The sequence below is a fragment of the Cupressus sempervirens genome, chromosome 9, assembly GCF_028749045.1.
Source record: "Cupressus sempervirens isolate cs-2001-9-10 chromosome 9, ASM2874904v1, whole genome shotgun sequence".
Taxonomy (NCBI): Eukaryota; Viridiplantae; Streptophyta; class Pinopsida; order Cupressales; family Cupressaceae; genus Cupressus; species Cupressus sempervirens.
The window spans coordinates 551,631,159-551,703,247 of NC_143126.1; the positions used below are offsets into that span (position 1 = coordinate 551,631,159).

A 72,089-nucleotide genomic window follows, 5' to 3' on the forward strand; every position below is an offset into this window, starting at 1 on the left:
TCTTCTCCAATGATTGACTAGATTTATTTGAATGTATCAAATAATAAAACCCTAATTTGTCTCTTGTTTTCCTCTCTACTTTATAGTTCCATTTAATAAAGAATAGTATCTAGGGACTCTACTTGAGAGAGGGTTGAGTAACCTCCTCTTATGGAAAATATTATAATACTTTTATGGTGCACTTTACACCCTTATTTGGTGAGCCACTATAATGTGACTCATGATTAAAGTGTAGAACTACGAAGTCTCTAAGCGTGAACATAGGCAAGGCCATCAATGATGAGCCCAGGTCTAGTCCCTTAGGGTCCATTTGGTTGTGGAATAAGAATATGGGAATAGGAATACATATTATGGAACTATTATTCTAGAATAGAAAATAAGAATATTTATCTATTCTTGTTTGGTTCAGTTGGAATTTGATGGGGAATTTATGGACCCAAAAATTTACATTTTCTAAAATAAATAAAACTGGAATAGGAATATGTATTCCAATTCCACCTATTTAAGTTGAATTCCAAATGCTCATTTTTGGGCCAAAATTGGAATACATATTCCTATTCACAATTCTAATTTGGTGCACCCAAACATAGAATTTGAAATTTTTAGAATTTACATATGTCTATTCCACTCATATTCCTACTGCTAAACGGACCCTTAGGCTTGTCCTTTTTTTTTTAATGTATTGTTCTTATACCTTCTCAAATATGAATCATACAACTAAGATATGAATAAAGTGTTAATTTATATTAATTCATATCTAATATTTCCATCTAGTTGTTAAGACTTGTTATAAATGTTGGATGTAGTGGTTAAAATGTAACGAAAGTGATACTCAAGTATGGAATAATTATTATTTGTTGGGTATAATTGCTTACTCTTTCATCTTCTATGATATAAAGCAAATGTAATATTAAGGTGTTGATTCTGATTTTGACTATTAGAAGTTCTTTAGAATAACTGAGAGGGGGGGGTGTGAATCAGTTATTCAAGATCCAAATGTCCAATTAAAACTTTTCCATCAAGTAAAGTGAGCCTATTAAATTGTTCATTCATCCAAGCTTAAACTTTCCTACTTTGCAAATTACTGTAAATCAACATGCAAGCATAACACATGAAAGATCAAAACATAACACAGTGATTTATGTGGAAACCCAATTTGGGAAAAAACACCAATAACATGCTACTCAATTGTCACTCTTCTGAAGCAATGCCCTATGAAAGGCCTACCCTATTAAAGGCTACAACACAATATTAAATGTGACCTGGTTAAAGGATTTATCCACCCTGTTAGAAGTGGGCTTGGTTAGAGGACTTTAGAACATTCACTTGGAATGCCACCCTATTAAAGGATTTACAAATGGTTGTTAAACCAACCTAAGTCCATAGGATTTTTACCCTAATTGATACAATTGCTAGAGAGTAATAATAAGGGCTTTTGATCTGATACAACTCACAACTTAACTTGTAGATTTCATATCACAATTCAACTCTTCACATTGTCTAGCTTTCAGTCTGTACAACTCTGACAACTTGTCCTCCTTTCAAGATTTCTCTCCTTGAGTCTTCATGCTCGATGTACCACTGCAATCTTCTTTCTAACCACTTATTGAAGTAAATTTTATGTGCTCTATTCTTCCTTCTCCTCTTGATGTCTTCTCCTTGACACCTTTCAACCACTTCACAATTTAGCACCCCAGCTACTCTTACTTCTTGGCCTGTGATTCCTTAAATAGAAGTTTGGAATTTCTTTTCTCACTTGATTCTTCCCTCCTTTAATTTCAATTCAAATGGGTTAGGTAGGATTCATTGAATCTAACCCACATCTTGTTCCTTCTAGAAACATCATGAAGAATCCTCTTGAATTCACTCAAAAATAGTTTACTTAAAATTTTGTGCCACCAACTCATCATCCTTATCCTCCATCTGGTTCACAAAATTCAAGGTAACAAACTTGTTAGCTCAAATTTGGCAAATCTTTGAGTTTTCAAATAATGTAGCAGCTCAGCACTATTAAAATTCTAGTGCTCAGCACATACTGTGTTACTCAGCATCAACTACGTTTTACTGATGCTCGGCACCTACTATGGATTTACTCAGCATCTACTAAGTTTTTCTGATGCTCAGCACCTATTACTTTTCTTGGAACCTGAACATGCTCGGCTCCTTCTATATCACTCGGCACACACTAGATTTTACTTTTTCTCGACACTAACTAAAAGTATGCTTGGCTCGAACTAGCTTATTCGGCACTCACTAATGAACTTAGTTAAGCTTTGCATTCAACCTTGTTTCAACTTATCCCTCCATTGTTTCTAAGTGTGACTAGCGTCTATGTCTTCAAGTATGTTATCAATACATCATTTAACCATTGTCTTAATTGATCCTTGCACTTCATTACAAAACTATAACTCAACCTTTCCCTTAGGTTCTTTTGTTACACCTTGTTGATTAAATCCTCTTCATCAATGAACTAAGTGATAGTACTTAGATCTTATAAGCATTTTTCATTCTAGCAAATAGCAGGTTTGACATCAATGACAAAACAATGATTGAAAACATTCTTCATCAACCATCTTCCTTCTTTGCAACAATCTCCCTCTTTGGCATTGATGTCAAACCAAACTGATCAACCAAGTTATCAAAATGCTAACTAGGTTAAAACAGTAAATAAAATGCCAAAAAGAAAACTTTATTCAAAACTATTCATTCTATTAGCAACATAAACTAGCTTATGACTCCCTCTAAATTCTTTGCTGATAAATTGTCTTCCTCTAATTGATTCTTGTATGTATTGATTTCTTCCTCTTAGTTGCTATTTCCTTTTACATATCTTTGCTTTCTGCAGCTCTTGTCTCCCTCTTACATTATTTCTTCCTTATGCATTGATCATGTTCTGGTATTCTGATATCAGCTACTTCTCCTTTTGTCCATTTGATCCTATAGATTTGATCAGTTCTTGCTACTTCTTCCTTTATCTAATTGAATTTTGTTTATCAGTTTCTTGCTACTTCTCCCTCTTTGACAACAATGCCAAGGACATACTATTTTAGCATCTTAACATGCAAGTGTAGCATTTGCAGGTACTTCCAATTTCTCTCTTTTTCACCTTGCTTTGTGACTAATTTGGAACTTTGGTACTTTGATTACTTTAGGCATGATCCCAAAGTAAATATCCTCTACATCAATTTGTAATATGCCAATAATCAATTCATTTGATGCAAGTCAGTCTTGCTTAATCTCAAGTAGCCCTGGGTAGGGGTATCAACCCTAGCTTACCTCTAAGATACTCAAAAGCATCTTTAGGTAGTGCTTTTGTAAAGATGTCAGCAATCTATTCCTTTGAACTGACATATTCCATGCTTGTCTTCCACCAATTCTCTTACATAATGATATTTGATTGCATATGCTTTGTTTTGGCATGCGTTATAGGATTCTTTGATATGTTGATGGCACCTGTATTATCACAATAGAGTATACAGGTTTAGTTACCTCTTCCTTCATACCTTGCAATAGATGTTTGATCCATACAATATTAGTGGAGGTGATAGAAGAAGAAACATATTTAGCTTCTATTGTGGACTATGAGGTACAGCTTTGCTTTTTGTTGGTCCAAGTAATCAATCTTTTACCTAAAAAAATGCTCCTCCACTAGTGCTCTTTTTGTCATCAATATTACCTCTCCAATCTGCATCAGTGTAGGCTTTCAACTCAAACTTTTCACTCCTCTTGTAGTACAAACCAAAGTAATCAATTCCTTTTAGGTACCTCAATATTCTCTTCACTTCTGGATAAAATGATTTTTCTCTTAGATTAGCAGAAAATCTTGCCACTATTCCAACAGCTAATGCAATGTCCGATCTTCTATGTACAACATACTGCAACTTTCCAATCATTGATCTATACATTGTTTGATTTACTTTAGCTACTCATCATTCTTGGATAGCTTATGTCCTATTATCATTGGTGTACTGACTGGTTTTGAGTCTTCTAATCCAAATGTCTTGAGTATCTCCTTGATATATTTTGATTGGGTCACAAATATGCCATGCTTCAGTTGATGTACTTGGAATCCAACAAAGAATTTGATTTCTCCAAACATTGACATCTCAAACTCATGTTTCATTTGATCAACAAAATCTTTGCATAGAGCATCTTTTCCTCCAAATATTATATCATCAACAAAGATTTCAGATATCAAAATGTCTTTAACTTTTTCTATCTTAATGTACAGGTTGTTGTTGTAATCTATTCTCTCAAATCCTATCTTCACAAGGTATTTATGCAGTCTCTCATACCATGCTCTAGGTGCTTGCTTTAGACCATAGAGTGCTTTATGTAGTTTGCAAACCATATCCTTATTGTTTTCATTAACAAATCCCTCTGGTTGCTCTATGTAGACTTCCTCTTCCAATATACCATTCAAAAAAGTAGACTTTACATCCATTTGGTAGACTTTGAAACCTTTATAAGTAGCATATGCAAGTAGTGTTCTTACTCCTTCCATTCTTGCAATAGCGAAAAATGTTTCCCCATAGTCCAGTCCTTCTTCTTGTGCATAACCTTAGCAAACTAGTCTGGCCTTGTTTCTTGTTATCTCACCATTCTCATCAAGTCTGTTTCCAAAGACTCATTTGGTACCAATTACATTTTTATCAACTAGTCTTGGAACTAGGTTCCAGGTTTTGTTCTTCTCAATATGATCTATCTCCTCTTTCATAGCTTTATGCCAATTGTCATCTTGTAGTGCATCTTTCACTATTTTGGGCTCAATTATGCTTAGTAGACATGATTCATTCCTTAGTTTGTTCCTTGCCATTGGTCTTGCATCCTTGTCACCAATGATTTGTTATGCAGGATGATGTCTTCTCACATACTTGGCTAGTCTTGGTAATGTCCTTCTTTCCATGTTTGGTCCTTCAGCTTCAAAGTCACTTTGCACATCACTATCTAGTATTTCATTATCTCTTTCATGAGTATTGATTTCAAAGTTAGAATGTGCATTGTCTTCATTCTGTAACTCGGCTTTTGAATGCAACTTGGCATTCACTAGCTATGACTCAGCTCATATTAAGATTTGTTGTTGATTCTCAACTTGGTTGGCAGCTTCATCTTCAGTTGGCATTCCTTCATAAAAGTATAGAAAAGATCTATAATCTTCTGATTTCTTGGATTCATCAACTTGGACTTCTGCATGCTCATCAAAATTTACATTTTCACTCTCCACAATCTTGTTAGTGTTAGTATTCAAACACTTATATGCCTTACTTCTAGTGGAGTATCCAAGGAATATGCTTTCATCACTCTTTGCATCAAACTTTCCATTTCTAGCATCTTTAAGAATATAGCATTTGCAACAAATACTTTGAAATGTTTTACATTAGGTGAGTGACCATACCATAGTTCAAAAGGTGTTGCATTTGTTTCTTCTTGACTTGTACTCGAATCAAGGTGTAAACAGCAATACTTACAGCTTCTCTCCAGTACTTTAGAGAAACATTTTTCTCCATCATCAATGTTTTGGCATAGTCTATTATTGATGTATTCCTTCTCTCTACAATCCCATTCTGTGGTGGAGTTCTTAGTGTTGATGTTTGTCTCTTGATTCTTTTTTCATTGCTGAATGTCTCAAATTCTTTTGATGTAAACTCTCCTCCTTTGTCTGATCTTAGGTACTTCAGACTCTTACCTATTCCTTCTCAACCCTAGCCAAATACCACTTAAACATTTGAAATGCATCATATTTTTTCTTTAAGAACATGGCAGTCATCATCCTAGAGTAGTCATCCACAAATAGCATTATATATATGTCTCCTTAGTAGCTTTGTACTTCTATTGGGACACATAAGACAATATGCACTAACTCTAGTACTTCTTTGGAAGCGTAGGTTTTGCTTTTGAAGCTTGACTTGGTCATTTTCCCTAGTTGACATTGTTTGCACATTGTATTTTCAGGCTTCTTTAGCTTAGGCAAACCTCTGACTTTCTTCCTTTTGCTAATGTTGATCAGATTGTCAAAATTAACATCACACTGTCTTTTATGCCATAACCACACATCATCAAGTCTAACAATGAGACAGGTTGCATCTTTCACATCTAGGTAAAATAGATTACTCCTAGTTTGTTCACCTTTTCCTATCAAATTTCCATCAGTGTCCTAGATTTTGGCAGTTTTGTTTCCAAATTCTACTTTGCAACCTACATTTTCTAACTATGATACACTCAGTAAATTGTAGTTCAATCCTTCAACATAGTATGCATTGTCACATGAAATTTTCTCTGTAAGTTTAATAGAACCTTTTCCTTTGATTTGACATGGAGCATCATTACCAGATCTAACACTATTTCCATCATACTTGGTAAAGGTAATAAACTTACTTTTGTCTCGTGTCATGTGATGTGAGCATCTACTGTTTATGATCCACTTGTCATTCTTGTTCACACAAGTCACCAATGATGTTGCTTTAGCTTCATCTCATTCATCCTTCATGGCTACATAAACTACTTCATCATCATTCTCATCAGAATCTTCTTCAACAATGTAGCATCTTTTGCCTTTGTCCTTGTAATCTTTGCTATCATCCTCTCTTTTGTTTTTGTACTTGTTTCCTTCTTTTTAGTTCTTCTTCTATGTACACTTTTCAGCAATATGTCCTACTTCATTGCAATTAAAAAAAATGATAGGTAGCTTACCTTTGAATTTACCTTTTCCTCTATGGAATCTTCTAGCCAGTAGTGCTTCCAATTGTTCCACATCTTCCTCATCTATGTTGTTGTCACTAGATGCATGTTTTCCTTTTCTACTCTTCTTCTTTGGTTTCACTTCCTCAGTGTCTTTCAATGATAGCTTAGCCTTAAAAGAAAATTCAAAGTTCTCAGGTCTGTAGTTATCATAATTGGACAATTCAAATGTAGTAAGTCTTCCTACTATTCCTTCAAAAGTTAGCTGATTTCCTGGGACACACCTTAGCTCTTGGATGGCTGAAACTCTAATAGCATAGATGGGAAGCAAAGTTCTTAAGTATTTGATATTGACAGTGTCATCTTCTAAATGACCACCCAAACTTCTATTTTCACTTACCACTTCTTTAATTCTAGAGGCATATTGAGTAGCATTCTCACCTTCCTCTATTTTCATGTCATCAAACTTCCCTCTGAGGCTTTCTCTTTTTTCCCTTTGAACATTTTGATCTCCTCCATAGATATCTGGCAGGGCTTTCCACATCTTGAATGCAAAATCACATCCTTTGATGTCATCAAATGCAGCATAGCTCAATGAAAGGGCAATCTCTAGCATTGCCTAATTATGCTACTTCCTTTTGTTCAAATCATCTACAAAGAGGGGTTCAGCTGGATCTACATGTTCCACTCCAATTGAGGTTTTTGCATAATCACCTATTGATCCAAGGTGTAGTTTCATTAGACTTTTCCATGTAGTGAAGTTATCTTTTTTGAGCTTGGGAACTTCTCTCTTAGACATCTTGATCTTCCTACTTCTAGTACATTTAAACTAAATCAGCAGATGGCTCTGATACCAATTGGTAGAAGTTCTTTAGAATAACTGAGAGTGGGGGGGGGAGGGTGAATCAGTTATTCAAGGTCCAAATGTCCAATTAAAACTTTTTCATCAAGTAAAGTGAGCCTATTAAATTGTTCATTCATCCAAGCTTAAACTTTCCTATGTAGCAAGTTACTGTAAATCAACATGCCAGAGTAACACATGAAAGATCAACACATAACACAGTGATTTACGTGGAAACCTGATTTGGGAAAAACCACCAATAACATGCTAGTCAATTCTCACTCTTTTGAAGTGATGCCCTATGAAAGGCCTACCCTATTAAAGGCGACAACACATTGTTAAGTGTGACCTGGTTAAAGGATTTATCCACCCTATTAGAAGTGGGCCTAGTTAGAGGACTTTAAAACATTCACTTGGAATACCACCCTGCTGAAGGATTTACAAATGGTTGTTAAACCAACCTGAGTCCATAGGATTTTTACCCTAACTGATACAATTGCTAAAGAGTAACAATAAGGGCTTTTCATCTGATACAACTCACAACTTAACTTGCAAATTTCAAATCACAATTCAGCTCTTCACATTGCTTGGCTTTTCGTCTCTATAACTCTGACAACTTGTCCTCCTTTCAAGATTTCTCTCCTTGAGTCTCCACACTCGATGCACTAGTGCAATCTTCTTTTTGACCACTTATCAAGGCACAGTCTCTATGCTTTGTTCTTCCTTCTCCTCTTGATGTCTTCTCCTTGACACCTTTCAACCACTTCGCAATTTAGCACCACAACTACTCTTACTTCTTGGCCTATGACTCCTTAAATAGAAGTTTGGAATTGCTTTTTCCACTTGATTCTTCCCTCCTTTAATTTTAGTTCGAATGGGTTAGGTAGGATTCATTGAATCTAACCCACATCTTTTTCCTTCTAGAAACATCATGAAGAATCTTCTTGAATTCGCTCAAAAATGGTTTACTTAAAATTTTGTGCCACCAGCTCATCATCCTTATCCTCCATCTGGTTCACAAAATTCAAGGTAACAAACTTGTCAGCTCAAATTTAGATCTTTGACTTTTCAAATAATGCAGCAGCTCGACACTATTAAAATTTTGGTGCTTGGCACATATTATGTTACTTGGCATCAACTACGTTTTACTGATGCTCAGCACCTACTATGGATTTACTTGGCATCCACTAAGTTTTTCTGATGCTCAGCACCTATTAATTTTCTCGATACCTGAACACACTTGGCTCCTTCTGTACCACTCGGCACACACTAGATTTTGCTTTTTCTCGGCACTAACTGAAAATCTGCTCGGCTCAAACTAGCTTGTTTGGCACTCACTAATGAACTTAGTTAAGATTTGCAATCAACCTTGTTTCAACTTATCCCTTCAGTGTTTCTAAGTGTGGCCAGCCTCTGTGTCTTCAAGTATGCTATCAATATATCATTTAACCATTGTCTTAACTGATCCTTGCACTTCATTACAAAACCATAACTCAACCTTTCTCTTAGGTGTTTTTGTTACATCTTGTTAATTAAATCCTCTTCATCAATCAACTAAATGATAGTACTTGGATCTTTTAAGCATTTGTCATTCTAGCAAATAGAAATTTTGACATCAATGACAAAACAATGGTTGAAAACATTCTTCATCAACCATCTTCCTTCTTTGCAACAATCTCCCTCTTTGATAGTATCTTTTTCAATCAGATTTCGAACATTGACAACTATATAGTGTAATTATAGTTCTTTAATTAACTTTGTCTTGGGAACCTTTGAGAATGTTAGACAGATTGTATTAATTTAATCATGATTTAATAAAAGTATAATTTATCTTGCTTTTGCATTCGTATTATATGGTATAGGTCTAATGTAAAAATAAAAAAGATGTATTGACATTATGCCTAGCTAGTTTATTTTTGCATGGGTTCGCGAGTGGGGCATTACACAAGGTCTTCCTAAGAGTAATTTATAATTCAAAGGACTAGCCATAACATGCATAGGATTTTCTAAGATGATAGGACTAAACATGACAGGAAGCGATATAATTCCCAAAGTATATTTAGCAATTTTATCAAATTCACAAATAGACATGTAATCAGGTTGAGTAGTTGAAAGATTGGATTCTATTGCTTTTAACATGTCTATGCCACAAACATTCAAGCCCGATCCTATTATCAATTAAGGTTTGACATATAGTGTTTTGATTAGTAGACACAACAACCATAAGAGAATCATATATGTTATGAATTTCTACAAGAGGAAGATCATCTTCAGTGAGGACAATAGAAGGATGAGATGGCATTGTATACATACAAACCAAGAAAGAAGTAATAGTATCTAGATTAGGTGATGGAACTGGAAGATTAAATAAATCCTTTTGAAGAAACTTTAGCAAGCATAGCATGTAATTGCTCTACCAAGTCATAGTCTTTGAAAGAAGATGTTGGTAACCGAGTTTCTTGAGGAAGAATGGGTTGAGAAGGTGATAATGAAGTAGGAACAGTAGGTTGAGGATTGTTCTGGGTGCAGTAAGTGTGAGCCACATAATCTTGATTAATGAATTAGTTCAAAGGATTTGTGGGTTTACCCTTAATAGTAAGTTTAGGACAACCCTTAAGAGTCATGAAAGGCTTCTCATAGCGTACAAAAGGTTTATCAATAGAACAAATAGTTATAGAAAAAGTCAACCATACATGTAACTTATCATAAAAAGTTGTAGAACAAGGTTTAGAAGGGTGTAAAGATAGATCATGTGATTGCACAATTTTCCTTACCAAATGTCTCATTTATTAAACTATCATTAAAGTAATCATGAAACAAGTCAAACATTTTGAATGAAAATTATATGCAATCCAAGAATATTTTTTTTGTATTTTTGAAATAAAGATATGCAAAAGAACATGCAATATGAAATCTAACACCAATATCACAAGTGGAAATGTCACATCAAATTCAACAAAATTGTGTCGGGGAAAATGTGAATCAAGGAAAGTAAGCCTAAGTTCATTGAACAACCACACACACCTCAAAAGGATGGAGTCAAAGGAAAGATATTCTTTCAAGCCAACCCTCAAAGGTGATAAATCTTAGAAGTTAATTCAAGCCAAGAGATAAAGGAGCATCAAGTCAAGAAAATATATAATGATTATAAAGGAAGCAAAAGGTTTGATGAGAATCTTCATTCCAATCAACTAAAGCCAAAGATGAAGAAGCTCATATTGACTAACACAATAATGGTAATTATGAAAGGTTGTGTACACCTGTGTAAAAGATGCAAATTTGCAAAAAAAATCTCTAATATCTTTTTTCAAATTATGAATGAAACATGTTTGACAATTGAAATAAAGTAATTTACTTATCCTAAATACATTTGTCTAAAATATGCTCAAACGTGTCAATTTGGAGCTATATTTCATGTATTGTTAATTTATATTATTGATTTATTTCTAATTCATTTTATTTTATTTAAGGTGCCTTATTTAATTATTTATTTAGAACTTGTTTTCTTTTTCTTTGGAACTATTTAATAGCTACATATTTAAAGACATTACTTTTATATACTAATATTGAAGTAAGTTGTTTTAAAAAAAATTAACTCTCTCTCATAAGCTTTCATTGTAGAATGCTTCTTGATATTAAAGATTTAATCTAACAAACAACTTATTTATAATTATACATTCCAAACTAAATGCAAATATAAATGCTTTAGACTTTCATATATGTAATTTCCCATTGGAATTGTTACATATCAAAAAATTTGCACTCAAAGACAACCATTACCACTCCTACATTGCCTCTACACAACTCCAATTTTTGGTTACTTCATTTAATCTTTATCTGTCACCTCCTCAAATGCCCATTCACACCAGTAGAACTCACTACCTTAGCTCAATCAAAATGGAAACAATCAAATCATTTTTCTAGTTAACCATCTAAAACAATATCATTCAAGGATGTCTACATTTTGAGTGATTTGAATTCAAATCCCCCTCACACCAGGTACCTAAATGTTGCACTACTACTAATGGATGTCAATGTTGAAGGTCCAACATTCATCTTTTCATCATTAAAAGAGGGTGTTGATATGACCATTGATATAAGAAAAGAAAAAGATTACAAAAGCATATTTACTATTTAGTTACAAATTATATACATTTTGACTTGATACAACAATATCATCAAGAGATGAAGAGTCAATAAATGTACAATGAATATTCTCGGCCTATAACTTTATATTATATATAATTATATTTTTATATTTTTATTTATAATAGATAAATATTAATAATCTTAGATTTCAAAAGGAAAGAAAAAATAAATTACAGAACCTTCTTAAAAATTGCACATCAATCAATTGTAAAGTTGTTATCTAACAAGTCATATGTCAACACCATATTAGTGAATATGGATGTATCTTGCTCCTAGCCTTTTATCAAATACTTTTGATTGTATTCAACACCCTTTTACATATACATACATACATACATACATACATATATACATATATATATGTTTATTTATTTATTTATTTATTTTTTTTTTTTTTTTTTTTTTTTTTTTTTTTTTGAGTATCCATAGACAGATATCCATAATTAAATCTATGGAAATAAAGGTGTAGTGATCATCCATATATAGAATCATCACCCTTGTAATGACCCGTACCAATAGGCCACTAAACAAAACCCTAAATTTAATACACTGCTAAAATATATTGCTGAAAATAAAGAAATAATAGTGGCAATGTATTCATTCAATGAAAACCAAATGTTTTTACAAATGATATGGCAGATTTCAGCACCAAAACATTATGACATAGCACATTACAGAGAAACCCTAACTGGTTGTATACAATTGAGAACTTGTTGCAACTATAGATTGAAATGAAGAACCTGGATTGATCAAATGGTGGAGACTAAATACTGAAGATGATATGGTGAAAATGCAACTCCACTGGAAACTCCAAATCAGCAATTAAGCACAAATGAAAGGACTAAAATATCCTTCCCACAGCTGCAATAATTCAGGTGATCTCTCACACCCTCAAAATTGCGTACCAATTAAGAGTTTTCATTCTCAATGGCCAATTGTGACTATTTGCAGAAACCCTAGGCTCCACAATGCACATAAGAAAAAATCAATAATAAATCTTGATGATATGCAATGAGCCCTCAATGCCTATTTATTCTTTTTTCCTTGATAGGTCGGCCTCCCTTTTTAATTTTTTCTCCGCTTCTTCCAGCAACCTCTAGAAGATTTTTTTTATTTAATTTATAAAGTTACCTTGTAATATATTTTTTAATTGATTACTTTATAATTAATTCCTCCAAAAAAAATGGGACATTACAGGTCCGCCCCTCCTAAAATTGCTTGGCATCAAGCAATCTTAATGCTAGATGCTGCAAAATCACTTCTCCCTCCCAAGTAGCATCTTCAATAGGTAAATCTTTCCACTTAACTAGATACTCTCTGATTACTCTCCTACGAAGCTGCTTCTCTCTACTATCCAGAATGGATTCTGGCACTAAGATCAATTTCCCCTCATCATCCAAGGTAGGTAATACTGCAGAAGGCATCACATTCTGACCCAACCCCTTTTTGAGGCGTGATACACGAAACGCATTGTGCACTCTACTATTTGTGGGAAGCTCCAACACATAAGCCACCTCACCAACTCATTTGATGATCTTGAATGGTCCATAATAGCGTGACTTGAGTTTCTCTATACCACTCTTCTTGAGAGTGGACTACTTATATGGCTGCAACATGAGGTAAGCCATATCATTTACCTCAAAACTACGCTCAGTCCTCTTCTTGTCTGCATAATATTTTTGCTGGTTCTGAGCTCTAGCAATGTTGTCTCTGAGAGTAACAACTATATCCTTACTTTCCTATAATAGTTCACTTGCACGGGGTACTCGACTGTCTCCCAACAACAAATCTAAAAAACTAGGTGCCTCATAACCATAAAGTGCCATGAAGGGTGGCATTTGTATAGTCATATGATATGTAGTATTGTAACAATACTCACAGAGATATATCCATCTGACCCAAGCTCGTTGTTGATCTGCTACATAATTCCTCAAATACCCTTCCACCCATTTGTTTAGATCTATTTGACCATAAGTCTGTGGGTGATAACTGATACTAGGTGTAAGCTCAGTGCCACATAACCGAAATATCTCCTGCCAATAGTGACTCATGAAGCGGATGTCCCTGTCACTCACAATGCCCTGAGGCAAATCGTGTAATCTAAAAATATCCTTGAAGAAAACCTCTACCACCTGAGTTGCTGAGTATGTAGTAACAATAGGGAAGAAGTGAGCATATTTTGTCAACCTATCCACCACCACATAGCTACAATCGCGCCCCTGGGCCTTGGGCAAGCCCGTAATAAAATCCATAGAGATGCACTCCCACTTCCTATCAGGAATAGGAAGTGGTTGTAGGAGCCCTGCTGGATAAGTGTGCTTTTGTTTGTTCTATTGGAAAACATGACACTCACGCACATACTGCAAAACATCAGCCTTAAGTCCCTTCCAAGTGAACCGTTCCTGTACTAACCTATAAGTCTTGAAATACCCAGGATGGCCTGTTGTAGGTGAATTATGGAATGCTCTCAAAATCAACTGCTTCACTTTCAATCTTGGGACTAAGTAAATCGTGTTCTTGTAAATGATCAAATCATCTATGAGAGTGTATCTAGTGTCGATTGTTGTCCCCTCCACTATAGCAGAGACCCATGTGTCTTTGGCATATTCTGCTACAATCAAGTGTCACCAATCCTCTGATATCTGAATCATAGAAGTGAGGTGTGGCCTACGGGATAAAGCATCTGCAACAATATTATGTGTCCCCTTAACATATGTGATATCAAAATCATATGCCTGTAACTTACTCACCCACTTCTATTGACGATCATTCAGGTCCCGTTGTCCCAAAAAGTGCGTCAAACTATTATGATCAGTTTTAATACAAAATTTCTACCCACAAGATACTATCTAAATTTGGCCAAGGCATGCATGATGGCCAACATCTCCTTATCATATATGTTGAATGATCTCTTAGCCCCTCTGAGTTTCCTACTCTCATAACCTATAGGATGCTTGTCCTGCATGAGTACAGCACCAACTCCCTCTCCAGAAGCATCACATTGAAGCTTAAATGGCTTTGTGAAATCAGGTAATGCTAATATTGGGCATGTAGTCATTATTTCCTTGAGCTGCATAAAACACTCTTGTGCCTCTCGAGGCCACACAAATGCCCCTTTCTTCAGCAAATTTTTCATGGGCGCTGCATGTCGTGAGTACCTACTAACAAACCTGCAATAGAATCCACATAGACCAAGGAACCCTCTTAACTGTGTAAGGTTCTCTGGTGGTGGCCAATCAACAATAGCACGGATCTTTTTAGGATCCATTCGCACTCCTTTCACACTAATGATGTGTCCAAGATACAACAATTCTGTCATCCCCAAATCACATTTGGACTCCTTGGCATACAAGGACTCGCTCTGTAAAATGCTTAATACTGTCTCCAAGTGCTCTAAATGTTCCTACCATGTCTTGCTATAGATCAAAATATCATCAAAGAACACTAGCACAAATTTCCTCAACTGATGGTAGAAGACCTTGTTCATAATGGACTGAAAAGTGGCAGGTGCATTAGTCAAACCAAAAGGCATGACTACAAACTCAAAATGCCCATAATGACATCTAAAAGCAGTTTTTTCAATATCCTACTCTCAAACTCTGATATGGTGATAACCTGATCTCAAATCAATTTTTGTGAAATAACAAGCCCCATGCAATTCATCTATCAGCTCATCGATGCGTGGGATGGGATACTTTTTCTTAATAGTTCTCTTATTCGACACCCTGTAATCAATACACATTCGTAGAGTACCATCCTTCTTTTTTACCAAATGACAGAAGATGCAAAGGGTGACTTACTTGGTCTGATGTGTCCCATTGCTAGCAACTCGTTGATGGTCCTCTCGATCTCATCTTTGAGTCATTTTGGGTGCCGGTATGGTGTGATCATGACAGGCTTAGCACCTTCCTCCAACTCGATAATGTGCTCAATACCTCTGTCTGGTGGCCTACCTGGTGGAATCTCATTGAATACCTTCCCATACTTGATTTTCAATTTTTGAATATATGGATGATATTCAGTCTTATGTTGCCCCTCCTGGGTAGGCATCAAAGCGCATATTGTCGCCCACTCTATATTATTATGTTTGGCTAATCTCTCCAACTGCCTAAATGAGATAGTCCTGACATCACCATTACGAATAGCCTTCAGCACATGAGTCCTACCATCCACCAAAAATCGTATCTCCATATCCTCCAATCTCAGGGTAACCTCCTTCAAAGAATGTAGCCATTGCATCCCAAGTACTATGTCCATGTCACCCATGTTGACCACATGATAGTTCGCCTTAAACTCATAGTTGTTCAGGCGCAAAGGTAGATCTCGCACCATCCTATCACAACAAAGAGTATATCCATCAACTACCTTAACTCTTAGTCCCTCAAACTCCTCAGTAATGAGTCCACACCTCTCCAAAAATCGTGCATCAATGAAATTATGTGTGGCACCTGTATCCAACAAAGTAATAATCTTTTGTCCTGCCAAGACTCCCCGAAATCTGAAAGATCCCTCTCTTTGAATACTAGACAGACATGCCTCTTGTAAATGTATCTCTGGAGCCTCTTTTTTCTCAGCACTATCTACCTCTTGTTCACCCTCTACCTCATCAGGATCCTCATCATGGTTCTCTACGATGTTTGAATCTAAACCTTCGTAATAAGCCCACATCACCCGATTAGCCTTCCCCTTAGGCTTCATAGGACAATCATGACCAAACTCATAGGGACCTTTGCAAAAGAAGCATAGCTTCTTCCTACGCAGGTCATTAAGTGTTTCCTTATCCCAAGGTGCAGCTAGCTTGTCTTTTGAGTCACTAACCTTCTCTTTACCCTTGTTGAATTCCCCTTTGTTATCTCTAAATGATGAAGAACTCTTTGAACTAAACCATTTTGTTGGAGCTACAAGTTCCATACTACAACTTTCTTCATGGCTTCCTGTAATGTAGGAGGATCAAAGGCCTTTACCCACCCCTTGAGTGGTTCAGTTAATCCTTCTTTGAATAAAATGACTAGCCTCCTTTCTGAAATGTTAGGCACCATCACTGCAAGCTTCTAGAAGTCATTGATAAATTGATCTAAACCTCCTGACTGTCTCAACTGGGCTAACTCCCGAAAATAAACTTCAGGATTTTTTTTATCAAACCTTTCTATCAATCTATCCACAAACTCTTGATAAGTGGTTACTTGATTGTGTTGCAATGTGATCATGCCATGTGTCCACCAATCATGTGCTACCTCATCTAAGTGTAAAGTGGCATACTTGAGTGCTTCAATTTTTGTCATAGTCTTCAGAGATAGGAAAGTATCCACCTTATAAATCCAAGCACGAGCAGTCATTTTTCCACTGCCATCAAATGTGGGTAATACCAACTTGTTGGTGACCTATTGCAACTCACTGTGTTTATTTACTTGCTTCTGCCTGGCAACTCTATAGTTCAGGTACCTGTCAAATGTCCATCCATCCTATACATATTCTAGAAATGAATCCCACTCATTCCTCGCTTGTCGGAGTTCATCTACAATATCTATTACCATAGCATCAGGTGTATGTGATGGAGTTTCTTCTCTAAATGTAGGACGTGTGGGTCTATCAGCTGTTCCAGACAGTGTCCTATGTTGTGATCCTGCTATGCTTCTGTCATCCTGATCATTATTATGATTATTTCTCCTATTTTCCCCAATCAGATGTTGCATCATAACCATCATTTCCTGTGTACTTGCCTCTATTGACAGTAGAAGTCTCTCCTGTTGCTGTAAAGTCTCATCATCTCGCACACTTCTGGATGGGCTTTGAGAATGTCTCTCAGCCATATTCTTAGTTATATTGGTTCCTTTGTAAACTAAATCAAATGGTGGCTGGGTAACCCTATCAGGGTGGCAGGAAATCACTCTGATACCACTGTAATGACCCGTACCAATAGGCCACTAAACAAAACCCTAAATTTAATACACTGCTAAAATATATTGCTGAAAATAAAGAAATAATACTGCCAATGTATTCATTCAATGAAAACCAAATATTTTTACAAATGATATGGCAGATTTCAGCACCAAAACATTATGACATAGCACATTACAGAGAAACCCTAACTGGCTGTATACAATTGAGAACTTGTTGCAACTACAGATTGAAATGAAGAACCTGGATTGATCAAATGGTGGAGACTGAATACTGAAGATGATATGGTGTAAGTGCAACTCCACTGGAAACTCCAAATCAGCAATTAAGCACAAATGAAAGGACTAAAATATCCTTCCCACAGCTGCAATAATTCAGGTGATCTCTCACACCCTCAAAATTGCGTACCAATTGAGAGTTTTCGTTCTCAGTGGCCAATTGTGATTATTTGCTGAAACCCTAGGCTCCACAACGCACATAAGAAAAAATCAATAATAAATCTCGATGATAGGCAATGAGCCCTCAATGCCTATTTATTCTTTTTTCCTTGATAGGTCAGCCTCCCTTTTTTAATTTTTTCTTCGTTTCTTCCAGCAACCTCTAGAAGATTTTTTTTAATTTAATTTATAAAGTTATCTTGTAATATATTTTTTAATTGATAACTTTATAATTAATTCCTCCAAAAAAAATGGGACATTACAACCCTCATCACCCTATGGAAGAATATTGTTATATTGCAATAATGTTTGTGTGGGGGAATTGATAGATTGTAAGGCCTGCACCTCAAAATCCTCCTTGTAATGATGTTTGTGTGAGGGAGTTAATAGATTGTAGCATCTCCTCCTCCATATTGTCCTTCACAATGGACGAGATAGTCACATGCTGAATATTGGGTTTGGTAGGGATCTTGATGGTTGGTCTTGGGCATAACATGTCCCCTCCATGTATTATTGTATGTACTCTAGATATCACTCATATCAAAATTGTTGGTGTAATCAAGGTGCTTTACCCTAGTTAATTCTCACCTAAGTCCTAATCACAGATTACTCAAGCTTTCTTAGGGAGTTGCATAAGAGTAGTTGGAGCATTTCAACTTTAGGTGGACTTATCATGTTATTCTTTTATCATATCCACTTATAATGGATTGACTTTTCCACCTTTGGTGGGTGATCCACCTTGTGTGGTGTTATCACACTATCACATATCCACTCTAGGTGGCGTGATAGATTTTCATGTTGATTATCATGTAAATAGACAATGACACTTGTAGTTATCTCATTCACTCTCTTTCAAAAGTCAAGTGATGTCACCCTTATACATTGGTACTAAAAGAATAGGTAATTGTTAGATCCACATTTGCTTGTCAAGAGAAACTAGTCTTTGTATGCAAATATTAATAGTGAAGTAACTCGATAGCACATGTTGTAATGCACTATGCAATTTTTAGTTGGATGCTATTTAAAATTACGTAAGTGTGGTTGTTATTTGGCATGGTACAAGTTTTGTGGAGCTCAATCGTCAGAGTTGAGTTGTAAAGGTGTCAAGTTTGTAGTCATAAAGAGAGTTGAAGGTCTCAATGTGGATGTGAACATCATGTATGTGTGGAGTCATTGAGGCAAGTTGCTTTCTTTCCAATGCTAGAGGTTGAAATGAAGATTTGTGAAATTAACAAGTTATCAACAATGAAAGATTTTACACTTCCAAATAATCACGTGCTCCTATATATGTTGGAGTAGACATCTTAGTTTCATTAGGTCAACATGTTGAAATATCAATGTACTACTACAGTCTGTAATGTGAGCATTATAGAAATGGTGTGGAATCAATGATAGAGAATGTATAGCTAAAAAGTGATATGGAGGCTTTCACAACTATCCAACTCGAATGCTTCTAATTATTGGAGAAGCTAGCACTAAGCCTAGTTTATGATCAATTTAGTGGTGTGTCCTCATGAGATAAATCCCCTTGCGCTTGAATACTAATGATCTAGTTGTGGCTTGAGAACTAAAGGACAAGCTTGTCAATAGTAGCAATCTTATGGAACACGCATGGATATAAATTTAATTCCATTAAGTCTATAAAAGTAACATGATGAGAAATTGTGGATAATGCCAATTGCATGAAATAAACCATTATTCCTTCATTGATAGTGTGAATGTACGAAGTTGCAACAATGATAGTAAGAAAGGGGGTTTTCGTGTTCGTGCAAAGAACACATCCACTGAATTGCCAAGACACCCTAGAAAGGTTCAACCCATGATTCTAGTAATATTTATAGATATCTTATTTTGTTCAGTGATGTCAATTCAAAAGTCTCAATGAACCAAGTCCTTAGAACTAATGATAAACAACACATTGTATGACATCACAATTTATTGACATCAAATGTTCAATCCATGCAACTAGATTGTTAATTTAGTGTCCTATTTAAAAATTTGGTTAAATATTGATTTTTCTTATCATTGTCAAAATTTAAACCACAATTTTACCTATGGCTACTATTTATATATTGGAATGATGGTTCTTAATTGGCCTGAAAAAAACAAAGATTATTCTACCATTGGACCTTAATTGACTGTGAACCTCATTCTTCAAATATTGAAAGATCCCTTAATTCAAATAATTCATATAATCAGCTTTGATGTCTTGGTATTCCAAAAAAATTACTTAAATTTTACAAGAAAAATGCATGCTTAGGACTAGACAACCACCAAATTAAAGTTTATTAACTATCAAGATTTATTTTCTCTTTATTTTTAATAATTCTTATCTCTAATTTTTTAGATTACTTTAATTTATTAGAATAATATTTATTTATAAAAGAAAAAAATTGTTTGACAATTGAAATAAAGTAGTATACTCGTCCTGCATTTTTCTAAAATAAGCTCAAACGTGTCAATTTAGAGCTATATTTTATGTATTCTTAATTTATATTATTTATTTATTCAATTTCATTTTATTTTATTTGAGGTACCTTATTTATTTATTTAGAACTTATTTTATTTTTCTTTAGAACTATTTAATTAGCTACATATTTATAGACAAAAAAATTTATATACTAACATTGAAATTATATATATATATATGGAGCTCTCATTGTAGAATGCTTCTTGATATTAAAGATATAATTTAACAAACAACTTATTACTCATTGTCTCAAATGTAAGGTAGGGAACTAATATGAAACAATGAAAAAAATGGACATCTTATATGAAACTTTCAAAGGTTTGATTTTTTAAATTAATTATGGTACACTATTTCCAATTTTCTGATTGGGCCATCACTAATTTCCTAGGGACAGCAGTGCACTCAACATATGGTGGGAATAATAAATGAATCTTATCAAGCTCACTTTTATTGTTCGACGATTGGTGGAGATTATGTTTTTATCATGAAATAAATTAACTCCAAACATTGGATTTTAGTACTTGTAATTCGTTTAATTTTTATTGAATTTACATAATTCTTAAAAATTATGTCAATAAAAACTATGATTGAGTGTTTTCACTTACTGGGTTTTTTAAATTTTCTTCCATTAAAAATAAACCAAATTCATTCATCCTCCAATAAATCAGTCAAATATATTATTAATAATTATATATTTTAAGTATTGATGTAAAAATGAATGAAAAACGTTAAATAAAAATATTTTTGTAATGTGATATATTTTTTATTTTGTTTTTTGTTTTTTTAATGTGATATGTATATATAAAATAAAATAAAACATAAAATAAAATAATTAATTAATTAATTAAAAATAAAATAAAATGAAATTTTATATATATATATAACATTTTTACTTTTTTTACTACAATATTAAATTATAAATCAACAATATATAAAATTAAGTATTTATTTATAATATTTTATTGAACAATAATTTTTTATAATATTCTTTAATAAAATATAATATAAAATTATTTTTTATGTATATTGGAAAAGTGGATTATAAAATTTTCATAGATTACTTGACTATTATATTATAATTTATATATCTCTATATATGTATATGAACATTGTATTCTCATACTATTAAATATGGTCTAGCTAAAGTATATTTGCTCATTTATGATTTATAAGACATTACGATTTAAAGCCTACTATAAAGACTACTGACAATTATTTTTACTTATAAATACTATAATATTGATATTGTATTATTAACTACTATAGATATCTTAAATAAATCTATCTAAATAATGCATCAATTTTATTTTTTCACACTATCTCAGTCCACCCATTCTGCCACTGTGGAATGTCTATCAACATTAATAATATAATTTTATAAATATAATATTTATTGATTATTTATATACACAATTACAACTACATCCATGAAGAGTTTGGAGAGTTCCATCACCAGACGAACCTATCACACAAAGGCAGGGACTCTAGGTCATCAAGAGCTCTTGTTTATGATTATACATACCAAACTAAATGCAAACATAAATGCTTGGGACTTTCACATACGTAATTTCCCATTGGAATTGTTACATATCAGAAAATTTGCATTCAGAGACAACAATTACCCCTCCTGCACCAGGTACCAAAATGTTGCCCTGATTTTGGACACTTTCAGACTGCACTCCTTTTCACATTTTACAAGTAAAACACTTCGCAACCTTAGAACATAAGGTTCTCGTTGACCCAAGCAATTTCCTGATTTCAACCTTCTAATTTCCAGTGCTAGTGGTAGGTTAAATACTAACACCGTTGCGATGTATCATAATCTGCATACTATTTATGAAAAAGTCCTCTTTACTCGACAATCTATATTTGTAAATTGGTTTTTTCAGATTAGACTCGTAATGGCTTTTAATAGGTTGCCTTGATCACATTAAAATGTGTCTCATCTTGAACCGAACCAGTTCAAAATCAAAACTAAAATAGAAACTAATTTGTATCATTTTCACGGAGTTTATGGCACGACTTCCAGTTTACTTTTCGTTCGTTCAACATCTAACAAGATTGTGACTTCTTGGCCTTTCAAATTTAGCGGCTTATAACTTTCTTATCATATTTTATTTTCCAAATTAAAAAATGTGGCATTATGCAAAACTCCTTAGGAAGAAATAATAATATAAAAAATACTGAGAGTTTTAGTCCAAGGAAACTGAATATGTTTAGAAAAACATTAAATTATTTTATAAAATTTCAGATGACAAGTAATGAGCTAGGTTCTGGCTAAGATCTCTTTCATATGAAGTTTACCTCAAATAAAGTCAGATAGCAGGAAAGACCAAACAAATGTCAAATCTCCAACTAGAAAGGTATGATGAATAAATATAATGCAGTGTCTCTTTTTCTGCATTCAGGTATTTGAAAGGGGAATTATACTGAAACATGGCAAGATAATTCCACGCCCAAACAAAATTGCCGAAAAATCGCAACAGGGGAAGACCAAACAAATGTCACATCTCCAACTAGAAAGGTATGATGAATAAATATAATGCAGTGTCTCTTTTTCTGCATTTAGGTATTTGAAAGGGGAATTATACTGAAACATGGGAAGATAATTTCCAGCCCAAACAAAATTGCTGAAAAATCGCAACAGCAGATTTACAATCGTTACACTTTTTCAGGCGCACATGGGTGTTGAACACGAAGTGCTTCATTAATGATACAACAGGATTGCAATCAAGGCTAAGAAACTTTACGTGATAGATTCTTATAACCACTACCGATACATGTCAAAATTACAGTGCCTGTTGTTGGATCTGGCTTGATATTAAATTGAATGCCAAGGAAATCCTTGATGTGACGCAATGTTTTTATACCATAAGCAGAGAGTTTCCCAACACGCACTTTTGAAACATCCTCAGGGCACAGTGCACAAAGAAGAAATAGTAAACCCTGCAATTAACAGCAAACTATCACTCTGGAAAGCAACATTGTTGGAAAATTTTAAATAACTGTGCAAGCTATAGTTATTAGACAAAAAAAAACCTCGGGCAATGTTATTACTTGGTGTGTTGAATCTACCACGCCACCCTTCTTGATTTCTTCAAGGAGCATCATTGCACCTTGGGAACCAATATCTTCGGGAAGCATTGGAGCTTTTTGGTTCTCTGCATCGGATATATCTCCACTTTCTTCACTTACTGTGTGATTGGCAGCACACTCTGCTGATATCAGGCAACCTGTAGTAGTCTCAGCCACTAACGATATGCCATAACCTGGAGATCTTCACAACAGATTGTACGATCAAATCAGGAACCAAGACAAATCTTGATCTAGAGATCAACCAGAATATCATTACAAAGAAAAGCTTTTTCAGATTTTAGTATTAAATTTCCTGCAAGAAAGGATGTTGCAATAACATAAAAATGCAAAAGACCATTGCTAGAAGGAGCTCAAATCTTCTGAGACGATTAAAAAGGGTTAATGAAATCACAACGAAGCAATGACAAAACAATCTGACATTATATATTTCTCCATTAATGACAATCATATAACAAAATTTAGAAAAATGATGATAGGAGGAACTCCTGGATAATGCTTTCAAAATATTGATATTTCCTTCATTAGAGGAGCCCTTCAATATGCAAGTCTTAAAACCATCCAGGTGCTCCATAGGAAACAAAATAAAATGTTTTGAATAAAGTGAGATTTGGATTACACACAAGAAAGAAATTTATAACAAGTGAAAGATAAAAACTTTTTACCATCACCAGAAAGGATAACATATTTTCAAAGCTAAAACAAGTTTTACTAGCTATAGCAATATGCACAAACCTGAACTAAGCTCATCTGGAATCCTAATAAATTCCATGCAACTCAAAATCTCTTTTAGGTTCTTTGCTGCATGGTCTTATACTTATCACAAATGTGTGACAAAATACAATGTCTGATTGTAAGGATTATCTGAGGAAATCTCAAAGTGTATAACCCAATTCATCAATGTCATACCCAACAAACACACATATTTTCAGAATCTATATATGCAAATAATACAGTAGTATTAACAGTCTTTGCCCACATATTTAAAGGTAGCCTAGTATACACTAGAATTGTGCACTTCTCTAAACCCTTCTATACAAGGTATTCCATAGATTGAAAAGCTTGAATGGTGGCTTAGAGCTCCCTAGTCATGGAGTGCAAGAGGCATACAAATAAGCATAAAAAGAGCTCTCAGCTAAGCCTTAGGAATGCAGCCCTAGCTAGTAAACCATTAAATGAGAGATACTTTAGAGAAGAGAAAGAGTGCTAGTGTCAAAGAACTCTGAAGTATGCAATGCAAAGATGAAATTATGCTAATATGAGATGCATAATGCAACTAACTAAGCAAAATGACCATGCTAATAAAGCTAAGCAATCTATGCTATTGCAAAAGGAAACTAAGCTATTGCAAATGAACTATACTAGTGTGGATATGCAAAGAATGAGACAAGAAGATAAAAGTTCTCCACAAATGCGTTAAGAAACCTGTAAGTAAACCTGCAGCATAACAATAGCTCAAAAATGGTATCCTTAAAGGAAAGAGCTCTCCCTTTTAAAGGTGTACAGATGGTTGAGATCAAGATCAAGAAATAGATGATCAAGGGTGGGAGTTGACTTTTGACATGATCCATGTGCAAGATCATTTCAACCAATGAGAAAGACTTGATTTTTCATGTGAGACAGAGTCTTTTCTTTTAATTTGTAACTAGGAAAAAGACTTTATGTGTGCATATTAGAATGGGTTAGAAGAATGGGGTCTTTTATTTAATTAAAAGTGGACATGTTCTTTTAACCAAATATGGACTTAGGATATTATAGTCAAACTATAGGTTAAAATCAAATAAATTAATTTTTAGCAATTTGGCCTAGGTAAATGGTTAAATAATTTAGCCAATATGCTCAGAAGAGGGCTAATAGTCTAGATGACTATTTTTGGGTGATTACATTTGCCCCTTTGACTAATGTGTGATCGATCTGGGAACACATTACGTCAAAGAATAAAGAATCCAAGTAGGCAGCAGCAGATAGAGAAATCTAATTCCGAAGAGCAAAATGCAGAGCAAGATAGCAAGTCCTAAATGTACAGCCTAGTAGCGATAGTATAGAACACTAGGAAAGAGAAGTGATATCAGAGCTCAAGAAGAGTACGGGCATCAAGCAAAGCAGATAGATCAAGAGAAAATGGAAAGGTCAAGTATATGCTCCTAAGAAAAAAATAGCTATAGCAAACAAGCAATGATAGAATATTCCTACCCCCTCAGGATCAAAATCAAAATAAGGTAAAGGGGATGCAGACATGAGCAAGATATGACCAAATTGAGATAGAACAATGTCCATCATGATAGATAAGTGATTAAAACTAAATAGTAACAATAAGTTTGTGATAGAATGTCCCAATTTGACAAGAGTTGACCAAGAAGGACAAAGTATTAAGATTAGGTCAAATGAAGTAGAAAGATGAATTGAGGTGAATTGAAATAGGTAAGAAGTGTAGGAATGGTGAAGACATGAAGAAATGAAGATGCCTCAACAAAGATTTGAAGATTAGACCTCAAAAGAGTCAGCTAACTGCATAGAAGACAGAATTTTAAAATGCGATTTTGACTAGCAAGATGAATTCGAATTTCAATTTCAATCCCAAAAATGGATCCAAGACCTCGAAATTAGCCAAGGGTGCATTTTCACAGAATCTTGAGAAGTTTGAAAAATGGGTCAAATTTGAGTCAAAGGTCTATATAAGGGGTCCAAGGGTCATTTTCAACTCATTTTGTCTTTTGTGAATTTGAGAGCTTGAGTGATCTAAGAGAGAATGATGGCTTTGGCAGGCATTCCGACCCACCAACACCATTTTGAGCGCAGCCGGTTGCACAACCGGCCACCCGAGTACGATACCCCAATAAGTTTTCAAAAATTTCAAGCTTTTAAGTCATTTATTTCTCTTTTTAACACATTTTTATGCATTTTAATGCTTTTTGTACAAAATATTGTGTGATACTTCGCCTACTATGAAAAGAATCGCATGATACTTCTGATGGTCACAGTATCGCACAACCATTATGAAATGTATCACATGGGAGGAGGCACCAATAGTCGCATGACACTGTGCGAAGTATCGCATGATACTGTATCAGCAAAAAGTATTGTGCATATATTATAAAAAGTATTGCACAATTATTTCTTCAGCATTTCTTCATGTTTAGAGGCAAAGTTTGAGCATGTGATTGTTGTCTTATTTTGTGCTTAGTTGTTTAGAATTTTACTTGATCCATTATCATTTGTATTGACATTCTTTTGTTTCTCATTTTGATTAAGTTGATCCTTCTTCCTTGAAACTGCATTCTCTTAAATGGTCTTTACATGCTCTGCTCAAAACCCTAATCCACGAATTGAAATTTTGAATCTACAAGCCTATGACTAGCTTGTTCTTTTGTTACTTTCATTTGTTGTTCTTGTCAAATGTACCATGTCCGAACAAAAGCCATGAATGCTCTATGACTTCGATGGCTTGTTCTACTAGAAAGAATTCAAATTTGAATTCTTTTATCTGTCCTCGATGTGACAACCCAATCACCATTTAATGCAATTTAGAGCACATTTTACATGCCTCATGACATGTCAGTCACAGGTATCTTGTTATTTGGCTTCCCCTTACTATCACGGCTTAACTTTTCTCCATGACTAATGGTCACACCACCTTCCCTGTATTCTTCACATCATTATTTATACTTAACATGACTTTGTCTAAGTGTGCTTGCACCTTTTTCACCAACTCTTCTTGGCTTGTCCTTCTTATTCCTCTGGTCACACTCGTGAACCAGAGTCGCACATACATGCTCATAATGCCTCATTGGTCCTAACTTCATACTAGTCGACAATATATCATTACCTTGACATCAATGACAACTTATTCATAACTGATTACACTGATAGCTCCACCAGTTAGTCCTTTAGACTTTTGACGGTTATGCCAAATTTGATTCCTAAGAGTAAGTGCCAAACAATCAAGTAGTTTACCTTGGAGACTATGGCCATCATAATGGCAAGCATTGAAATCACAGTCACCCAACATCAAGCAAAACATGCCAAGATGAAAAACTAATCGATCTCCTCTACCAAATGCAAGGGACTTGCTTGAGTGGTTGAACCCATACAAAGTTTTTTCGATTCTACAAACAAGTGGAACATTGACAACTAGGCAAAAGTCAGAGGATTCCTCAATGAAAATCTCATGTAGGTCCTCAATAAGAAAATCACTCTTCGCATCCATCTAATGAACTTCCCATTTACACAATGCAATAAAGGACAATACAGCACCAATGGTCCCCATCTTTGTAATACGAGCAAAGGCCTCATTTTAGTCAATCCCTTCTTTCTAAGAAGTCCTTAGCATTAGCACATGCCCTACACTTGTCAGGGACCCCTGCTCATCAAATTTGGTCTTTAAAGACCTATTTACAGCCCACAATATTGGCCTTCTCACCTTTTGACATTCCCTCAGGTTTAACTTAAAATAGGCCAAGAGTTAGTGAAAGGTTACAAAAGACCTACTATTTGAGAGAGATTGTGTTGTTTTAAAAGCTAAAACTTAAAATGCATACAAATGCTCATTACAATCCAGCACTAGAAATGAATTCGAGAAAAAGTCCTTAGTTGCCGATTCGTGAAACAAATTCGATTCGGGCACGCGAATCAGATTCATGGATTCGGGATTTTTTTTTTTTTCCAATAATGATTCGTAGAGGATTCGTGTATATATATATATATATATATATATATATATATATATATATATATATATATATATATATATATATATATATATATATATATATATAACTAAGAGAAATTATTTCATAGTATGCATCTATGAATCTAGTATACTTGATAATTGATCTATTTTCATGATTATAAAGAAAATCAAAACATTCACATTCATGATTTTATGTTTTCGTAATTTATCAATAATTATGACATGCATTCGTTCTTTGTATTTAGAAATCAAGATCAAAGCTTTATTTTATGAATATTATCATCCTTTTTATTTATTGTCAATTTTACACAGGAATTATCATCCTTTTTATTTATTGTAAATTTTACACAGGCAAAGGTGATGGGTACACATTTTGAGAAGTTGAAAAATGTCATTTTTTTCTTTTCTACTTACATTTTGCCTATATCCTAGGAAACAGTAATGAGAATGTGAAATTGCAAACATTTATGGATAGAAAATCTATGGAACTTAACATCACTTTCAGCACAAAAGATTTTTCTTTGGGTGCTGAAATTTTTTATTTTGAATATATTTTTGTTTGCCTTGCTAATATCTAGGGTGAGACCCTAAGATAATGGCTACACCTTAAGAATATTAGGGTAGAGCTGGGGAACTGTTTCATCCATCTAGTGGTACACCTTACTCTAAACAGTTTGCAACACTCATCTCATGTTATGTATGTAATCAAACAACTTCATTGGCCTATGGCCACCAGCCTTTGGGTGGATAGGAGACCTCTCCCAAATCCTATCCATAGTCACAAGAGGCAAAAGAGATTGAATCATACATACCTGAGATATGACCCATATGAAAATTCTTAAAAGCAGGTTCATCCTTGGAACCTGCCAAATCCTGCAACATAGATTTTGTGTTCATCTTTTGAAATTTTCAGATATAAAATTAATAGAGAGTTTTCTCATACAGTTTTCTCAATTTTCAGACATAGGGTTTCAACTTTCAACCCAAGTTTTGCACCAACAGCTAACTGCAACTGGGTTCACAACAGGATTACTGAGATCCATCTTGTAACCAGAACTACAAAGCAGAAAGATACAAGGAAATACAATGATATAATCAGCATTGTTCCACCTTTAACCCTCAGGTTGGTTTCCTTTGGGTTTTGCTCGCGACCTTGTATTGCCATGGATTCGTGCTGGATCCTCAGGATTCGTGCTTGGATCCTTGAGGATACGAGCAGGATCCTTGATTATGCCTGTGGATGCATCAAGATCCTTTGGCCACGGATCCTGACGGATCCATAGGCAGGATCACGGACCCTGCCCGGATCCATGTGCAAATCCGGATCCAGAGTCTGATTCACGAATCCGGTAACTAAGAGAAAAAACCTTAAAAAGAAGAGAAAATAAAAGCCAAAGCTGATTCTGAGAGCAAAATACAACTGAAATCCCCTAAATGTTTCTAGACAAGGAATCTTTCCAGGACCTAAGTAATTTAAAGAATAATAATAACCCAAGGCCAAAGATTGTCTTAAATTGCAGTATCCTCTATGATCACAAAGCGGTATGGAGATGATGAAAATTGAAGAGATATCTTCTAAAGAATAAATGAGAAAGAGGAAATAAGGTGAGCGAGAATCAAATGGTAAGAAACCTAGAAAGGAAAGTTAAGAAAAAATGGCAAAACTTTTTGACAATGTATGTGGTGTTTGTAATGAAAACTCTAAATGATTATTAATGGTGTAATATGGGATGTTAGGAAAGAGTACCATGACAAAAATATATTCTCAATTTTTTTATAATAATAGATCTGATCTTGATTCTCTCTGTCAGTTAGATCTCAATTGGATTTTGTTCTAAGATTTGTTTGGAAGAACTCTTAAAGCTTTTCACACTAAGTATGATAAAGGCAAAGATGCTGACATGATAATTGATTGATATTCAATATTATATAAAAGAGAAGAAAACTCCTTAAATAAGCAATTACAAAAAGTTTCTTTCATAATGGAATCGATCGAGAACTAAAGACAAAGTAGATAGTTACTAATCTAACTAAACAACTTAGAGAACAGAAAGTTGCTAAAAATTGACTGACAGACTTAAAAAGTTGCATAACCAATATACTAACTAGCAGTCGCATACTTTTGTACATGCAACGAGTGCGCCAATAGGAGATGAGATTTAAGAGAAAAATGTAGAATGAACATCAAATAATGTAAGTATAAGTTTTTTTAAAATTTAAAATTTAAAAATCTAAAAATTGAAGATTAAAACATAGATATAAAATTTACAATATTTAGTACATAAATAAATAGCGGACCCGGGATGTCTAGCAAGCGGGTACAGGGGAGCTTTAGACGCGCGGGAGGCAACGACTACCTGCAAATGGCGGGGGAAACCACCAGAAGGAATGTAGAAGCTCGTTCTGGTTTTCATCAACATGAGGGATGGTTTTATGGGCAGCAAGCCAGTGACAAATGGCCTTTCAACCGTTATCACAACTTCCAAAAGCCAATGCCCTATCCCCAACGTAATGATCAGTTCCATCCTCCACAACAAAGACAAGCCAGATGGAATGAGAGGAGATAGGGAAACCAGTTACAAGGAAAACAGCCGATCTATAGAAAGTTTGATAGATTTGATTTCACAAAGATTGCCCACAAGTTTTATCAACCTAAACAGTAGCAACGAACCAAGGAGATGGAGAAAGTGACAAAAAAAGACACGGCCCAAAGCCCAACCGAGCATATCACCTACGAAGTAATGTCCACTGTTCACATAGATAATGAGAAATGGCAAGAAACAATAGGGGTTTTAAAAGGAAAAGCCCTTTTTTTCAAATGGTTAGGCCCATGGCCCTCTGTAAGAACTATAAGGTTAGGATGCAAAGCCATATGGGGTAAGGATTGTAGACTGAAAACCCTAACAAACGGCTTTTACATGGGGTTGGCTCCGAGTAAATCAGATAAATGGAAAATTTTAAACAACGGCCCTTACCTTTTAGAAGGAAAAGGCATTTTTATGAAGGACTGGGAACCAAATTTTGACCCAGGAAAAGAAAAGCTACAGACATTTCCTTTATGGATTAATCTCTACAACCTACCAACGGAATATTAGGGGGAGGAGGTATTGCCAGAGATAGAGAACACGATTGGGTCTTATGTTAGAGCAGAAGAAGTTCTAAATATTAAGGATTCCTCCTCTCACCCAAGGATTATTATCAATATGAAGGAAGGGAACCCATGCCCAGACTTTATCACTCTCAGCACAGAAAATGGAGTGTGGTAACAGCCAATAGAGGTATGGGAAGGGAAAGAAAATCCAATCCCTGAAGAAGCCTTACAGGACAGCCACTTTATGAAAGGGAAAGGGCTAGAGGTGGATAAACTCTTAGAGGTTTTGGAATGGAAGGAAGGTAAGCTGGAGAAAGAAAATTGCTCACATTTAAAGGCTCATGTTAACAATCACTGCGAAAACCAGGAGCTACCAACAACAAAAGAGTCAACAGCAATGGGGAAAGTTATTTTTGGAAAAAAGATGTTAGGGAGCAGGAGGATAAAGAGATCTCAACTCAAGTGCTGATAGAAACCCCTTTGGAACATTGGGTGGCAAACAGAGAAGAGGATTTAAACACAAAAAATTGGGAGCGAGACAAGGAGTTACATGAATTGGTAAATGTCACTCCCTCAAAGCTTATGTTGCATGAAAAGAACAGAGATTGTCCGGCCTGAAATTTTAATATCAGAAGGTTGTGAAGGTCATATGATGGAAACTCCCTTGGAAATGTAAGTTCACAGTGGTAAGATTATAATGGAAGAGGAAAACCAAATTTTCAAGGATATAGAAGTATCTCCTAATAGGAATTTAAGTGAATTCTTTGAGGAAACTATGGAAAGTGGCAGTATGAAGGAAGGTGAAGATTCATCTCAGAAGACTCCAGAAGGGGAAGATAACTTAAATGATCTCAGCCTATTTGAATGCCCAGGCATTCAAGAGGAAAGAACAATAGAGCAAACAAGTTCAAAAAATAAGAAACCAAATGTAGGAAGCAAAAAGAAAAGGGGCCCTAAATCTATCAAATTAAAGTTGGAGGTGGCAGGAAATGATGCAAGCCAATCAAAAATATTGAGATCGAGAAAAGGTTAAGCCTTTTCTCGGGCAACATGAAAAACTTATCATGGAATGTCAGGAGCTGCAATGCCTCTGACAAGATTCGATTGATCAAAAGATGTCTTGATCAATCGAAACCGGACTTCGTGCTACTTCAGGAAACAAAGATAAAGGAGGAGGATTTTTCTTTTTTCAAAAACAAATTCAAAAGATGGGAATGTTTGCTATCGGGAGCTCAAGGAGCCTCAGGAGGTATGGCTATTTTATGGAGATCAGATGCTTTAGAAATAACTGATTTTTTCTTGGATAGTAATTGGCAATGGGTTAGAGTTAATGTTAAACAATTACAATGTTCTTTTTCGGTTTTCAATGTTTATGGCCCAAATAATAATGCTCAAAAAAGAATCTTATGCCACAAAAGTGCAAGTTCTAGTTAATGAAGTGGCAATCCTTGGAGGGGATTTTAATGCAATTCTGAACCCATGTGACAAAAAAGGTGGGAAAAGATGGATTTCAGAAAGCCAAAAAGATTTTAGCAATTTTGTTAATGACAATGGCCTAGTGGAAATTCAATTTAGAAAAGCAGATTTCACATGGACAAATAGACGAGAGGGTTTTGTGCATATAGCGGAAAAGCTGGACAGATTTCTTGTGGCGGGTAACTGGGCAGAAGCAAATTGGTCATGTTCAATCGAAATCCTCCCTTATCAAGGCTCAGATCACTTCCTTGTATGTTTCAGGATTCAAGATGAAAACACTCCAAACAAGTGTCCTTTTAAATTTGAGGCTATGTGGATGAAAACAGAAGGTTTTGTAGACCTCATTGCTGAATGGTGGAAAAATACCCCAACAAGGAAAGGTAATAAAGCCTTCATTTTTTTCAAAAAATTACAATTTCTCAAGGAAAAGCTGAAGATTTGGAATAGAGAACATTTTGGTAATATTTTTGATAAAAAACGAGATGTAGAGGAGAAACTTAAAATTTTAAGTCTTGAAGTCATAGAAAATGGAATGTTTGAGGAGGACTATAAGGAGGAGAAATTGCTTAGGAGGGAATTAGAAGCATGTTTAAGTAAAGAAGAAGTTTACTGGAGACAGAAATCAAGAGAAGTATGGCTAAAGGAGGAGGACAGAAATACTAAATTCTTTCATAATTCAGTTAAAATACTAAGGGCAAATAATAAAATCTATGAGATTCAAAATGTTGAAGGGGCTCTCATCTAGGAAAAAGAAGCAATAAATTTCGAAGCGGTAAATTTTTTCTCTCATAGAGATCAGCATGTAGCTAAGAATAAGACTAAGGTGGATGAAGTGCTAAATGTTATCCCAAGAAAGATTACAGCCCCCCAATCAAAGAGAGTGAAGTGGTGGAAGCTCTAAATGGTTTAGGAGAGGACAAGGCCCCAGGCCCAGACGAATTTCCGGCTATGTTCTTCCGAAAATTGAGTTTTATTTTTCAAAAAGATTTATGGGAAGTTGTTGAGGAATCTAGGCAAGGAGGTTTCATCCTTAAAGACTTCAACAATACCTTTATAGCTCTAGTGCCAAAGAAAGAAACACAAATAACCTTTGAAGATTTCAGACCAATTTCCTTATGTAATACAGTCTACAAGATTATTTCAAAAGTGATGGAAAACAGGCTTAAACAAGTTCTTAGCTCTATCATTTCAGCAAAACAGAGTGGTTTCTTACCTGGGAGATTCATTTTTGTAGGAGTGGTGGTAGCACATGAGGCAATTCACACTATCTGAACCTCAAAAACACAAAACATGATGGTTAAATTAGATATAAAGCAGGCTTATGATGAGGTGGACAGAGGATTTCTGTTGAATGTACTATGGAGGTTTGGTTTTGGTCAAGAATGGTTACAATGGGTAGAAAGCTGCTTATTTACACCACGCTTCTCAGTGCTAATTAATGGAAGCCTTCAAAGCTTTTTTGAACAAGAGAAAAGCATTAGGCAAGGGGACCCCTTATTCCCCTTTCTTTTCATCATAATGGCAGAAGTGTTAGGGAGGTTTATACATAGACAACGAGTGCAGGGTATATGGAGAGGAATCAAAATTATAGAGACAGTGGAAGCCCTAATTCACCTACAATTTGTAGATGACACTTTTTTAGCAGGAGCAGCAAGCATAGAAGAAGCCAGGTCTATGAAGGATACTTTAGAACTTTATGGTAGAGTCTCAGGGCAGTTTATTAACTGGAACAAATCAGAGATTTTTTTCTTCAACACCCCACATAATATCAAATTAAGGATATGCAGGATTATGAATATAAAAGCAGGGTTGTTGCCAAACAAATATCTAGGGATCCCCTTTTTTGTAGGTAGAAACAAAGCAGAGTTATGGGATAAATTGATAGAGAAATGTCAAAAAAAGATGGAAGGCTGGAGAGGACATGGTTATCCTCGGCAGGATGAATTCTAATGCTACAAACAGTAATCTCAGCCATGCCTGTTTTTGCAATGATGTGTCTTGATCTACCTAAGAAGGTGCTTGGTATTTTGGAACAGAAGATGAGGAATTTTTTTTGGAATGGCTCTAATGAAGGTGACAAAATTTCCCTATTAGCATGGGAAAAGATATGTAGACCCAAGGAAGAAGGGGGCGTTGGAATAAGGAATTGCCAACTAATGAATAAAGCACTAGGAGCCAAATTAATATGGGCAATGTTTGAGAATTCACAACTCTATTGGGTAAGAATATTGAAAGGTAAATATTTAGATTCTAATGAGGCTCATAGGATCTTAACAATTTGAGACCCACCAAAAGGTTCAGCCATATGGAACTTTATGCTCTCATGTAGACGGCTAATAGTTAAACACATCTCTTGGTGTATTGGGGATGAAAAGCAAGCCAAATTCTGGGAAGACTCTTGGAATGGGCACAAAGTTTTGGAGGACGAGGATAGTAATATGGATCTAAAAACATATTCCAAAGATAAGTGGGATAATTCAGTAGCAGACTATATAACAGAAAGGTTGGGCTTTTAGGGAAAGAATGGTGTTGGAAAGATGTTTCAAATGAGAAATTAACTAAGTCACAGAAGCAGAGAATGCAGAACATCTTCAAAGAGAGAAATCTCATGGTGAGTCTTAAGAAGGATAAAATAATTTGGTGTAGTTCCTTATTAGGTAAATACTCAGTTAAATTAGGATATAATATTCTAGCTGAAACAAATGAGATCTTCACTTCAAAAGATCTTTCCTGGAACAAGGACAATTTACCTAAGGCAAGGGCCTTTGCATGGCTAGCCTACAATGGGAGAATTTTAATAGTGGGAAGACTTAGGAGTTAGGCATCATAGGTCCATCAAGATGTCTTCTATGTGAGAAGAATGAGGAGACTACAAATCATCTTTTAATTCAATGTCAGTATGCGAAGAAATGTTGGGATATGGTGCAATTTAAATTAATATGGCAAGGCCCTAGAGCTCAAAGTGTCAAAGGGGTTATGGATGGATGGCCAAGGGAGCAGAGGAAAACAACAATCCCGAGCATATGGAAAGTTACTCCATCTCTTATAATGTGGGAACTATGGAAGGAACGTAACAGAAGAATTTTTACAAGAGTAAAAGAAAATCTGAGAAAATGCTTAAATAGAATTGTTAATGCTATTGAAGAGACAGATAGTGTCTCAGCAACAAAAAGACAAGTTATACAGATTCCTTACACCAAAGATGATAGTGTGTTACAAACTTCATGGCCAGGGATAAGATTCAAATCTCCCTCAGGGGCTCTAGTAATCAAAAAGAAAAAGGATAAACCAAGCAAGATTGAATGCAAAGTTCCCCAAGAAGGTTGGGTGAAGGCGAATTTTGATGAAGCTACAATTGGAAACCCAAGGGTTTCAGGAGATTGGGGTTATTCTAAGAGATAATAAAGGTCATATCCTTTTGAAAGGTGCTAAAAAACTACCTATAGGCACTAACAATATAGCAGAATGTCAAGCAGCATTGTTAGCAGTAACGTTAGCAAGAAAGGAGGGGATTAAGAAATTGCATTTGGAAGGAGATTCGCTTATACTTGTTCAGGCAATAGAAAAAATGCAAACCAATGCTTGGCATCTTGAAATGATTATCAATCAAATTGTGGAAGATTTAAATTACTTTGAGGATTTCAAAATAACGCATATCGAACAAGAAGGAAATTCAGAAGTAGACATCTTGTCAAAATGGGCATTATCTTTAAGTGATGAAGCAATTTGAGTTAAGCATTCAAATAGAGAAAAAAATATAAATTTTAACCATAATGATGAAGGAATGTAAATAACCTCCAAACGAGCCTATGCAACGACGGGGTAGTCAGAAAGGTAGATTTGGAAAGATTTATTAGAGATATTAAATCTTTAAGTGTGCGAGCTTATTATTTCCATGCGGCAAGAGGATTGTAATTAAAAAGGCTGTTAATAACAATAATCAAGTGACAAAGCCAACATCAGCAAGATTGTGTGAGACTCTTTAAAATAAGGAAGGAAGCATCATTTCAATCCATAAGTTTGCATAACGACGGCATTTTGGTGCAGGTCTAATGGAGCCGACCTTCACTTTTAAAACTTCGAAGCAACAAAAAGCATTGTTTGGGAGTGTGGCGGATCACCGGTTGAAGAAAATGGTGAAATGTCCTTCGGAGGAAGCGATTCAAGCTATGCAGGAGACATTAGGGCCGTTTTTCTATGAAGCTGACCACCGTTGGAAGGTTTAGGTGGATATAGCAGCGATGATAATGGCGTGGGGTTTGCATGTTGAACATTGGATCGATAATTCCCCAAGCAACCTTATTCTATCGTAACCTGATAGTCGTCAAACATCCTCTTTTGAGCCAAAACACTCTATATTGCATGGACTTCCTTTCTCCAGGCCTCCTACTCGCCAAAAACAGAATGTCTTCAACACTTCGAATCCTCACCAATCTGCCATCTTCGTCCAAAGTCTTCCATCAAACCCATGGGTATTTTGCCCTTTCAAAAATTGACACCAACCTCCTTCACTTCACACACGGTGGACATTCCTTGCTGACCATTTTCCTTTCGGGAAGTTTTGTGGAACCATAGCCTCTTCTTCTGCTCATTGTGGGCCAAGATTGCACATTTGAGCACTTGCCATGCATAGCGACACTCATTTGTGTAAGCATTTTTATCTATCTGCCTGCGTGGCCAATTAACAAAGGGGAATATCCCTTTTTCAACACCTTCTTCCTCATTTGCATATCCCTCACTGAAATCAAACACCCATCCTAGATGCACCCATTTCAATAACGCTTTCATATTTGGAATTAGAGTTTCTTCAAAGAGCTCCCTCATTACCCATGCAACCACTTGCTCATGCTCTCCTACATGTAAACCCCATGCCGTGATCATTGCAGCTATATCCACCTGCAACTTCCAACAATGTTCAGCTTCATGAAAAAACAGCCCTAGTTTCTCTTGCATAGCTTGAATAACTTCCTCTAAAGGACATTTCGCCATTTTCTTCAACCGGTGATCCAGAACACTCCCGAAAGGCGCTTTTTGTTGCTTGGAAGTTTTAAAAGTAAAAGTCGGCTCCATTAGACCTGCAACAAATTTTCGAATTTATGCAAATTTATGATTAAAAGCAAATGCCTCCTTCCTTGTTTTATTAAGTCTCGCACACTCTTGCTGACGGCTACTCTATCACTTCATCATTGTTATTACCTACCTCTTTAAAGCCAGTCCTGTCACAGCACGAAAAAATAAACTCACACACTTCTTAAAGATTTGAAGTTTTTTATAAATCTTTCCAAATCTATCAGTCTAACTATCTCGTCCTTACATAGGCCCGCTTGGTGGTTATTTACAAACTTTCATTATTCGGGTTGATGTTTATATTTTTCCCTCTATTTGAATGTTTAACTCGAATTTCTTCATCTCTTAAAGATAAAGCCCATTTTGACAAAATATCTGCATCTGTGTTTCTTTCTCGTTTGATATGCGTTATTTTGAAATCTTCAAAGTAAATTAATTTTTCCATAATTTGATTGATTATCACTTCCAGATGTCAAGCATTGGTTTGCAATTTTGCTATTACCTACACAACTAAAAGAGAATCTCCTTCCAAGTGCAATTTCTTAATCCCCTCCTTTCTTGCTAACCTTACTGCTAGCAATGCTACTTGACATTCTGCTATGTTGTTTGTGCCTGTCAGTAGTTTTTTAGCACCTTTCAAGAGGATATGACCTTTACTCTCTCTCAGAATAACCCCAACTCCTGAGATTCCTAGGTTGCCACTTGCAGCTCCATCAAAATTCGCCTTCACCCAACCATCCTGTGGAACTTTCCATTCAATTTTCCCTGGTTTAGCTTTTTTCTTTTTGGTTACTAAAGCCCCTTAGGGAGACTTGAATCTTATCCCTGGCCATGAAGTTTGTAACACACTATCATCTTTGGTGCAAGGGATTTGCATAGCTTGTCTTTTTTGTGGCTAAGACGCTAACTCTCTTCAATAGCATTTATAATTCTATTTAAACATCTTCTTAAATTTTCTTTTTCCCCTTTAAAATTTTTTCTATTACATTCCTTCCATAGTTCCCACATGATAAGAGATGGAGTTACTTGCCAAATGCTCGAGAGTATTGTTTTCCTCTACTCCCTTGGCCATCCATCCATAACCCCTTTGACACTTTGAGCTCTAAGACTTTGCCACCTTAATTTAAATTGCACCATATCCCAGCATTTCTTCGCATACTGACATTGAACTAAAAGATGATCTGTAGTCTCCTCATTCTTTTCACATAGAGGACATCTTGATGGGCCAGTGATGCCTATTCTCCTAAGTCTTTCTGCTGTTAAAATTCTCCCATTGTAGGCTAGCCATGCAAAAGCCCCTGCCTTAGGTAGAATATCTTTGTTCCAACATAAATCCTTTGAAGTGAAGATCTCTTCATTTGTTTCAGCCAAAATATTATATCCTAATGTAACTGAGTACTTACCTAATAAAGACCCACACCAAATTATTTTATCTTTCTTAAGACTCACCATGATAGCTCTCTCTTTGAAAATGTTCTGCATTCGCTGTTTTTGTGACTCAGTTAATTCCTCATTTGAAACATCTCTCCAACCACCAAAAAATTTATTACAAAAAAAAATATGAAAAATAGCGACATCTCTTACAAATATTCTATTGACTAAATAAATTATAGAAAGAAAAAACTACACTAATATAAAAATAGTAATTTAAAATAATTTAAAAGCTAAAATTTAAATAAATTTAAAAAACCAAAAGTTTAATAAATAAAGATCACAACATAATATAATGTGGAGATGACAAGTAACTATTTTTTAAATAAATAAGAAAAGAAAAATAATAGTTAAAAGTGGATATTTAAAATATAATCTTATGTGAACAAATTAGATTATTAATAATTTTTAATTTAAATAACATATATTTACTAAAAATCTCTTAAATAGATTAATAAATATTATTTTTTTAAATTAAATTTGTCAAATATGAAAAAATAATCATTTAAAAAAATCATCAAAAAATCTATTGTGAAAAATTAATAAGAGAAATACAAAAATATAATATGTCTAACAAATATTCTATTGACTAATAAATTATAGAAACTAAAAAATAATATTTAAAGAAAAAATTAAAATAATTTAAAAACTAAAATCTAAACCAATTTTAAAAATCAAAAGTTAAATGAATAGATCACAACATGAGCTAATATGGAGATCACAACTAATAAATAGAAAAAGAAAAACAATAGTTAAAAATGGAGATAACAATTAATAAATATCAAAACAAGAGTTAAAAGTGGAGGGAGATAAAAAAATGGCCTGTAAATAATTAACGGAAAGGATTTTCAATTTTCCAACCAAACTGACAACTTTCCTAGCCAACTTGCAGATTTTTTGTCAAAATTTTAATTTCCGAGAACAAAGTTCCCGCAAATAGCCTATCGACTAAAATATTACAATATTACTTTAATACCATCCCTTAATTGTCATCCTACTAATTACCCTACAAAAGACTTGACATTATTTGCAGTTCATTTGGCCACAAATGCATAGAAGGCTAACTCCTCTTCAAACGCTCTGCAACAAGAGCCTGTAGTTGCAACTCTCCCTGATTAGACTTTTGATCAACCAATCGCTTTCTATAGAACTTCCTCATATGACCATGAAGAAAAACAAGCTAAGTACCTTCCAACCTAATGTTGCATAACAAAGCCATCCCTCACATTTTCCAAAGACTGAAATCAACTTCTCAAAAAAGTTTGACATTTGTTGATAAGAAAATGGCAAAAAACTATAAAAGCCACGATTTTGCCAAAAAATACAGTAGTTGATGAAAAACAGCCATCATGACTTTGTGGAAAATCATCAAACCCTTGATGTAACGCTGAAATCACACATCATTTTATGAGAAAAATGTCAAAACCTCTTTTGTCTTCTAGAACAATGGTAAAAATCCAACAATTTTGTCAAAAGAGGAGGAAAAAGAAAATCACAATTTTTGGGCAAAAATAATAGAAAACCCTCAACAATTTTTGGGAAAAAATCATGCTAAACCTTCCATGCAAAACCCACCATGACTTTTGGAAAAGAAAAAAAAACATTCAAAACCCACCAAGCAAAAAACCCTCTTAGATCAGAAAAACTAGCAACACTTAGAGAACCCTTTTTATATCTTAAAAACTTCATAAAGAAATCTGCAAGAACCACTTTTTTTTTAAATGACAAAAACTGAAAACTTTGATTTTATTAAAATAATTGAGCAAAAAAATTTCTAAAATATTTCCTCGCTAAATGTTTGGGAAAAACCGTGAATCTTAGTCTACTTAAAAATCTGCAAATTTCCTCAAAATTCTAGGTAATCAAATCACAAATTTTATTGGGAAAAATCACCCAAAACCAATCTCTAGTCTGATGCCATGAAATGATAATCAATTGATATTCAATATCAAACAAAGGAGAATACCCCTTAGATAAGCAATAACAAAACAAATATTTTTTATAATGGAAATGATTGAGAACTAAAGATAGATTAGAAAGTTACTAGACTAACTAAACAACTTAAAAAACAGAAAGTTACTATAAACTAATTGATGTAAAAAATGTTGCTTAGATGACCATTACACAAAAAATTACAATATTACTTTAAGATGCACTAGTATCTTGATGACAATAAACGGATGCAGTTTGTCCTTGAAAGTGGCTATTCTTCATGTAATAGACTGGTAAGGGTTACCGTGGAAAAATTATAATTGTAAATTGAGCATCTATTCTATTTATACCCCAATGTTTATAGAGATCGAGGTGTGCCTTGTGCTCTTAAATGGCTTACAGTTTGTCAAAGATTCCTTGAATCGTTAAGGGGTGCTTCAGTATGCTTGAATACAAAAAGGACAAATTAGTGGGCAAGGAAAATATCTGGAAAAGGCATGAATTATATTGCTGGTCCAGAATGAAAAGAATTCACAACCTTGTGGATGCTCTTGAAAGTGGAAGAAGCCGAACCAAGCAGATATGATTCACTTAGTGCAATAACCAGAGCCAAGGAGAACAGAATATTCTAAAGTTGATAGATATTATATTACTAAATATGTTTGCACCTGTGTGAAAGCCAAGGTAAAAATAATAACCCAGGTCAGGCCATAACTACTATGATGTCAGAGGGCTCACCAATCAAAGCCACCATTTCAATTGGGTATATTATTGCAAGGAGGGTAAGGGTCTACCATATCCAAAACTTCATGCTGAATGCCTCCCGCTTGATGATCAAAAATATTTAAGAGGGACCAGAACTGTCACTAATGTTAGTTGTAGAAAAGGCTATGTTATCAACACATAGAAATACTTGATCTCTCTGTTACAGTTGTGAGTATTTCTATAGTTTTGTCATTTTGTAGTTGAAAGCTACAGCCTTTGGGCATTTTGTTATAATAAGTAAATAATAAATATACAAATTGTCAATGAATGCTTCCCTTTCTATGAAATAAAAATCTGAATTAAACTCTAATTATTATGTGTTAATAGGATCTATGATGTATATAATGATTGCCTTATCAACGCATCATATGAATATTTGAAATTCTTTACATTTTTCTAAATTTTCCCTACATTCTGAATAGTTGTCCTTTGTTGTTGTTGTTTTTCTGAGGATTGCTGCAAATGTACTAAGCACTGCCATATTGATATGTGTTTTCCAAATGACAGCAATCTCTTATTTATATTAAGAATAAGCCATGAAGAGACATATCCCTTCATGGGACATGTCTATCCATTACTCAGATAATTAATATAATGACAATTTAATCATTATATATATATATATATATATATATATATATATATATATATATATATATATATATATATATATATATATTCTCTCAGATAAAAATAAGCTTATATCTCAAATATAATGAACACATATATAACAATTATATTTCATATATAATTGGGTGTGTGTGTGTGTATATATTTCTCTCATATAACAATAAGTTAATATCCTGTGTAACATGGGGACGCGTCCCCCTCCAAAACCAGGCCGTACCCGAGACGAGGATGCACCCAAGACAGGGGACGGCATCTTGGCATCTTGGGTGGCACCACTCAAAGCGCCACCTCCGCTGAAGACGGCGAGACGGCTCTATGTCCCATGTGGATGTGGGGGGACATCTCCTGCAACAACAAGATGGGGGATATTAAAAAAATTTAGAAATAAGGCATTAATTTAATATTGTTTTAATCTATTTTTGTTATAATGGGATGTGGGGCCATTCCTTCCTCCTTTGTTCAAAAGCCTTCTATTCTTTATTTTTATTCACATTTGCATTTCTATATCTGAAGACTGATATATATTATAAATTTAAAATTATATAATTTGACACTTTCATTTGTTGATGTTCAGTGTTCATTGTTTGTCATTTGATCATGAATCATGATGTTCCCGTTCAAATCTTCAATGCAATGTTTAATGTTTAAATTTTTACATCTTTATATCTTATATTGTATAATTGTAGTACATCTTTTCATAACTAGCATTTTAAGTACCATACGTATATAATATACACCCCTGCTCCCCCCACCGCCACCCCGTCCCTCATTGTCGTCCCCAAATCAAAGCCCATTTGTCCCCCCGTCTTGGAAACTTGTCCCTCCGTCCCGTCTCGCAGGGTTGTGTAACTATGCTTATATCTCAAATATAATGAACACATACACACACACATATCATATAACAATGAGCTTATATCTCAAATTTAATGAACACGTACATATAAATATATCTCATATATAATTATATATAGGTTTATTTATTCAACTGAAGCTATCAAACATCAACACTCCCTCTTAGCTAGGAAGAATAAACACAAGACGAATATTACACCATTGGTAATATTAGGAATGGCAAATTTTAAGGATACCTTTGATCAGAAGATATCTACCATTTTGATATCACATTTCATATCATGATTATTGCTCTTCCAGAATATCAACACATGATATTCACCAAGTACTCAAATAAAGTTTAATATCACATCTGATATCATGAGTATTGGTCTGCCAGAATATCAACACATGATATTCACCAAGTACTCAAATAAGGTTTTGGGCTGCAAAATATCAACATATGATATTCACCATTTTGATATCACATTTGAGTATTGGGGCTCCAAAGTATTAACATATGATATTCACCAAATAACCTTTTGAGTAATGGCCTTCAGAATGTCAAGATGAGGATATTCACCAAGTATTATGAGTAATAGCCTCCTAAACATCAAGTCGCATGTATTCACCAAGTATCTTGTGTAATGGCCTCAAGAACAACGACTTGTATAACATTCACCATGTACTCAAAATGTTATAAGGTATGTGCACATGCATTCTCATAATGTGTACCATATAAACATCCACCATAAAAAAGTATAATCTATCATGATATGCATAGACATCATAAGGTATCCATCATTATTATAAAAAAAAAAATGTTATTGTAAGATCGTCACCTTTTAATAACTTCTACAAATACAAGTGATAATCATTTGGAAGTCGTCACTTCCTCATGAGGTACACAGGGGATAGGCCCATTAAGGTCATACTATCACGCACAAGGACCTTCGAACTCCCTCTGAAAATCAATCATCTAAACTCATCAACCAAAGTTGCCTTTGGTGAAGTATCACACTCCCTTTTAATATGATACAATCAAGATCTTCAAAGATCAACTTAAACATATTCTCTATCCGCTCCTTTAGATGAATGTGTCAAACTCCCTCAGAACATCAATCTCTATTTTCCTGCAATAACATTCTCGGAGGAAAAGATCAAGGCACATAACTCTTATAATACATATAGAAATACAAATAAGAGAATGACTATAATGAGCAAATAATTGTAATACTCGAGATAAATAAATAAATACTTATTTGTACACCAACATCCTAGATTGTCCTCGTCATCGCTAATTTGGTATTTATACATATAATACTGAATTTCTTTCGCCTTTATATTTATTGGTGCCTTTTACCTTAATACTCTTATAAATGTTACAAAGACACCCATGCTGGACCTTAAGTTGCAATGCGACATTCTCCTACAGTCACAGTCTTGAACCCGTGCATATCCAAATTGCATATGTTTAGTTCTTAAATGTCAGTTCTCATATGTTTGTTTGGATGTTAAATATCTTAAGGATTTTCTTGATGAATGGAGCATTGATATCTTTGTCCATTTTGTTCCATGTCTTTAGTCTTCTTCTTGACGCCATTTTGATTGCTAAACTGAGATAGGGTTTATTGTTGTTGTTTTGTCTTCTCATATTTCTTCTAATTTTGTTCGATTAATCCTGTCATAAACTCCTACTCGTATTGAAGTGGTTTCATTTTGATGTACGCAAAGAATTTGCACAAAATGGGTGCACAATCTACCACAAAATTCCTATGATTTCTGGCAACACTTTCTCAAGCAAGGATGGCAGAATAAAATCTTTTGTTTTTCTTTTATGTTCCATACTATTAATATGTCCAACATTAACAGTGATGAAATTTCTTCATTAACATTGGAGGTCCATAACCTCTGGATCTACATAGATTATAGTTTAGATCTCACTTCATTTGCTATCTCCCAATTACATGAACAGCCCCAAGCCAAGCAAGCCAAAAAAATGACACTCATAACTCATCTCCGGCATCCAACTTCCAGCAACAAACGTTGCATCCCTCCCATGAAAACTTTGGATTACAGTGACATTGAACCAAAAGTCCAATTTGACGCACAGGAACCATCAACCTTGCACTTAATATGAAGCGCGACCCAAAATATTTATGTCTGTCAATTATTCGAGACTTCATTCTGATGTAATGCTTGACAATTATACTGAGCATTGGTTCTTTGTATTGTCGCCTCTAAATGCGTCTGCAATAAATTTATCACATCACTTGCTTTCATCCTCTGCAAATTAAGTTCTATCTCATTCACCCTGAAATCATTAACCTTATCTCCACAGTCCATTCTGGTAGACCTGCCTCAAAGCTTGTTATTCCCTCTCTTAATAGGGGCATGTTTTCAGTATTTTGCAGTACACCCAAAACCTTGTTCGACCACCTCTTTACATACATGTTTGATTGACATGGAATGTCTTATTTTATCGCCTCCCTTCTGACTTTGGCAGCGACTATGATTACTCTGTTTCCATTTCTTCCCACATTTCTTTCAACTCCTTACCATTTGATTTAAATGGCCGGCACCAATTCAAATAGAATTCTTCTTTATGGGTTTGAGAGGATGAATGAATATCGGGTTGGTCCTTGCTAAAGTCTCAACGTAAGAAAATATAACATCTTGATGATCTCAGAAATTATTTTGCTGTATGGATTTATAGTCAAGTCAGGTCTTCTGCAACCAATTTCCACTTTATTACAACATATATTTTGCAATGTATCTCGACATATATGTTCTAATATATCTATAAATATATTTTTTTATTTTTTTATTTTTTTTCTAATTTCATATGTATATCCTCTGACTTCAGCGAATTCCTTGTTAAATGAAACTTAATATTTTTCCCTTACATTTGCAACCTTGCTTTGATACCATGCTGTTTTTCTGAGGATTGCTGCAAATGTCCTAAGCATTGCCATATTGGCATGTGTTATCCAAATCACAGCAATTTCTTATTTATATTGAGAATAAGCCATTAAGAGACATGTCCCTTCATGGGACATGTCGCTTCGTTAATCGGAAAATTAATATAATAACAAATTTAATCATATATATATATATATATATATAACAATAAGTTTATATCTCAAATATAATGAACATATATATATAAATTATATCTCATATATAATTATATATAGGTTTATTTGACTCAAGCTATCAAACATCAATGGTTGCCCCTATAAAGAGCCTCCCTCCCATCCCCATTCACAAAACTTGTACCCCCGTCCCTATTCCAGAAACTTGGGCTAACATAAGTTCAAAAAATATATAGAGCGATTTCATCATAAACAGTTACAACTTACACACAAACCAGTATTCAATGACTATAAAAGCCAGAGTGAAAGCGATTCATAGCAAACCATAATGAAAAGGAAAAAAGGCATAAGATTACAAATGATCCTTATTTCATGGCTTTGCAGATTACCAAACATAATTAGCCTTATTGTGTTATAAGTTGCAAATCCTCATAACCTAAAAATATACGCTACAAAATTAAGAGTATGCAGTTCCAGTAAAAAGGCCAGATAGTGATTTCTATACCTTTTTTATAATGGCATCTATGATGTCCAACATTTCAAAATGTTGTACTGCTTAAACATTTAATACAATGTTTCTAATAATTTGACATGTTCACATGGCCATAAAAATAACTACAAAAGAATGCAATGTTCCAAAATTTGGCATGCATCTTACCTCCCTGAAAGCTGGCCTGTATAATGATCGGTGAAAATATAAACATCTGGTAACAGTCGGTTCAGAATAGCACGAGAAGCATCTACCATTCGATTAGCCATTTGAGGGGATATTCTTGTAGAATAAGCTACCCCTCTAATTCGCTTTACCATACCCTCATCAACCCATGTGACAGCCTGCAAAACCAATTGAGTCAAATAGTCTAAATTGAGAGCATACAAAGGAGTAATAAAATAATCTTCTATCCTTCATATGACTCTCATGTACAAAAATTATAACTTACTGTCAAACTATTTTGCACAATTGGAACTTTTAGACGCACTTCTCCACCTCCATTAGGAGGTGCCCCTCTACTAACAATTTTCAATTCCAGCTCCTCCAAAGGAATGCCAAATTGCTTTAGAATGGGCAATGTTGTTGTCCGGAAAGTATCTACACATGGGTCCTTATCATCATTTGTAATTCCTGCAATGAAACAAACAGCTTATCAACAGGAAAGCAATATATAGTTCTTTCAGAGAATGTGATCCCATCATTGACCAACTTCAAGAGAACTTGAATTCAAATTTAATGTCTAAACATACTGTAATAGACAAAATATATGTAACTTATGGAAAGGACTATCTCAATCTAGCATTCGTGTATACAATGCCATATCTTTTCCCAGCAGTTCCACCACTAACTAATATCCTTCTCATGGTGGCCACATATAAACAACTATAGTTTAAAACAGCTATAATTCATTCAAGGCAAGTACAAGATTGTATGAAAGGAAAATGGAATTCAAAATGCAAATTATCTCAGGTTGAAAAAGTAAATTAGCCATAGTAAAAAAATCTCAAGTAATTACTCACAAGTCTATTTAGCAGTTGATCAACTCACTCACAGTTCACAGAGATAAGTTTCAAACTTTCAAGTGACTATTTTCTGGGTCCACAGAACACCTTGGCAAAGTGCTGGAGGTGCCAAAAGCCCTTGGAAAATAATAATTTCCCATTTGCACATTTGGCTTTGAACTCAAATATATGCATAGACCTTGTTTCTCCCTATGTCTCGGCTGTCATGAAGTGAACATCATCATACTGAAAAGGTTTCCAATAGCAGAAGTTTAAGAGAGGTACTTCCCTACCACTTTTAAATTTTATTTTCTTTCTTTTTCTTTTCTATTGTCAACTCATTTCTTATTCTCTGCATTTGCAGTGCAACTATGAAAGAATGACATTCACTAGGAGCAAGGCACTGTACAAGGCATGAAAGATCCTACTTGGACTTGTTGCATGCTACATACAAAAAGGGCAGTGCCTTGCAATATTTTGGATTAATCAATCATCTCAAACACCGCCTTCACGTGAATCACTAGATGAGATGTAATGTCATGCAAACAATTTAAGACTAGAGAGAAGAAGCATGAGAGATAACTTTCCTTCATTCTGGCTCCGGGAAAGAAACGACGGAAGGGAAGCTGAAATGGGAAGCAATTGCAGCCAGAACTCCCACTGGATCAGAAAGAGGTTCATCAACTGCCCTATGAATTTGCCTCCATGGGGACGCGTCCCCCCTCTTTTTGCCCCATGTCTTGAAGACTTGGATGCACTGGGGACTTGGGGACATTGTTCCCCTATCCCTAGCCGCCCACCAGATTCCACCACCTCCACCAAGGATGGGCAACGTCTCAGTGTTGACTATTTGTTGATTTGACTATTTATGTCCAATGTTCAATGTTCCAATTCAATGCAATGTTCAAGTATTTACTCTTTTACATCTTTATACCTTATATTGCAATACATCTTTTCATAACTAGCATTTTAAGTACCATATGTATAGTATGCACAACCCCCTCTTGGTCCCTCGCCATCCCCCACCTGTCCCCAAATTAAGGCCCCTTTGTCCCCCCTCCTGGAAACTTGTCCCCCAGTTTCGCCATCCCCCCGTCCCCCAGGAAAGTGTAACTATGGAAAAAATATATTCTAAGCAAATGATAGGTGCATTCATTAAGACACCAATTCTTCGGGATTTCAGAGGGCCCTTGCTAGAGTTGGCATTAAAAAAGATGCAGTAGACAACGGAAGATCAAAAAAGAACGTAGTGCAAGAAGGATTACTTTTTTTGTTTAATGGGTTCATTCATGGCAAGAGTGGAGTATTGATAGACTTTTTTGAGTCTTCCAGTGGCACATTTGTGCCACCAAAGAGAACAGATGTCTTACATGAAATGAAGAATGTGAGATTAAGGTAATTTGTGTGAAGGTGAGACATGAGAAAGTTAGAAGTGAGCATTAGAACAGAAGGAGACCTGGTTGTCATGTTGCTTTTATATACTTTGCTGGCGTTGAACTCCATTTAAGTATTCAAAGATTTCAAACGGCAGTAAGAGATCTAGTTGCTATGTCGCTTTTCTACGTGTTTGTTGGTTTTAAAGTTTACGTTTGGTCCTTTTATTGTACTCAATGTAAACAATGAAAAATTAATCAATTTGTGTATAAACTCTTCTCAATTCAACTCTAAAGTTATGTAATATGGTTCCATTTTAAATGATAACTTATAATATGAATAATGTTTTTTTCTAAATGTTCCTATTATTTGATTGTCTTTTTTTTGTTGTCCCTAAATAAAAGGCATCCCGTCCCTTGCCATCACCATCCTACAAACACCATAGAACTTATTAAATAATATATGTGTCATATGCATTTTCTTCCTGTCAGCCTAAAGTATGAGAAAGCTTCATGATGTTACCCATAAATTCATTAAAGATGTTCTTTGACAGATTTACTCATAAGACTTGTGAGTTAATACAGTCCTGAAATATGTAGATCAATGGGTATGAGTCATATATGATAAGGAGCTGATCGTTAAGTAAGTTAAACCTGTTCTTAGAAAGCATAATATCAAGCTTATGTTGAGAATAGCAGCTGCAATAGAGATCTGATTACCAGACTGTTACTGTGGTTCCAATGTCAGTATGTCTCCTGAGCTATGATGTGCTCCTAAAGGAAATCTCTGCTGCATGATCTCTTCTTTATGTTATCTGTCTGTCGCAATTATTTGCCCCTGCAATCTTCCTTGGTTCTGTTCAAGCTACATAAATTAGAGATGGCTCCATATTTTTGTATTCGTATTTCATAATGTGTGTATTCATTATTGGTTTGTGAATCTCTTATTGGTTCGTATTCATTTTTGGCATTATGCAGTTTTGCTTCACATTCCAACTTGGATGATGATTTGGCATCAAGCTCACTTGGCATAATGTTTTCTTGGCACCGTTGCTGCTGAATGTTATCTTTGAGACTTGAGGTTTTTGGCTTTGCATTCAGTGTGGTTAATGTTTGCGGTTATGTAATTGTCAAGTTCCTTCATTCATCAGTTCATATTTCTCCATACTTTGTATTATGTCTTTTTGCAGCTTCAGTTTTGGTGAGTTCGTTCACATATGTAACAGACATCTTGTGTTATTGATGTCATGTTCCCATATGTATTTGTGATAACCGTATTCAATGCATTTTTTTTCTGCTTGCTAGGAGTTACGGAGTACTGTGTAGCAGATAGTCGATCCTGAAGACAGAAATTATGATGGTATTTATTCCTACTTGGTGGTTGAGGTTGAGTGAGCTGTGTCGAGACATGTGTCTTTTCTGTGTTGTTATCGTTTTAAGGAACACATTATCATCAGTATCCTGAAGTTTGTTAGACTCTCTGAATATTAGCAGCATAGTCATACACCTGTATACATCAATGTATGGTGTCCTTGTGAAGTAACTCTCTATTGCTTACATTATTTCTGATCGTTGAATGATCAGTATGTGTTGAAGACATTGAAGGGAGCAGAATTTTGTAAATGGCATTTGCAAATCTAATAAAGGGTCCATTTTCAGTGAGCTAGGTTGTTTCCCTCGGTGATGAGGATTTTTCCAAGGATCATCTCATGGGTTATTTGATTGTTTTGCATTATTGAATTTCTTCCTGAGTTCTGGTTCAAAAGTTAACATGGTATCAAAGCAGGTTGAAGTAACTCGATCTTGAACCAGAAGTTTTATCACCTGTGTTCTCTCCTTGATTATTCTTATTTCTTCATTATCAGTGTGAAGATGGTGAATGGTCTGAAAGTTGAGGATAGGTTAAAAGGGTCATTAAATTTTGCTTCTTGGAAACCAATAGTTCTGATTGCTCTTGAGGAAAATGATCTTTTAGTTTATGTAAATTCTAATGTTGCAGAGCCACCACATGATGTTGGAAAAGCTCAATGAAAAAAGAATAAAGTTATGGCCAAAAATATCTTGATTGACTCTGTCAAAGAACATTTGATTCCAGTAATTTTCAAAATTGGAATCAGCTACGGATATGTTCAACACTCTAAGAGTCCGTTTGGTTCATGGAATTGTAGCAAATCTCGATTTAGCCAAATCAAGGTTTTGCAAATTTTCATTCCTATTTTTGGGATTTTACTTGAACCATTTGTTTCACTAGGAAAATGACTTGGAAGATACATTTTTATGCATTTGTTTCCTCAAATTGGAATTGGAATTAGAACACAGAATCATGCGATGGTTTGAAAACAGAATAAAAAATCAGACCTGTAGCATCATTCAGATGCAATAGCTTAAATGCAGAATCTCATCTCTAACATCATTCACATGAAATAGTTTAAATTCAGAATCAGACAATATATCTCTCATAGATTCGCATATTTTTCATTTTTTATATTTTTTTCCACATGATTCCTCTACTTCATTCCTAATAATGTCCTTTGAGCAATTTCTAATCCCATGGGCTTAAATTTGGAATCAGAGACATAAGTAGAATGAAAATAACAATTTCAACAGAGTGATATAATAGAAATACATCTGGTAATGGTAAAACAGAAACTCGTGTAGCATCCATTTGGGGTTTGTTGCAAGTAACGATGAAAGCAATCTTTAGCGCCATAGTGGAGCACAAGGTCACACATTAGTAGATTATGGAATCTGAAAATAAACGATTAAATTTGATAAACTTATGAAAGGATATGAGACATTCTCCCCTGCCCTGTTACTATGACTCTCAAGACCCTCAAAAATTTTAATCAGGGTTTGGTTGCAATCTGGTATCCAGCCAAGATCCCAAAATTATAAAATCTCTATGATTTTATAAAACAGACCAGAAAAAACTTATTAAATTTTTAAAAACATTGCCAATCGAAATTAACACTCTCATGAAATATACAGAGATAAGTAAATCATGTAATACTACTCATCCTTTCTAAAACTTAATATATTAAAATCCTGTAGGGCATACCTGTGATTTCTGCTCTTACACAGATCTAGAGAAACAATGTTGTAGTACAATGCATTCAAAGCTTGGCCTTGCAGGCAGAATCAAAAAAATAGTACAATCTTTTTTTTTTACACTTCTCAAAAAGCGTAACCAGGTTTTGAATTTCAATTCCGAGGTGCTAGTAAGAAGTCTAATAACATGGTTTTGAGGCAAACTTAGAAGTCTGGTATTCTAATTCCATTTTGCCAATTTTGAAACAAATGCCAAAAAATTCAAATCTGGATTATGAAAAAGCCAATTCTCGTCATCTTCCACGAACCAAACGGACCCTAAAGGATTTATATGAATTTAACAACACCAGTAAAGCTCTTGCACTGAGGTGTCAATTGTTGCACATAAAGATGTCAAGAGGAGAATCTGTGATCTCTTATATCATGAAAATCACAGAATTGAAAGACCAACTTGCTGCTATTGGCTTTCAAAAGTTGCACATAAAGATGTCAAGAGGAGAATCTGTGATAAATGCAAAAAAATTATGGCCATAATTTTTACACATGGAAGGTGAAAACGCAAATGCAATTGATGAACTAAAACCTATGGGGTATAGTGAATGGAACAGTAGTACCTACAAATGCTAACATACACCTGGAAAAGCCAAATTCATTACTGGCCTTGGTCTTTCAAATTCAGAATTACATCGTGTTGATGTAGAAAACTCATATAAAGAAATCTGTAATGAGTTAGATTTGTTGTTTGAACTTTGGAGCAAAAGAAGCAATAAGGGACATTCACTGTGAAAATAGAAACAAAAAAGCCAAGTCCATTTGCTCTTTCAAGTTCAGAATTGAATCATGTTAATTTTGAAAAATTATGTAAAAAGATCTCATGTGAATTAAATAAGTTGTCTGAAGCAAAAACAACAAATGCAAAGTTATCTCTAAAACTGCAATCATTTAGATTCAAGATGTCTGATGAAATTATGTGCAACCTAAGTTGCCGGTTCGGGTTCCGGTTCGGGTATGGATATGGGGTTCGGGTATGTGGGTACGACAATTTTTCCTCCCTTGTGGGTTCAGGTTCCTCCGTACATGTATGCATGTATGTATGTTAAAACATCAAAGTTCAAAATATAAAAGAAGCATGATACTCATAAATTCATAAGGGCCAATAAAGTTATAAATTAATTAATTGTATTACTAATAGTTTCAGATTACATGCATTGGCAATTGACATCAACATGAACATGATCAACAAACATAACTATTAGTTGGCTTTTACAAATCTATCAACAGTCATGTCCTTAGATCTACAAATAAAAAAATCAATCCCTGAGCCTCACATGAATCGAGGTAGATTTCTGTTCACTACTGTCATAAACTAAGGGCATTACATAGAACAAATTTGGTTTGAATAATATTACCAAGATGTTGCAAGACAGTATCAAAAGTTGATAGAAAAAACATGCTGATGAACAAATCAGAAATACATACATAAACTGATCTACCACCCTGGGGTACTTCCTAGATGCCTAGGTTCACTGTAGGTCTTTCACAGAAGAACCCACAGAGAACCCGTGAAGTACCCTGGAAGGACCAGTAAGAAAACTGTACCGGTACCGGGACCCAGGCCTAAATAGAAGAATCCAGTAACTGAGTGTGTAACCTTAAAAAGAATCTGAAATTTCTCATTAAACAACTAGCTGAAATCGACGTTGCAGTAGATAAAGAGGATGTTATATCCATCTTGTTAAATGGTTTGCCTTCAAAATATAGCAATGTTATTTTTACTCTCAGTTAGATATCTACCTTCACAAACCTTATAAAATGTGATTTCAGCACTCTTAGTTAAAGAAGGGAAGAAACCACATAAGATGTAGAAGGAGATACTCAGCAAGAACTTGTATTATATTCAAAGAAAAGGATGAGAAAGATAGAGCAAGTAAGAACAAAATTGAATGTTACTGTTGTAAAAAATCAGGCCATTCTGCACTGAATTGTAAAATTCATGCAAGTGATCTTCTCAAAGGAAAAGTTAAAGAATCAGTAAAAATAGCCATCGCCACTAGATGTTAAAAGTGATGATGATTTCATTGAAGATGAGGCACTTGTCCTACTTTGAAAAGGCCAACACTTTGAAGATGACGAGGTGTGCAGCCAGGAATAGAAAGATGCTCAATAATATAAGGTGCTTGTGGGTCAGGAAAACTATACCTCATTGAAGCTACAAGACATGCATGTGAGGATTGATATCCAATTGTTCAAAGGAGATGAATCTGGAGGCTTGACATCATACTTTTACAAGGGTGATGAGACACTCCATGTGCGAATGTTGATCAATGATGTTGTGAACTGGATTACAACTTGACAACTATATATGTAATTAGGAATAGCTTGAGGCTGTTTAGGTGGTCCAAAAACTGTTTTCAAAGAACAGATTCCCCATAATGTATTTTAAATTATTTTGTTAAATGGTGCTAGATAGTTTAGTCCCCAAATTGTATTATGTAGAGATTTGCTAGGAGTTCATCAAAACTCAGTTATTCATTAAGGGGGAATGTTAGAAAATATAACTCCTGTACGCGTCAATAAGGATCTGTTACTTTTTTAGTTTGCTGTTCTAGTTAGTTGCACAGTTAATTGTCAATCATTTTTAGTTAGCTGTCAGATATAATATGTAGTTTTTAGGAAGAACACTGAATCTTCTGCATCGATAAATTTGTAATTTGCTGAAGAATAAATTAATTGAGTGAGTTTTTTGTTCTGTCTGTTCTTTAATCAGCTAGCCCTTAGTTATTGATGGGACGTATGACAATAAGACGACATGAGGAATTATCCTTACAAGGAAAGAGGATAATCCAGTGCTTAGTGTCCATACCTTTGAGTGTAATAGTAACGGGTGTCTTGCCAAAAAGTCCCAGAACAATCAAAGGCTCCAAGAAGTAGCCAATTGATCTGGTCGTGCCACAATCATGCGTCAAATATTTTCCACCAACAAGCACACCGGGCTTATATCTGAGCTTTGTCCCTGCAAACACTTGTTAAGTAGCTGAATCCCGTATATGTAAAAACTTGAAATTGACGAGATAAGATGATTATTACCCGTTTCATTAATCTCTACAGCACAGCCATCGCTAATTTTCTCTAGAAGACGGAGAAAGGAAACCTCGTAATTTCGTAAGCCGGGGGATGCATCATCAGCGCGAATATTTTGAATGCGTATAGTAATACCAGACAAGGAAGATAATACCATCCGCTGCCGAAAATGCTCCGCTCCCTGCAACTCTATACTTGACGACCCTTTCACCATTTTCACCACAGCTCCGACTGCCCTTTGCTTCACAGGATTTAGCCGTTTCGATCATTCTAGGGTTGAAGGGTTTTTAATAGGTACATTCGTAATAGTGATTCTAAGGAGAAGGTTATTGTAAGCCCAAAAATTTAAAAATTTAAATATATTATATTTTTTTAAGTATTTGATTATTGTTAAAAAGGACCTCTCCCAATATCTAAGTCGATTAATGTAGTTAAGTTTATAGTTCAAGAGGTTACGGATGAATGTTTTACTTGTGGATGATTTGAAATCGTTTTTTTAGTTTATCTAATTCCTATTTTTAATCATTAGGGTGAGGAAGGGTTACACGATTTCTTTAGTTATCAAATTTTTAATTCCTATTTTTAATCATTAGGGTGAGGAAGGGTTACACGATTTCTTTAGTTATCAAATTTTTAATTCCTATTTTTAATCATTAGGATGAGGAAGGGTTACACGATTTCTTTAGTTATCAAATTTTTAATTTAGATATATAGTCATTGATTCTTTCTTAATCAAAATAATAATGTTATAAAATAATTAAAATTACAATTAATCTTATATCAAATAATAATAATGTTATAAAGCAATCAAAATTACAACTAATCTAGATAAAGGATTATAGGAGTGAACTTAGAAACAAGATCTAATATGCGTTGAAATTAATATATATTCAAATAAATGTTACCAATTATATAAATGATAAAGTTGTTTGGCAATTTATGCAACAATAGATGTATTTTTAATGTATGCTTATTAATCCAAAAATTCTATGACAATGGATTTCTAATTGACTAGGAGTGACCTACACTCTGTCAAAATTCATATTTGAATGTGTATTGTGAATCTAGATATCAAGACCTTGAATTTGATTCCCAACCTAAATTTGGTCAACTCAACTCTATATGTAGTGTCTCTCATGGTTTCATTTTGTATTATTTTATTTTGATCTAAGCTAGACTCTTTTATGTATTTTTCATGACTATTTGTATGTTGTGATTTTGTATTCGCATTATGAGATGCACATGATTATGATATATTATTTTGTCATTATCGATATTATTGTTAACATAGATGATATGTTATACTTTGCTTTGGGACACGATCATATTTGCATGATGAGACCAATTTGTATGTGATATGATGGTATATATTAATATCTAGTTATTTTGTATCTGAGGATATTTAATATTGTAATCTTTATGTTATTATTGACTCACTGATGTATGTGTTAATAATTATTGTTAAGTCGTGTTTTACTATGCTTAATTGTTATTTGATTTGGGTTTCTAATTGATATATGCTCTAAATGTCGTAAACTATTATGTAATGATTTAATTTAAATTAAATGATTATTTATGATGTTATTGAGCATTAAATATGAAAGGAATTGTTTCATGACATTTGAATACATAACAATGATTATGCCATAATGTCCTTTTATTAGTTATATTTTGGATTGTTATACAAATATGCTTTGTCTTTTTATGTTGCAACCAACTACACTTGATGTGGGCATATTTTGGTGAACAAGTACTAGACATGGACTCCACGCGATGACACAAGTTTGAGTATGTCTTATGCTTGACAGTGGTATAAGAAATAGTTACATTTGACATCCATTATTTTAGCCAATATCATCCCCATATGGACGATGTACCTATATTTGATATGTTACACCTCCAACTACCAAGTGGGTAAAGTCTAAACTTCCTTGCATAAATGTGTTGGACTATTATATGTTTATGCATCATAGGGTATCCTTAATTGTCATGATGTGCTGGAGTTTAAATGTTGATTTTTATTATTATTGGTTAATTTAATGTTTTTCCAATTTTGTCTATGGTATTCCATTCAATTTGATTATTATTGAGTTGGACTATTTAATTTGGGTTTTATATTATTGAGTTAATGGCTTTTTATTTTACCATTTTCACTATACGTGGGAAAAGATGACTTTATATGGAAAAATAAAGTCCATTTCCACACTTATGCAATTTTGAACTCCAAATTTATAAAACCTTGTTTATGTGAATTAAATCTTTTGCTTATTAGGAGCAATTGCTTTGTCAATTTTTGTGTGCACTAGCTCATGACATCTCCATCAGGATTACTCCACTTTGTTGAATGTTGAAATGGATTTGGTGGGGTTTCCACATTCATTTCTTTGTTTGGGGGTTTCTTATTTTGACGAGGTAGGAACTCTCACATCTCTAATTATTCTTTATTTCTTGGCTTTTTGTGTATTATAATTATCTTTTGGGTTGAGATTTAGTATATCCCCCTTGTATTTGATTTCAAATGATGATTGATTGGGCTATGTGTTTGAAAATTCAAAATGAGTGTGAATGGGGTGTATTCTTGTCCAATTTTTTGTAGGTTGGATGAGATTTGGTTTTGAGAATGGTTTTGTGGTTTTGGGCACCTAGGGACCTCAAGGGTGTCTTTACTTTTTCTAGTGTTGAATTTTCATTTTCAAAGATTTTTCCCTAGCCATTGATGGAAGAAGTTGCTTGGGACTTACTTTTGGTCCAAAGTGTTGATACACTACATTATAGCTTGTATATTTTTATTGATAGAAACACCACATGTTTTTTATAGGAATATATTGATGGATGAACCAATAGACCAAGTGTATAAATGTTTGGGGATTGCACTTGAAGATATTGATATGAAAAAAGAAGTACTTGGGCTAAATAGGAAACTCAAAGATGTGGGCAAATTCATTCATAAATTGAAGGATCAACCAAATATATCCTCAGAGAAAGATAGGAACTCATTGACTAATTACAATGGAAAGAACGTTCATCAAGTCTAAAATGAAAATGTAAGAAACTTGAACAAGAGAAAGAGGATCTGAGACATATAATGGAATTTTTTGAATCAAAACTAGTTAAGGAACTTGAACAAAAGAAAAAGAATGAAGAACATGTTTCAGAAGAATTTGAAAAGATGAAACATGCAATGGGAGTCAAGATAAATATACTAACAGAGTAATTAGAAGGAAGGAAGAAACATGAGGATTGCCTTATACAAAAATATGAACATTGTGATGAAGGACATATATTGATAATTTGATAACTTGAAGAACTTGTAGTTACCAAGAAGAGTAATAACCAACTCAATCCTTCTATATCTAATGAACAACTGGAGGAATAAAAGGAAAAAGGAAAAATACATAGTTCAAGATTCGAGAAAGGAGAATGTTCAGGGCATGGTCAACAAGACTTCTTAGTAGAAGATCAAATGAATGAACCTAGAAGACCACCTATAAAACAAGTTTTCAATGGAAAATTGTTCATGCATAAAGATTTGGCATAAGGAAAGAGAGTGGAAATGTGACATGCTACAAATGTAACAATTTTGAGCACATACCAAAGAAATGCATATTAATATGAATCAATCAAACCTAAGGTACAAGAACTCCAATGTGATGTGTTTAACATGCAACAATCTAGGTCGCATCAACAAAAACCATATATGTAGTTATGGTAATGGGAATAGGAGAGGTTCCAAGTAAAATTGAGTAGAACAATAAAGGAAAGCAAAAGGTCAATGTTGAAGAAGTTAAAAATCAAATGAACAAAACATGGGTCAAAAAATAGCATATTAATAGCACACTAGAAAAATTGCATTAGTATATGATATGATGATTCCATCTATGAACTAGCTCAGGTTATGAACCCAAGGGGGAGTTTTCATGATAAATCCTTACCTAACCCTTGAATTGTATAGATTGTTGGAAGAGACCAATATAACCAAATACGAAAGTGAGAAAGGAAGATAATTGAATCAATTACAAAATAATCGTGATGTGTTTTATTGGATTGCAATTATAAATATAGATCACAATTTAAATGAAGTTTTTGTGCTAGGGTGTGATCCGTTAATTGCAATCTACTTTATGAACTACAAAGTAATAAAAGGGCAATAAGAGATATCATTATTAATCCTACCATATTAATAACAAACTTGTTGTATTAATGAAGGTGATTTTGAGGTGATCAAATAGATATTAAGGAAAGATCATACAGATCAACCATAAAACCCTCAATCAAGGCATAACATGTATTTATCACTTTGAAAATTAACATCTATGATTATAAAACTATGGAAGCACGTATAATTGTTGATGTCAAGGATTGGCCCAAGCCAAAGTATAAAATAAATCCCTTCATGTCTATGGAAGATGATCCGAAGGGAGCATATTCAAAAGTACCACATGGTGTTTTGTATTTAGAAGACATCATGGCATATATTCACAACCATTTTGAGGAACTAGGGAAGCATGTGATCCATGATTTATATAATAAATTGAGTGAGGATGATAAGTTTAAGGATGAACTGAAGATTTTGGGAACAATTAAAATTGAACAAGTCATGAACTTTCACACATTTGATGAAGAGAATTGATGCAGGAGCATTTTTCGGTTGTTGGCAATCTTGCATCACCAAAAATATATTTTATCTAATTATTTTTTCCTATTATCTATCTGACAATTTGATTTGGTGAACACTTGTTTGTCCTTACCAAATTCTATGGGTTTCACATCTTATTGTGGACCTATCATGAATCATTTTTGTAAGATAGTAGAATTTAATGTTACACTCAGTGGAAGTTATGCTTATCTTCTCAGGTGTTGAATTCTAATGTTGCTTAACAATATCATATTTCCACAATCTATTTAAAATGAGTGAATTTGTTTATGGATTAGATTGTGTGGTTTTTTTGAGCAACAACATTTCGGATCACACTTTGTGATCCATTATCAAGATGAGAGAATGTAAGAATATAAATTATGCAGACCAAGTATCCTAAAGGAGCCATAAAAGGAGGGGAACAGAGAGGCTCTGATAACTTTTATGGCTCCTTCAAGATACTTGGTCTACTTAATTTCTATTGTTACATTCTCTCATCCTAATGATGGATCACGAAGTGCGATCCAAAATGTTGTTGCTCAAAAAACTGACACAATCTAATCCAAAAACAAATTCACTCATTTCTTATGTTGTTCTTCATATGATGCTTTGTATTTGTTTTGGCAAGGTTCTATATTTAAGATTTAGCTTTTATGCTCATGTATCTAGTTGGTTGGATAATGCATGGACCTATATCTAAGGTCATTGACGATATTATAATGTATTGTGTATTTGTTTATTAATTCATTGAGGGTTAGCCCTATATCATATAACATATTTCCTTTCCTCAGGTAATGTAACTCAAAGATGACCTATGTGTCATGATGGCTATATATGTAATGTTATCGAGTCTTCTAAGGTATCATGTGAGTAGGGGAACAAGATGAAATCTCACAAGCTAGACTTTGGTCTGTAATCTGGAATGTATTGGTTGTAACTGAGAAGGGCTTGCACCCTGGCATGTATATTGAATATTTGATGTAATTCAGGATCTATTGTTAATAAAAGAGTTGTTTTCAATTGTATGTTGTTGTACTTATATTATGTTTTTGTTTTCTAGGGGCTTGGTCATCTCCTTTGGGGATACACCTACCTTGTACTACATCAGATGGTATCATAGTGAGGTTGATCTTGTTGGTGACTTGTCAAGGTTGGACTTCTTGGTTGTGAGGTGGAAGATTGTGGTTCTGGATCACAATCATAGAGGGCTTGTTCAAAGTGTGTTGTTAACCTTATTACAAACCTATTGACTTCTTTTTTAGTGGAAAAATTACAAAGATTGAGGCAATTACACCTTGTTTAAATTGGCATGTTGCCTAGAAGGATGAATCTTAGGATGTTAGAACATATGTTTGATGAATTCAGAGTAGAGATGGGGAATAAGATCTTAAATGTCTTGAATGGCTTGAGAAGAAACCTTGAAACACATGATGAATATGTGGAAGCTACTAAAGATCTTGATGTGCTTGGAGTAAAGATCCCTACAAAATAAGAAAGATTTTTGAAAGCTTTGACACAAGTTGGTAAGAGTCATAGAATAGAGGTATCAAATTATTCTAGTTCATTAGATCCTGAGGAATTGATAGATTGGATTAATGCACTTGAGGGTTATTTTGAACTTGAGAATATTATTTATCCATAGAGGGTTAGGATAGAACAAACTAAGTTGAATGGTGATGTTGCCTTGTGGTGGAAAGAATAACAAAAGGATAGAGAATATAATGATGATCCTAAGATTAGTAGATGGAAACCTATGAATTATAGATTGAAGGTTAAATTCATTCCTGAATATTATGAAGTTGAATTATTTAAAAAGTTGTAGAACTTGAGGCAAAAGGATATGTTTGTGAACGAATATGTTGAAGAATTTTACAAGATACAAATAAGATTTGTACATCATGAATCTTCTAAGGAAAAGGTTGCAGGGTGTGTTGATGGTTTGAAATTTAACATTCAGGATGAATTGAGTTTGTTGAAATGTAGTTCAGTTGAAGATGATTATCAATATGCATTAAAGGTAGAAAATAAGTTAGGAAGAAATCAAGGTAAACAGTTGACAAAAGTAAGCAATTTTTGATAAGAAATTTATGTTTAAAGGTACTTTTTTAAAACGTGTTAATATTGGTCACAGAGCTTTTGAATGACTTGGTATGAAGACTAACAAGCAAAACTTGCTAGTACAGGAAGATCGAAAGGAAGAAACTTCTGATGTTGAGTTGGCCTCACTTGAAGTTAGAGAATCTCTTTCAATGAGAAGGATCATGTTGGTGAAGCATGATGAGGAACCAGTATAGAGAAGGAACTTTTTTAGGTATGTTTTTAAGTTTGGAGGTAAATATTGTAGGGTTATTATGGATGGAGGTAGTACTAATAATCTCATTTCTAAAGAAATGGTTGGGAAACTTGGATTACAAAGATTGAAATAACCTACTCCTCACGGTATTAGTTGGTTTCGAGATGATCATTGTGTGCAAGTTAGAAAATAATGCTTGGTTAATTTTAGTAATGGGCCTTTTTATGATAAAGTTTTATGTGATGTGGTTAACACAAGCACTTGTCATATTTTACTTGGAAGACCTTGGTAATTTGACAGAAGAGCTATACATGATTGCAGAAAGAATATTGTTATAGTTGAAAAGGATGGAAAAAAATTATATTCATTTGAAGGATGAGGAAGGAGGAAAAGCTCTTGACTTTCAGTTTGAGAATAGCAAAACCTGCCGTTAAGGCTATTTTTGATTGACTTAAAGAAGTTGTTTGATCTTGTGGTTAAGAACAAAGGTAAATGGAAGAAGAATTCTAATCAAATGAAGACATTCAATGATTATAATTCATTTGATCTTGGAAGTAGCAACAATCACAGATTTGAGATATTTGATGGAACAGTTGGTTGCAGTAGTAAGTTTGAACATACTTTTATGTTGATTGATAAAGAGGATATATGGGTTTATAATCACCATGGGATTTATGTGTTAAGTTCTTTCATATGTTCATAAGTCCTTATGGAATATATTTTTTCACCTTGGGTGTCTGGTGCAGGAGCATCCTTGTGGGGTTCTTGGCAATCTTGTATCACCCAAAAAAATATTTATTTTTGTTTTCCTATTATTTGTCTAACACTTTGATTTGATGAACACTTGTTTGTGCTTTATAGATTTTGTAGGTTTAACTACTTATCATGGACCTATCATGGATCATTATCCTAAGATCACAAAATTTAATGTTATATTTGATGGGAGTTATTCTTCATCTTCTCGGGTGTTGATTTCCTATGTTGTGCTTCATATGATGCTTGGTATTTGTTTTGGTGAGGTTCTATATTTAAGAGTTAGCTTATGTGTTCTTGGATCTAAATGGTTGGATAATATGTGGACCAGTATCTAGGCTTTTGAAGAGATTATAATATATTATGTATCTATTCATTAATTCATTGAGGGTTAGTCGTATATTGCATAACAAGTTTCCTTTCCTTGGGAAATGTACTCAAAGTAGACCAGAGTGTCATGATGGTTATATATATTATGTTATTCAATCTTTTAAGGCATCATCTAAGTAGGGGAGCAAGAAGAAAGCTCACAAGCTAGAGTTTGGTCTGTAATCTGGAATGTACTAATTGTAATCAAGAAGGCCTCAGAGCCCAACATGTATATGGATTATTTGTTGTAATTTAAGATCTATTGTTAATAAAAGATTTATTTTCAGTTGCATCTTGTTCTACTTGTGTTGTTATTTGCTGGGGGATTGGTCATCTCCTTTGATGATACATCTTCCTTGTACTGCATCAAGAATGGATTAAGAAGGTGCTCATCAAAATTGATGATTAATTCATGTGGCTGGATAGTCCATTTAAAATCATCAAAGATATATTGGATGTTATAATTGGATTTAACGCATGTGGAGAGGCTACGACACTCAAAACCATAACTAAAGAGTTGGTCACTCAATTGTTTTTTGGTCAGTAATTGCTTTTGACTAGAGCTTTGAACTAGTGAGGCCATATATGGCGGACCTCATCCCCTTAGGTATTTTTCATAGTTGACTCATTACATATTTTAGTTGGACTCCTTATCTCTCCAAACCCTTATCACTTTGATCCCTTATCTCTCTAATCATTTTATTCCTTATCTCTCCAATCCCTTATCACTATGATTCGTTATCTCTCTATTCATTTTTAACACCTTATCACTCCATACATATTTTAGACTTTATCTCTCCAAACCCTTATCACTCCATCTCTTTATCTCTCTGTGTGTAGACTAAGCACCACCTGTGAACATCAATCATATTGGTTGGGAATGTTGAAGATTCTTTTTATAACTCCTTATGCCTCTCAAAATGACTGCCACTGTATCACCTTATGACTCCCCAAACAGTTAATAGTGATCCTCATAGACCCATCCAATATGGTCATTGATCGCAACCACCGCAAAGTGCATGCATCACTACCTTATCACTCCAAATGCATCAATCACCTATCTCCATCAGTTAATCAACAAACTCTCTCACGAGAGCTCAAGCACAGGTAGCGCAACACACTAACTTCCTGCACCACATCAATAAAAACATTAGTGCATTTTATCATCCATTGAGAAATGTTAGAGGGTGGGCATGACTTGAACCAAAGACCTCACCTTTGTGAGGCTCGTGACATTATTGTCATGCTACGAGATCATCCCCAATTGGTCACTCAATATAATCAAAGTGGGATAAATATTCCATGACTATGTAAGGTTCATTTTAATGATTTTAGGGTGCATGGTTTAACATTCCAACTAAGTAAACTCAATTTTAGGAACTATAATTTGTGCTACTTATAAGATTGTAAAAGAAAATTCCAAACATGACATATATAAACCATTTAGTGTTGGAATATTTCTGAAAGGCAAGATGCTGAGAGAGGGGAGTGAATCAATATCCTTTTAAACTTTTATACCATTTCAAATCTGATTACCCCATTGTAATTCATCCACTCAGCAGACATGCACATTCATAACTTCAATACTTAAATGAAAGCAAATATAACTAATCTACTTCAACATATGCATGTAAACATAAGCCATAACATCACAACATATGACACAAATATTTGGTCATGTAAAAACCCTTGGTTAGAGGGAAAACTATAGTGGGGATGACACCCACAAATCCTTCACTACTACAACAAGAGGTTCCCTTGTTAGAGCTATAATTGTTTGTCAATTCTGGTGACTTTCTTTGATAGGAGTAATACAAAAGATCTGTAAGGATCTACCTTTCTCAAGGGTTTTACAACACAAATATAATGTGTGTACTTGGTTAAGAGATTTACAAATAAACTATTAAGTCTACCATGTTAAAGGATTTATTTGCTACAATGGTAAGAAAATAACAGTGAACATTGAACTAAGTGATTGCAACTTACTTTTTTGTCTAGATCTCTCTTCTGTTCAATAATTTATCACCTCTAATGATTGATGTATCAAATCCTTTCTTTTGTTGCTTGAAACTATGAGTCATAGTAGATCTAACTTCTCATTCCTCTAGCATATCCCTCTCATAACTTCAACAATAACATCTTCAACAACAATTACATCAACTTTAAATTGTTCCTTTTATGTGGTTAAATAATAATATTTTTCCTCTTTCAATCCATAACCTAATTAGGGTTTAGGAATCTTCTGGAGTTTGTGATTTATGTAAATCAATGATCTGAACCATCATTTCCATAATATTGACCTTCTTGTATTCCATTGGTCATCATTCTACCTTCATATAATAAATAATCATTCCTCTATTCCAAATAAATCTTACCAAATATTTTCCTCAATATGTACAAACATCTTTTTCCACTGGGTGGAATTGAAATACATAGAATTATATACCATTCCAAACTTTTCTATGCTTCTTGTGTAGCTCTATAAATACTTTTTCCATTCTTGATAGCTATGTTGTCATTCGGTATCCTCCAAACTTGGTTGAACTTGTCTAGCTCAGTTAAGTTTGTGCTCAGTATACATATATCTACTCGTTGTATTCAGTGCTAAAAAATAACTCGATTCATACTTACACTTTAGATCTGCCTTGACTCGGTTAATACTATGGCTCGATAACAACATTCACCTACCATTATCTTCTATTCTCACCAACTGACCTTTTTGCACTAATGACGATAATGAATTTGTATAGAAGTAACAATCTCCCCCTTTGGCATTAGTGACAAAAACCTTAAGCATTGTAGCTGAAGAACTATCTTAGTGAAAATTGTTTAAATCCCCTTGAGTTTATACTCACTTCTCTTCATGTCGTTATGCTTGGTATAACATTTATTTTCAAGGTCTTTTTGTGTGCAACATTTATACATTTCAATCCTTATACCTCTCAACATAGCATATACTCACCCAGTATGTCATTGTGTTATAAGCATAATCATAGTCATACTCATGCTCCCCCTTTTCTGCACTTAAGCCAAAAATAATAATTATTATTATTATGAAATTTCTACTTAAAATACATGCCCAATTGATCAAGAAATTTCTGGTAGTTTTTTATCATAATAGTTATGGTGGTGTACCAATTGGTTTCAATATTTTTAGTGTCTACTTCTCCACTTTCAATTTGGCTACAAGTTCTATCATGTGATCTACAGTTGATAATCCAGATGTAGCTATCAAGTCCTTAGCCTTTTTTATATGTCTTTGCATAACCTCAAGATGAGCTAACAACAAATCTTGTATCTCATTCATCTCCACCCTTGTCTTGTCTTCTTCATTTATTAATTCATGTTGAACATGTGTATAAAATTTCTCTCAAGACTAGTCAACCATGTAGGAACCTGGGTCAACATTTAATCCATTTGCATTAGACTTTATATCCTCGCCGACTTTCTACAATTTATCTTTAATCTCCTAAGTAAGATTTGGAATGTCATACAACTTTTAAAACAAAGAAGAACATTTTGAACAAGAGTGTCCAACTCAATAACAAGAGTGGAATGTTCCACTTTGTATATGGCAATTGTTTGTGTCACCTTCTCTAGTGCTTTATTCTCAAACTTGTTCTCTAACCTCTTTAATAGTTCAGCTTGTGCATTTACACTAGGGTCATTCATTTTATCGACTAAATGTAATAGGTGTTGGAAAATGGGGGACTTCTCATCTAGAGTTGTATATAGAATAACTTCCAACAAAATATCCTTTATTACATCTAACATTTGCTTTTTTTTCATCTCTTTCTTCAGTACTACCTTCCTACTACATATATCTCCATATTCAACTAGAGCATCTGGGCCAGGAGTCTTAGGGTGGTGATCAAGTATGACAATAACTTCATCAAGTGTAACAAGATTGGACTTGGTAGTTGTTGTTTTCTTCTTCTTCTTCTTCTGCTTCTTATCATTTGAGGTAAATATGCTTGTGTTTGGTTATGTCTTTGGTGGCAATGGATCCTTCTGCTTCTGGTTTGTCTTGCTAGGCTTGTTCTCTTGCTTTTTCTCTTCTTCCTCATTTCCTTGATCAAGCACTAACTATATAACAATCTGAACTAGTTGTGCATGAGGCTTAACCTCATATTGTTTTTGTTTATCTTTTCCCATTTCACCTAGTGAACTTGGCTTGGGTTGATCTCCTTATCCTTGCCCTTTTGTTCCCTTGCTTAGAGGTCCCTGAGATTGTGGCCTACTACTAGTAGCATAATCATCTGTTGTATTATCTTTTGTATCTCCATCAATATGAGTAGTACCATCGTGTTATTTCTAGTTTATTGCTCAGTACTCTTATCTCCTTCTTGATTAGTTGGTCCTTATTGCTTTTCTTGTGTTATATCCATATCCATTGGAACAATAGTAACAAAATAATCAATAGGATTAGTATCTACATTTTGTGTCTTAGGTCTATTATACTCATTAATATGTTCAATGACAGGTGCATAACCCTATATGTGTACATGTGTTGACTCAGTAAGTGGCTTCAATAGTTACATCATCATCTTTTTCAATTATGTTGTCTACGATATCGTGCATATCATCAATAATATCTTAATTTGAAACATTGTCAAAATTATCTTCTTGATTATCAAGTTCAATGTGTTGTTTAGGCTCAATAATTGCAATTGTATGGCTTCCTCAAGATCTTTAATTTTGAATATCTGCTTCCACAATTATTGACCTTTTTGTATCTACTTCTTGTAATCTTCCAGTCAAAACTTGTAGAGCTCTTCATTTTTGCACAGATCTTTGCTTATATCTTTTTATTGCATCAATGATTCTTTAGAATGAAATTATGGCATTACAATAGCTACGGCTCTCTCCCTCATCTGGTAATCAATCTGTAAAGCATACCACCATCTATTATCAATATTATCATAAAGTTTATATGGGATCATGTTCCCAATCTTAATAGGTGCATACCCACATTCATGCATCATTTCAATCAATGCATCTTCAGTATTCTACTTATCACCATTGTCTAACTTAGAATACTTAAAATATTTGATTGATCCTAATCCACCAGATTCTTTGAGTGAATTAGCAGTCCCATCAATAGTGTTATTCCTTTTACCTATTGCCACTCTAAATTGATTAATGTCATCAGACTCTGTTTTGACACTATCCACTTCTACAATTAGCTTTCTTCTCCTACTCTTATTTTGTTGACTTGAGGACACAAGAACAATCTTCATTTTTTGATACATTTTAACTTGTGATTGAGCATGTTTTATTACTCTAATAATTCATTTCTTCAAAGGTGGAGTGACCTCTATGGCATCTTTCATCCTAGACAGTGTAGCTTTAAGACTTTGTGGTGTAGCAGGTTGCTTCCTCTTTTCCTTCTCATCTTTAGCCACAAAAACTTCAAGTTGTTTTCTTTTAACATCTTCTTCTTCAATATCTTCACCTTTTCCCTTGGTGAGCATTACTACTTTCTTCTCCTTTCCTTCACCAAGTGCACCCTCCAGACTTTCTATCATCTTCCTTGTCTTTCTTTCTATCCCGAGGGTAGTAATATCAAGCTTGTTTCTTTCTTTAGCTTGCTCATAATTACCAAAAGGTTTGGTTATTCCATTCATTGGTTTGTTTAATAATTCTTCCATGGCCTTAGCATCTTGATCAATATTTATCTCATACTCCCTGGGTTCTAGCCAAGAAACCATTGGTTGAACAGATTGCACGAGTGTGGTGTCAGTATTAACAAGAAAATTAATATCATCTTTGTATTTCTCAACAAGTTGAGGTGGAATTATGTACCTCTTGTGCTTTTTCTCTTTAAATTCATTGAAAAAATCAAACATAACACTTTTAAGAATTTCGCCTAACCTCTCAATGTATTCATTTATCTAGTAAATAATAGGTCTTCTCACATCCCAATTTACATTTCCAATTGTGGAGAAATAGTTTTGGATATAGAAAAATGTACATACCAACAATAAGCCAAATTTATAGGCATTGGTCTTTGTAACTTGTCCATGGTCTTCATATTTTCCATCAATTGTTTCATTTGTAGCTCGACAAGGTCTATATTGAATCCTTTCTTCACTATCTTGTAGGCTAAATCCATAGCTCCACAAGGTACACTATCTAGCCGACTAGATTGATAGATCTTGTACACAACCACATATTTGCCAAACCATGGCTTTGGATCGGTTATCATAGAAACTTTATACCTCTTCCATCCCAATCAACTGTGGTATTGTCTTCAATTTCCTTCTTCGATGAAGGAATAATTGCATTGGCCTTTTCTATAATGAGATACCCAATTACCATATGAATAATATCTCTAGTGATCTTGACTAACTCATCTAGCTACATCGTCATATTGTGTACACAACTCAACAAGATCTTTATCCATTATGTTTTGAATAATTTGGGAAAATGTAGGATGTGAGTTAACCCCTTCAGTTCCAAATGTTTATGTTCATCCTCTAGTTTTCCATCAACATAAATTTGGTTGTATGTTTGTTGAAGTTCATAATCTCCAACCTCACTTATCTTGCAATGATAAAATGCATGGATATCATGAATAAGAAGAATCATTGGGGGTATCGCAGACAATACTCTAGTCTTATCAATTTGAGCAGTAGCTTTAGAATGGGGCTTGTATTTTGGTTCTTCACAATCTTCATTTTGAATTAACTCAATCTGGCTACCCTTTCTTGTCTTCATGGATGTAGAGATCGACTCCATGTTAAGATAACTAGGGTTTTGATGAATGCCTTTAAACTAGTTTGGTTTTCTTCCCTTCACACCAAACTCACTTCTCCACTAAAATTCTCGATCAAATTTACACTCTCGAGATCCATATTTAAATAGAACACATGAATTGCTCAATTTCACCCAAATAACTCTACAAACTTGAAAATGTAGGGTCAACAAAAGAATAGTCAAACCCCAATTTATAAGAAAAGTTACTTTCAATGTTAGACATGGCATAATAAATGCTTTGTACCATGACCTATTAGAATACACAGTCCACTGATATAACTGAGAGGGGGGAGGGGTGTGAATTAGTTATCCAACTATTATCACAACTATCGTCCTTAAACAAACTTAACCATATGAGTAATATAAATTAAAACCACAACAAGATACTCATGTGTAATAACACCATATATGTTAACTACGAAAACCCTTGATCAGAGGGAAAACCCTAATGGGATGGTACCCACAAGATGATGTATTAATATAAATGTTCATTGTTAGAAGATGGACCCTATTAGGAATCTATAAATACATTCAGTACATGTGAGTCCCTGTTAGGAGACTTTGAATCTTTGTTAGGAGATTCCAACCCTGTTAGGAGTTGTGGAAGATAGTTGGACCCACTGCCCAAACAGCTTCAAGGGCAAGACCAATGAACCCACTGTCCAAATGATCTCTATATTATTCCTTGCAGAATAATAGAATTGTACTACATTGTTCCTTCCTCTTTCTTTGTCCCATGAGTTAGACTTCTACTCCTTCTGATCTTGTAACCAAATCACAAACCTTGCATCCAATAATCCCTTGGATTGCTTACATGCATTCAGTAAGCACTCTGCTCCTTTTGACACTTTGCACTACATACAACAATCATCATACATTACAAACAAGGAAAACATCTTTCCTTTATACCATATCTTCACAATAATTCCTTAAGTCAGTCTTGTGGCTTTCCTAATTAATTATAATAAGCTAATTAATTAATTACAATTACAATAGCACTATTAGCTCACAATCTATACAAAACTTCACATGTGTGATGTTAGGGCTTGTATACTCACTAATGTCATCAGTTAATTGTCCTGTGTCAGTGCCTAACTATGCATCTTCTTATTGCATCTCAGATGTAAGATATCAAACAAACATCAAGAACACTTAAACTTAGACTCTGCACATTCAACCACATCATCAGGACACAGTACAGAACATGTCCATGACTATGCATCACAAGACAATCAAACCATTATCTGTACTATCAAGATCTTTGTCTACTACTTAGCCAGTCTTTAGAAAAACCATGCTATAATTGACATCAATGAAAAACATAGTTATGAATGCAACATGTCAACACTCTCCAATGCTTAGGATACTCCCCAAATATAGTACCATCAACATTCATGCTAACAATGTGCCTCTTTAGCATTGATGACAAAATAGATGAAAAACATCTAAGTTCTAAGAATACCAAACAATGTTCTATTGTTGCTATTGACCAACATCAGTTGTCCACGCACTAAAATGAATCTCAATAGAATAGGTGCATAGTCCTACTTCTTAGACATCAATTATTTACTTCACACTAAAAAATTCACAATACATCAAATGCATATTCCTACTTCCTTCCATGAATCTTTCTAAATCTCTCTAAAGAGATATCTCTCCCCCATACTTAGGAGATGAATACTCTCCCCCATGCCTTAGGAGATGTTTTT

General features: G+C 34.4%; 1 protein-coding gene across 2 annotated transcripts; it reads right to left on the minus strand.

Annotated features, from left to right (window-relative positions):
- Nucleotides 1-22,744: 22,744 nt before the first annotated feature.
- On the minus strand, nucleotides 22,745-55,875 carry LOC149539833 (RNA cyclase family protein). Of its 2 annotated transcripts, none has more exons than XM_089801020.1 (6): nucleotides 55,577-55,872; nucleotides 55,353-55,502; nucleotides 47,516-47,697; nucleotides 47,233-47,408; nucleotides 23,531-23,750; nucleotides 22,745-23,419 (listed from the first exon to the last, which is right to left on the minus strand). In XM_089801020.1, exons 1-6 carry the CDS (start codon nucleotides 55,782-55,784, stop codon nucleotides 23,210-23,212), a joined length of 1,146 nt encoding a protein of 381 aa, XP_089657146.1. In that variant the 5' UTR covers nucleotides 55,785-55,872; the 3' UTR covers nucleotides 22,745-23,209. The 2 variants fall into 2 exon arrangements, with proteins under 2 accessions (XP_089657146.1, XP_089657145.1); XM_089801019.1 differs by having other exon boundaries at nucleotides 23,001-23,419; nucleotides 23,513-23,750; nucleotides 55,577-55,875.
- Nucleotides 55,876-72,089: the final 16,214 nt, after the last annotated feature.

Coding starts and splice junctions, on each gene's coding strand:
- LOC149539833 (XM_089801019.1), bottom strand. CDS start 55,784: ATGGTGAAAGGGTCGTCAAGTATAGAGTTGCAGGGAGCGGAGCATTTT. Junction 47,409..47,515: donor TTGTGCAAAATAGTTTGACA/GTAAGTTATAAT, acceptor TTGGTTTTGCAG/GCTGTCACATGGGTTGATGA. Junction 23,420..23,512: donor AAGTAATAACATTGCCCGAG/GTTTTTTTTTGT, acceptor TGTTAATTGCAG/GGTTTACTATTTCTTCTTTG.